Raw genomic sequence first — 72,089 nt, 5'->3', positions numbered from 1 at the left:
ATGAATTTGGTTCACACTATTTTAGTATAATTTAATTTTAAAAAATATTAAAATAATAAGTATTTTATTTGATAAATACAATCATTAGAAAATATTTGCTATTATTAGATTCCTGCGCATCAAAATAGTGTGATCAAATCTATAAAAACAATTTACAAAGTCCCAAGCACACTTATCTTCAATGTTGGACCCTCGAATCTTATTTTAGTTAGAAAAAGTATCACTTTTTTCAAGTAAAGTCCATAATTTAATTCTCACTGTATACTCTTATTTTCTCTTTCTACCCTATAATTAATAAAAATAAAAAAAAAATACAACACATAAAATAGTAGGTAACGGATAACGAGAGAAGCTTATGATAAAAGAGATAATAATGGTGACGTGGATCCTTAACTTTCTTAGTTGTATATTTTTAATTTTAAATTTTGTGTGGTTGCCTAATAGCCTTGCTAGTTGCTACAATGAGGTGTTATGATCATATCATTACATAAATTTTATAGAAGTATCTGGAATGTACATGTAACAGTTGTAATCACTATGGAAATTTCCGGAGTTTATGCTCTTTTTTATTTTGTGATTTTTACTTTTTGGGAATTAATTAAATTGTTTATTATAATTAGTGAGCTAATGCGATCTTATCTTGTTATTTAACTCATTTGTTTAACGTCTGTGTTAGGTGAGGCTTTAGCTGTGATGATACATTTCTTTTTTAAAAAATAACGTATGGCCGGTTTGGTTATTTTCTTGATTGAGACTTTAGACTTGTTACCAAACCACAAAAACAATCAAAGGGTTAGGACAATAGCCAAAACCAGAACGCACCCGCTCTAATAGAGCGAAAACGGAACGTTCAATGAGGTGAACCCAACGATTTAGGTGAAACGGAGCTGAAAATTATCGTGTAAATGCTATAAAGAGATTTTTAGATGAGGCCCTGAATCAATAATTGCTAGGGTATTTTAGTAGTTTTGTTATGTTGAAAACTAGACCAATGAGTATTGTGACTTAAATCTGAAGTTGAAACTAAGTACATTAACACGAAAACAACAATAATAACAATGTTAGATCCTTAATTCCAAAAGATTGGGATCGGGTGCATAACTGATATATCAATTTCATTGGTCGTTTACACGGATTCTTCTTCTCCATTTTAAGCATTTCAATTTGTAAGTCTATATCCTTCATATCCTTTTTCACTCCTATCCTCCAAATCATATCGCTTTTTCTCTCCCTCTTTTAAAGTTTTTTGAGCTCTAACTTTTTATTTTTCTTATTGGTTCGCCAATACCCTATCCTTGCACATACCTAATTGATCTTAAACAATTGTCTTGCATCTTCTCCTCCATATTGGTAGCTCATAACCCTTTCTTATAGTTTCGTTTTGAATTCTAGCCGTCAACGTATGCCTGCACATTCATCAAAGCATTCGCATTTCCTCTACTCTCATCTCCCCTTTGTGATCCTTTCTAAAAGTCAAACATTTTGATCCATACAGTAGCGTTGACCTAATGGCTGATCGATAAAAGATCTCCTTTATATTTAAGGGCACACTTCCAACACATAATCTTCCAGTAGTTGCTCTCCACCTTTCCCAGCCATACTCAATTATGTGGATCACATCTTGTTAAATGTTATCACTACTTTGAAATGTGGACTCAAGGTATTTGAAGCATCCACTTGAAGCGATTTCTTTCTCTTTTATCTTTATAATGCCTCTCATAATCAGGTTTGTACTAAAGTTACACTTCATGTACTTTTCTTGCTCTAACTTTATTTTAAAACTCGTGACTCTAACTCTTGTCCCCATCATTCTAACTTAGCATTTATCCCTCCCTAGTCTCATCTACTAAAACAATGTCATATGTAAGCAACATGCACCAAGGAACGTACCCTTATATCGATTGAGTTATCTTATCTAATATCTCTATAAAATGAAAGGGGCTTAGGGTCGAGCCTCGATGAAGGCTAATTGTGATTAAAAAATCCTCTATTGTGCCTCCACATGTTCCAAATTCATCTTTACTTGTAACACTTCAACCTCATCAGACCACTACCCATGGAGGATGTAGACTAGCCCCAAAAACCAACACAAGTCCTTTTAGTGCCTCATTCGTGCATACTCGAGAAAACTTCCCATGAGGTCACCCATCCTAAGATTGCTCCCCCACCAAGTACACTTAACTGTGGAAATCTTAAAAAATGGATTCACTTGAAAAGAAGATGTATGCTTAACATGTATTACATTGATTCTCAATAAATTCTTGCACTATAATTAATGTATATCTTAGGAATACTCTTCTTTTCATTGCCCACCAAATTAATTCTCTTGTTACTTTGTCATATGCTTTTTCCAAGTCATTAAAACCATATGCAGATCTCTTTTTCTAGCCCTATATTACCCCATCATTCTTCTTATAATGTGAATTTCTTCCATTGTATATCTTCTTGGCAGAAATCCAAATTGGTCCTCTCATATGTTGATACATCTCCCCATATATATTTCTATCACTCTTTTTCATAACTTCATAGTATGACTCATGAGTTTTATTCCTCGATAGCTATAGCAATCTTGCACATCTTCTTTGTTCTTGTAAATGGGCACTAGAGTACTTTTCTCTAGTCATTAAGCATCAAATCTTGTTGGATAGATTAGTTAGCCAATTTACTCCAATCGCCTCCATGCATCTCTATATCTCAATAGGTATACTATTATGCCCTTTCATTAGCTTCATTTTCTACAAAGCCCTGCCACCTCTGATTTTAGTATTTTTAATTCACATGAATCATCTTTTTTCATCTTAGGGAGTGATTCTTGTGTCCCTATAATGTTTTTTGTTCTCCATTAAATAGATCATCAAAATACTCCCTCCAATGATCCTTGATGATCTCGTCTTTAACTAGAATGTTCTTATCATCAAAATACTATTACTATACCTATGTTATTAGTTTTTACGTGCTTCCTCTCTCTCTCTCTCTCTCTCTCTCTCTCTATATATATATATATATATATATATATATATATATATATATATATATATATATATATATATATATATATATATATATATATATATATATATATATATATATATATATATATTCCTACTTCTTAAGAATTAGTTTGTCAAAAAGTATTTTAAAAGCATTTAATTTAGCCTCGCAAACCGATATTTTTCTTGGTTTTGATTTCCTTGTACTTGACTAAGTTTTCCTTATTTATATATTTTCCTAATGCAAGATAACGTTTTTTCCTTGATAACTACCTTAACTTCCTCATTTCACCATGTTATATCCTTCTTCCCAATGAAACCACTCCCTGATTTGAGTTTGTGCAAATTATCATCTTTGTCCAAGTATCCTCTGTATTCGAATGCATCTCCCAATCAGCTACTCCATTCAACTTTCTTTATCTTTGGTCTTGCGTATCTAGCTTGAGGAGTTTGTGCTGAGAGGCTACACACTCTCCTAAGACAACCTTACAGTTTAGGAAACTACTTTTATTTTCATTCATGTCATAAAGTAGTCAATTTGAGTTGCCTTTATTTTAGTTCTAAAAGTCACCAAGTGGTTATTTCTCTTTTTATGTGCTAACAACCAACAAATTATATGATAATGCAAAATTCAAAATGGACACTCTTTCTGTATTCCTAGTTTCATAGCTAAAACCTCCATAGATCTATTTGTAGGCACTACGATATACGCCTATATGCCCATTCAAATCACCTATAATATAATGTTTTAATTCATCAGTATGTTTTGCACCATATCATCGAGATACTTCAAAATTTTTCCTTTTTATTTATTCCTCTATTCCCACTTGCGGTGAATAGGTACTTATGATGTTTAAAATCTCTTTACCATATACAATTTTTACTCTTGTAATCTCATATAAAAACAAGTAAGACTAATACTTTATAGAAATGGGGACCCAATAGATAACCTTAACAAGAAAAAAGATGTGTTTGGTTTTAAAAATACTTTGGTAAGAAAAAGGATAAAGATTATATTAGACATAGGATTAAACTACTTTTTAAGTGAAATATACTTAATTCAGCTGAATTAAACATTTTTTAACTAAACAAAATTTGTGTCAATTGAATTAAACTTCTATTTATTATAAACTAATAATGTAAAATACAAATTACAATTGGAAATTTGTATTTTCCCTTTGTTGATGGCTAAATAAAACTTACAAAATACACTAAGAATTAACTTGATTATCTTTTTAACGACAACCGTTACCCGGAAACTTGATACTTGTTGTAGGCGTGTAATCACTTTCTTTTTGTGATATTTCCCCCACAAAGGTACTTGGGTTTTGAATTGGAAATTCACAATGAGATACGAACAACACAACACACCCTTAGTATTTAGAGTATGTCACTTAACAATAAGTGTTTGATGAATTACAAGCTTTGGAAGTTCTAACAAAAGTTAATTACTCTCTTGAAAGAACACAAGTGAAAGAGAAAGAGCGAGAATGAGAATTCAGAAATTAGGTGTATATTTATACTATTCCAAGTATAGCTAAGGGTCATGGTACATTCAATCACCCATTGATGATCAATATTAATGGCCTCCAATCAATACCATTAACAAGGTATTCATGAGTATTATTCCTCCTAATTACTCCTTTGTAACTCTAGAAATAATATGGAATAAGTAAGGGAATCCAATACAATCAACTGAAAGGAAACGTGAAGACTCAATGGTCATATCAGAACAAAAAGCTGACTCGACTTTTGCTCCATTCCCAGGAAAACTGACTCGCCTTTTCCTGCTGACAAAAGCAATTTTCCAAAACCTAAAGCCGAGTCGGCTTTAGGCCCAAATCCAAGAAAGCCGAGTTGGCTTTTCTTGCTGATTCAGTTTTTCAATTTTTATTTTGTCCTATCCTTTGAACCCCTTTTGGACTTTGTATTTAATACATATTGTCCCACTACTATTGTAGTATTTGGTAATTATATACTTAGAATTATTATACACTAAATATTCAACACTATTTAGCACTATTAGTATTATCTTAGTATTAATATTTAGTATACATTAGTATTTATTGATAAATATGCAAGTGTTGGTATGTATTAGTATTAGTATCAAACCTAATTATGAAGACTACGATAACTATACTCTAGATAGGGTTCAAATGACTACTTATGTTAAACTTCTAATCAATTCAAAAGTATTAAATGGATATTCCTTATAGATAGGACCAACAAAACAAACTTACACAACATAAATTAGTAATTCTATAACCTAATAGGCTAATATGACCTTATCAATTTACACTTTATATTCTCTCTTATTTCTAAATGTCCCACTATTTTAATCCACTATATCCAATTTTTTAGTATTCGTGTTAAAAGTCAATGAGGCAAAATAACTATAACAGAGTATAATATAATGCTTTATTTGTTAGAATTTTGATCGGACATGTAAGAGTGGAGCAACATATTGGAACCATGTATAAGTTTGCCCTATATATCCCATATAGAGGATATTCATATTCTAGCGTATTGGAAAATCCCAATGCTTTCTCGTATGTCTGTTGCCTCATAAATACTTCCTATAGTTTGGGGGTTGAATTAACAAACTGAGAGAACAGTGTTTAAAGAAATTGGTTCGTATGATTAAAAAAAGCTAGTACTTGAGATTAGGATGTTGATAAATATTCTTAATTCACGTTAACGGAGTGTTTGATATGAGGATTAAAAATATTATGAAAAGAAAATTGTTAAGAAAGGGTAAGGAAAATAATAAGAGTTAATATTATTAATTATTTGGTATAAATTATTTGGTATTATTAATGTAACGTAAACCCTTATCCCATGGACTTAGGGGCCGTTTGGTTCGCACAAGGGAATCGGAATGGAATGAGGAAAGGGAATGAAGGAGAAAGGAATGGATTCCCCTAATTTAGCCTAGTCGTTTGGCTGTGTTCAAGAAACGGAATGAACTGCTCATTGATTCTCTTTGTGACTGTTTGGTTCAAGTTAAGGAATCAAATTATGAGTTTTTAAATTCTTTTATATTTTTTCCAAAATAACTAGTTATTATATGATAAACTTGAAAAACTTATTTTTTTTAAAAATATCATTAACCTATATCATCTTTTCCTATAATATGAAGAAAAAAAAAACATAACTCTAAATAATATCTTTCTAGCTCGATTGATTACAAATAATCACTTGTTTCTAGATCAAAATTCATACCAAAAGTGTTCTAGTAAGACCCAAGTCTTTGCCAATAGTCCTTTCTAGATAAAGTTCATGCCAAAAGTAGTAGTTTGTAAATAACACCTAATTCAAAATCATTCATGAAACCACAACATAAGATCTAAGCATTACCATTTCCAATTCCTCCAAGAAGACTCTTAACATAAGAACTTTTCAAAGCGTCGGGACACTTTGAAAATATCATGAGCTTGTTTGGTTGTGCGGTTAGAATGTCAGCCACTTCAAAAACTTGGTTAGGAGTTACACCTTCCAAATTGAAAGAGAGTAGTTCCTCTAGCACATGCTCAGTCTTTTCAACTATTTTTTGCTCATGATCATCAATGCGTGCCATCACATTTGCCATAGTGGAAAGATGAACATTCATGTCTTTCATGAATGCTTGTAAGCTAGCCAATTCATTAGAACTTCCATCACCACCATTTCCTCTCTTACTTCTTTTAGAAGTTTTTTCAGTCTTCATCTTTTTTGCAGGAGGAGAAGTAACAGTTTGAGTGGCATTACCACTAGCAGCAACTCCCTCATCATCACTTGAATCAAGTGCAACCTGTGGAGGGGCAACATTTTGCAAATTCTTGATTGCTTCAACATAATCTTCAGCTGGTTTTCAGTAGCATAATCCTTGCCATAAACATTCATGAGTTCATGAAAGTGCGGAAATGAAACTCCATACAAGTTTTTGCAATTCGAATGATTCTGAAAAACAAAAAAATGCTCAAAATGATCAAATATACAACATCATCAAACTATCTCAAACATAATTAAATTGACCTTACAAAGGTTATCATACCTTGCAAAACTCGTCATAAACAGCCCGGTCCACAGAAACCATTTTTTTTCATCATCCCAAACGAATATACTTGTATTTAACATTTGAGAAATAGCCCTAAACTTGGGTCCAAGTGTCTTAAGTCGAGAATCAATGTGCGGCATAGCCTTCAAACCACAACCAAGAAGAGCCTTACCTATGACCTCTTCTAAGCGAACCATGTAGTCGCTTCTGAATCCATTATCACAACTCCAGTGAGGATCAAAAACTAGCTCTGATAATGCTTCCACAAGAACTTTATCTTCTTGAGCAGTCCAAAATCGTTTGTTTTTTCCCCTTCCACCTCCACTTGCACTACTTTCATCCATCCTCTATAACATTTGAACCATATTGATCATAGTAAAAACAAAATTGCATGTATATAAAAATGAAATTAACCAAGAAATATTCAATACAAGTAAACAAAGGAAATTATTATAAGTCCAATACAAGTAAAAAAATAAAAAGCAAGATTGAAATAAACATACAAGTCTCAAGTTCAAATATAAGAAACAATTTTTTTTTAATAAAAAAGAATAACATCACAAAGTAAGTCTGCGGTGTCTAGCCCTCCAATCATTGAACATATTTTGGGCCATTGTATTTCGAAAATTCGTCCATGGATCGGTTACAACAATGGAGGTTATGTACTCCACATCATCTTCCTCATTATCATCACCATTATTATCATCACTATCATTTTCCTCAAACAAGTCCTCATCATCAAATTCTGCAAGCATGTATCTTTTTACCAAATTATGTAATAAGGCACAAGCAAGTACAATTCGACCATATGTTTGTAAACTAAACCAAGAAGGACTTCTAAGAATCCCCCATCTTCCCTTGAGTAACCCAAAGCATCTCTCAATCACATTTCTAGCTTTTGCATGCCTTAAGTTGAAATATTTTTCGGCGGTTTGAGGTTGTTGGGGGCCATTTCCATTCTCTAAGATGATAAAGATGCCCTCTATATGGTGCAAGGAATCCTTCTCCATTGGTATATCCTCCATCACATAGATAATAACAACCTTGACAAATTTTTTTTAAAAAATATTACTCTCTTACTAAGTTAATCTCAAATAAAATCTATTACGTCAATCAAATTACCTTTTGGAACTTTTAACCCATTAGGCCTAGAAATAGCATCTCGAAGAATCCGACCATCATGTGCCGATCCCTCCCAACCAGGTAAGACATATATAAATTCCATCTTGGGTGAACATACTCCTAATACATTCATAGCAAGGGTACCTTTTCTAGTGCGATATTTGGATCGATCTTCACAAGGAACATTCACTAGAATCATTGTACCATCAAAGGCACCTAATGAGTTCTACAAAACAAACAATATCACTTTAAATTATGTAATAGTCTCTCTATTTTATCTCAAATTAAAGTGTTGGTTTTTTATTTACCTTGAAATATTTCCATCTTTCATCGTTGCAATCCTCTTGTATTGGTGTTGGTTTCTTAAGAAGAATAGCTGTAACTTTAAGATTGCTAACAAACAAGCATAAAATTGTCTACTAATAGTTTCACCACTTCTATAAAAATGTGCACCTATCATTCTATTTTTCTTATGGTGAGCTAATGTGTATAAGAAACCCGCAACCATCTCTTCCAAACATGTGTTTCTTGTTTCATTTAATCCACCAATATCTTTAACCATTTCTAAAAGTACACCAAATGTGTATCGATTTATACGAAGATAGTTCCTACACAAAGTGTCACTTTCTCTAATCATTCTATTCAAGTTGTGCAATCTCATTTTTCTCCTAGTTTTTTTATCAAGCTTAAGATAATGGGAATCGTATATAGTTTTTCTCATCGTGTACCACATCAAATGTAGCAACACAACACAATTAATCATAGTAATTATGAACCGAATAAAGTCCCAATTTCTCTTCTTTTTCAAAGAAGTACCAATGTGAGCCATTTTCTGTAGAAAAGAACATCAATAACTCCATATCATTGACTAGTATAACTCATTTTTCATGTAGCAAATCTTTGATCATTACTAACACTTGTATAACATTTTTCATGTAGCAAATCTTTAATCATTAAGAAATCAATGAATCCAATTACACCCATCAAAATACAATTAAGCAACAAAACTATGTAGAACATGAAAGATTCAAATGCTAGTATAACTCATAAAAACAAAAAGAAACAGAAATTACATCAGAAATTAGGAACAAGAATAGAAATTCCAGCATTTCATCAATGGCGGCAGCAGAAAACAATTAAGCAACAAAACTATGTAGAACATGAAAGATTCAAATGCTAGTATAACTCATAAAAACAAAAAGAACAAAAATTACATCAGAAATTAGGAACAAGAACAGAAATTCTAACATTTCATCAATGGCGGCAGCAGAAATCACATGAATTTCAATTCATCAAAAAAGCAGCAGAAATTAGGAAAAAGAGTGAAGAGAAAAGAGATTCAAATGAGCAGTAGTAGAAGAATAACTTACATTTGACAATGGCGGCAGGAAAGTCGAGATTGAGGAGAAGAATGCTACGAAATGTGGTAGATTTGGATTGAAGAATGACAATGGCGGTAGGAAAGTCGAGATTTGGATTTGAACAATGGCGGCAAGCGCAGCAACTTGAGGGAGAAGCCGTGAGGAAGAGAGGAGGACTTGAGGGAGGAGGCGGACGGCTGTCTGTAGGGTTTGAGAGGAGAGGGTGATGGGTAATGAAGTGGGGAATGGAATGGAAAAGTCTAGGGGAGGGTGGGGAATAAGGGAATAATAATTTTGCGTAAACCCAAAACTAAAAAAGGGGAAAGGGAATGATAGAAAGTGGCAAACAAACAACAACAAAGGGAATTGAGTCTGTCCATTTCCTCTTCCTTTGATTATTACACCCAACCAAACGGCCCCTTATTATATTTTCCTCTTTCTCACTAAACTCCATTTTTCATAATCCACAAAAATATTTTTTTTGTTTTATCTCCAAAATTTAACCAAAAAAAACATTAATCTTCAGTTCAATTTTATGATTTTATCCAAATTTGAAAAAAATTTAATGATCATTAATGGTATATCAAGAAGATAAGTCTCTCTTTCTCTCTCTTTTCAATTTTTTCTCTATTTTCAACTTTTTTTTTATATATAATTTGGGTCCCAAATCCCTATTTTCAAAAATCAAAATTTTACAAAAAAATTTACCACAAAACATTATCAAATTCGATTGCTATTTGCAAATTAATTCAAATTTCAAAAGAAAACATCTATCAGAAAATTTTAAGAGATTAATTAAAAAAAAAAAAAAAAAAAAAAAAAAAAAAAAAAGAGTGTTGATTATAAGAAAAATTTAAGAAAGGAAGAGTTCATAAATACATGAAATATGGTGCAAATGAAGGGGGAATTTTTGGAATTGAATGAAAACAGGAAAGAGATGGGTTGGGAACTTGGGAGTATATTGAGCCTTTGGAAATGTAAACGATTAGCTACATTTTATAACAAACATTTAGTAATGGAAATGTTTAAATGTTTCTCATTCCTAAAAGTTACTACCATAATTTATAGCGAATTCTTTAGTTATTTATGCAAAAGTGTCATAGCAAATTATAGTTATTTTTTATGATATCTATTCTAACTTGATTTAATAAATAATCTTAATTCATATTAATTATTTTTTGTTTGTTTAATTATTTGGATTATTTGAGACAAGAGTTTTTAAAGAAATTAATTTTGGTGATTAAAAGAAATTAGCCCGTGTATGATATTAGAATGCTAAGAAATAATCTTAATTTGTATTAAAAAAAAGTTGCTTCATAATTTTAGTTCGATAAAATAAGTGAATAGAGAATTCACTATTCATTTGTGCAAAAATATAATAAAATTATTGTTACTTATTATTTAATGATATCAATTTTAACTTGATTTAATAAGTAATCTTAATTCATGTCAATTATTTTTTAGTTATTTAGATATTTGGATTATTTGTGAAAAATAATGTTTGAAGATATTAGTTCTTGTGATTTAAAGAAGTTAAGCTAGTATTTGAGATTAGTATGCTAATAAATAATCTTAATACATATTAAAGAAGTTGTTGTGAGTTGGATAAAGTAAGTGAATAAGGAATGAGATTAAGATTTTAATAAATATATTTTATATTAAAAGAATGTGCTCCATAATTTAAATTGGATAAAATAAGTGAATGGTGAATGTACTTTCATTGTGCAAAAATAAATAGTTACAAAGCCTTAGATTGTCTTTATATGTAATAGACAGATCATCATCATCCTCAGTGTATTTTGCTCATAGACAACTATAGTCAGGGTCTGAGGAGGTAAAAGAGAAAACAGCTCAAACTCATATAGGAGAGTACGGATATGTAATAGACAGATAATAATAGATAATATATTATGGTTGAGATTCGAACTCATGACCTTTTATCACATTGACTTCTAATACCATGTCAAGGAACCAATTAAATTGACTCTTCATTTAAAGTGAAATATTCAGTGCATGTCGCTTGGTATAAGGAGAGCATGTGCTACATTTATATTTCTATCACAAAGGGCTCTTGTGTGAAAGAACGTGTTAGAGTATATAACATATTTTGTTGCCTTAACCATCAACTTAAGTTTTTTGGTTGAGTTGATTTCTTAATATGATATTAGAGCCAATATAACAAAAGGTCACGATCGAATTTGAATCTCACTCACTCTTTATTCAAAGTGAAATGTTCTGCACCAGATATGAGGCGACTGTAGAGTAAAAACATTATCTTTTACCCACACAAATATTTTAGTTAGGCTATGTTACAAGAACGCAATTTAAGTACTTATTTTATGGCGCTAGACAATGAGAGCATGTCCTTTTCAAGAGATAAGTTGCAAGACTATTGAAGTGCCTATCAAACATCTAACATTGGTTTGTATTGGAGACCAACTAATGGTTCTTGAACACCAATGTTTGAGTTTGGTGTCCCTCAAACAAATATATAAGGTTTACTTCTCTGGGAGGCCATCTCTCGATAATACAATCTCAAAATAAGAAGTACATATGCTGATAATTACATTTATTAGACTATTCAACTTATATATACGAAATGTATCACGATAAGATATCTCACACAAGAATTTATGAATATATACATAACCCTTAAAGATGTAAAACTAACTGAGTAATCCTAGAAAAACTATGCTTCCTTTGCCATCTTTGATTTGATGTTTTTCCTTAATAGAAAATTCTAAAAAGGTGGAACATTTTCTAGCCGTTAGGCAAATTTTACCACATTAAATTAAATATAATATCCTGTTTTCATACAGGCACAAGAATTATCAAAAGAATAATTAAATGGAAAAATTATCAGAAATAACACAACTTTTTGCTTATTTCCCTATAATAATACAAACTTTTAATTAACAATAAATAATACCAAATTAGGAGGCGTATCCCTAGAACATCCTTAACATGTTAAAAATCAAACTATAGAAGATTATATGACAAAAAAAATTAGTAAATTAGTTAATAAACTAAAGTTGGTATTATTCTAGAAAGAAAACTCTTAAATTGACATTTATACATGATTAATTAAAAGTTGATACTATTATAGGAAAGTTAATAAAAAGTTATATTATTCACGGTAATTTTTCTTAATCTAATTAGTCCATAGAATGTGCATTTGTAAATATTTTTATTTGTTATATTATGAATGCACAAAAGTGATAGATTTTATTCAATAATAGAAAAGGTGTATCCTTAACTCATTCATTTATCTAAGTATTTGAGTTTGACTTAAAACACATGATGAAAATATTACTTTGGCATAAAACTTAATTGCTTAGCAACATGTGGTGCACCAATACTACACTTCTCAACATACTTGGTAATTGAATGTATGAGTATGATGACTGTTAGAATTATTGTTGACTTGAGTGCACCATTCAAGACTATGTATTAGTATGAGTGCATAGAAATAGAATTTTTTGGGTGTTTAAGTTAGTCACTTAATGTGTAGTTAATTTGGTGGATTAGTTGTGTGTTAATGATGGTGTTTAAGTTGGTGATCAATGCATATAGTAAATGATGTGTTGATAGAGACACTTAAACATGCATATTATGATGGTAATTAAGGCATGATGAATGATAGTTAATGAGAAGACTAAAGGGTGAAGATTTTCGTACGAGGCATCCAAGTAATGAAGCATTACCTTGATCGAGCATTGGATTCTGTTTTCGACTCTTGATGTCCCTTTAAGTTGTTTATTGTGCATTAATCCTTGGCCTTAATTATGTAATACTCATTAATGTACAAACCTCTATATATAGGAGTCTCATATGCCATTGTAACACATCCACAAAATTACCTCAAGCCTAAACATAAGTCTAATCTCTTCTCTATTGTAATTCTCCATTTGAGAATTCTTTGAGCTCCTTTGTGATGATATAAGTGAGATACTACACACCAGAGGACGTAGCCTTAATTGGGTAAACCTCGTCAAATCTTTGTGTCATTTTTATTCATTATTTTCTCTTACAAACATTATTTTCATCGAAAGTGTAATTTGTTCATCACAAGACTTCATACACTCGATCTTGGTGATATTGGAGTTTGAAACACGTTGCTTGAACTCTAATAGCATCGTTTTCAATGCCTATTACATATGTGGAGCATTTACTTCAATGCGTAAGGAGGCACCGTTAGGATTCTATTAAGAGGCAGGGAAAGATCTTAGACTTGCGGATATCCTTCTTTTCAATTGGCTATATGGAAAAGATGCATGTGTGGATGTCACCGGAGGCTCGCCCTTTGCTGGTACAGGAGTCACCTCATGGGCACCTGGTGTTTCTTTAGCCAATGCTGCGGAAAGAAAGAGGAAGAAATACAATGCGAAGTGTGAAGAGAATGGTTACAAATTTATTCCTTTTGCTTTCTTCACATTTGGACTTGTTAGCAAGGATTGGTTCTTTCTTTTTGAGTAACTCAGGCAGCACCAAGTCTAGGGCATACGTTTTTCAAAGACTAGCTTTTCTTATCCAAAAGGGTGTGGGTGGTTAGCTTGTTGCTCGACTCCCCACCAATTTCTTGTAAAATCTCTTTTTATGAAATGAAACAAGGTTTAATAAAATAATAATAATAATAATAATAATAATAATAATAATAATAATGTCTTTTGAAGGGAAAAAAGTTGCATAACAAGTGACACATAGGCACTCTTAAAAAAAGACAATGTCAGGCTCTTTCGTTATAGTTATATTTGTTTATTTGTATATACTTCTATATTTGAATTGAAATTTTAAAACTCATAAAATATACTTCTCTTTCAACAAAATTGTTTCATTTATTTTTACGCTTAACCTTGAAAAAAAAATCTTTTGTACGAGTAGATGACGTAAATATTAATTAAAAATCATCACATAAGAAAAGAGTACACAATTTTATATTTTGATCAAAAAGATGAAGAGATGAATTGATGATGCACATAATGGTATTATGGTTCAAGAATGGGGATCAAGAACCAGATAAAAATAAAAATAGGTTTTAAAAAGATAGATATATACTTTCTCTGTTCGATTATAATTGTTACATTTGACTTTTTGCGCAACCCAATATATTATTTTGAAACTTTATATACGAAATTATGCAAAACTAAAAATAAAAAAATTGATATAATAAAAGCATACGATTAAACGATTCAAACAAAATCTCACATGATTATTTTTTATTATTACACATTAGCTGCGATATATAAAATAAGTTTGAACTGATTAGTATCAATGACCACATTGTAGCAAATATTTCAAAACGGGAAAATAGAACAGAAGAGTGCTAGATTCATGAATTACTTGCTTACCTTCCCCATGCAAAAAAAAACCCTGAAATTCACGAGGATTGACATACTCAATGAAGTGATCATCTTTATTGTTTGGGTGACATTATTAAACCTACTTCTTCCATCAATTTGTTCCGTTTTCTCCATTCTTCCTTTGTCCTTCACGCCAAACAAACCATCCATTTCCTTTGTTTATTTTAAATAAAGCCCTCCCTTTCTGAGTGCATATATCAAACTTCAATAAGATCCTAAATCTCTCACTCACAAAAATTTTATCAACCAAAAATGATGCAAACACTTTGTTTTCTCGTTATATTTTCAGTTTTCTTAATTTCACAAACAGCGGCACAAGATCGAGCACCTCACGGACTTGCTTACCAGAGCCCAATGGCCTTTTCTCCCATGGCTTATGATTTCTTCCACCCCAATGGAAATAAAGACCCCTGTACTTTCTCAAAGTGCTCGCCATTTCCGCTAGCAGCTCAAGTGCACAAGACACAAGTACAAACGACAGCAACGCCGAGAACACACTCTGCTAGGATTGGAGCTGGATCAGTTGCAGCTGCTATTTTTGCAGCCTTAGTCATTGCCTGCCTGGCGATAGGCGTTTATAATGTAACCAAGACTCGTCAGGCCAATGTCAATTTCAACAAAGTTGTTCAACTTGATGCTTGATAAATTTCCTAAACATAGAATCATCTAACCTTCTTGTGTTTGTATAATAGCCCTAGAATTCTCCGTCCTCTTTCACATTAGATTGTTTTCTTTTTTCCCCCCTTTTTAAGTACGGGTGAAAATTCCGCAGGTATCTTGTAACGTGACCATGGTCCGTGGTTGATCTCAAGGGAGATGAATTCTATCTCGTCTACCTCATTCGCAAGCAATAGATTGTTTTATACACATGAGTTTATTTTAACAGTTCATTCAAGAGCACGCAAGATGTTAGCATTGTTAAGCACATCTAAGAGTAATACAATCACACAGCGGAACAAAATTTATACATTTTTTATAAAATCTGTGACCGATAAGCAAAACAAATCGTTTTGGGCACTTTAAGATGGAAGAATTTCATAATATGCTCATTGAATTTACTTGGATACGAGTCGGTGATGCAAATAATATCAAAATCAAATTATTTATCTGGGTAGATTGCCCACACAAGGTAAGGAGCAATATAAGACAGTTCATAAAAATGCATTCAACCAATTTATGCATCCATCTCTATTTTCCAAAAATACAGTTTACTCAAACAGAAAGAGTACAAGTTTACCACCCACGGGAACTAAGAGATTCGATCAGACTGCCAAAAGTCTTGTCAACAGCTTTGTTCCACAAGTGCGCAATTTCAAAATGAGAATGTGATTTTAAAATTGGCTTATCCACCTGCATCGAGACCACAAAAGATGTTAGAAACAGCATACATCCTCATAAAGATGAACTAATAATCAAGTTTTGCAAAAACTACTACAGATCTTATTCGATGACAAGAAATTCCCCTCGTAGCGGCAGATAGACATTAAAAAACAATGTTTTACTTCTTACTTTCAAATGGGAGAACATTATCTTAGTAGAAAAGGATCTATTTAACTTCACAAAAAGGTTCTATATTTTTTTAAGCTGTTAAAGATGAATGCTTGAGAATCAATATTCTTTTGATACTAATTTTTTATCCCTTAGTTTCAGAAGAACCAAGCAAAAACACTACCCGCGTTGCAATTAGATGGAAAACCAATAGGCCAAAAACAACATTTTCCACCGAAAGAAAAAGATCCAACAATGCAGGATTGCGTATTTTAGAACGTATATTACAACTTCCCTAACAGTCAACTAGCCATGCACTCCATTTCCGAGCAAAAACTTACAAAGATCAAAGTTTTTACCACAGGAAAGAAAAGTAGTAAATGGCAAAGAAGATAACTTCGAACATTCTATCTAACTTTGAATTAAAATCTACGTAGGGTGAGAATTTAATGTCTTTCAATTAGGATTTTCCAAAATCGATGTAAAGTGAGAATTTGACACCATTAATATCAAATTATAACCCTATCCATTATGGCTAAGTTAAGAGGTTCTCAAAACTACTGGTCAAAGTATTAGCTCTTCTTCTACGAGAGTAGACAAATATTTTGCACTTGGAAGTGGAAATTTTCAATCTTAAGAGAATATTTAACCACGATTACTTTGTTTTCCACTTTAAACTAACTCTCATAGAACTCAACAAAAAGTTATGTGGTAAAAACATTTCTATCTTGCTTCACGCACAATGCCAAAACAAAATCCCATCCTCTTGTAGTCGATCACAAAGATCATGTTCCACCACTAGTTTCCATCTAATGCTAGCTCCAAATCCATTTTCTTCATCAATTTTGACCCTCTCCATCCACAAACTAATACACCTCAACCTCTTTAAAATCCTAGTGTTCCCAACTCTTAATTGTCCTTATCGTGGCATTACCAACACTGCACATGCCCAAACAAAAGCAAGAGATCCTTCTTTATCTTATTACATTAGCAATATCTAAAACTCCAACTTTCCAACGTTCCATAAATATCTTCTTTTTGAATCCAATCCACATTCATGACACGTCTCATACAATTCTACCACACCCATCCTTTTGTTACCACAATAGCCAAACATCCACACCCACATAGTATAGTAGATTAATAGCCAAAGATCACACTATTTGCAATTGGTACACGTTATTTTTTTTATTTTAAATTTTTTGGTGTTCCGGGTATTTGGGTCAGCTTGCAAGCACCAACTATTCCCAGGGCCCTGAAGTTAACGACCAAGAAACCTTGTCATTTAAGCCGCCCGATCTTGATATCCTCTAAGACTTTCTTGTTCAATGTCTATTAATCAACAAATGCTACTTACGTATTACAATGATCATAAGGTAGCTCCTCATCACCAAATGACATAACATCCTCGTTTGATTCACTTGCATGAATTGCATCCCATATATGCAGAAGTTTCAACTACAATCTCAACAACTACATCTCCAACTTAGCATTGAATCCAACCATAGTCTAATCCACCAATATAATATACTCTACACATAGCATACATTATATAGTATTTAGGTATATTGTGATATTCAATTAGTAGTGTAGTGAAGAGGATCGAGCATAATATAGATCATATAATCCATTCATAATAACAAAATTGTTACTTTTCCTCCATGTAATGAGGTGTGCTACTTTGTTGTCACTTCTCAATTCATGTACTTAAACAAAAATATTATATTTGTTTTGTGTGTCTTTCATTGTCATCATCCACCAAAAGCATGTTTCTTTTGTTCGAGTCAATACTAAACATGTACAATACAAAAGGCCATTATCATACTTGTCTATCAGTCCATTATTTGCATAATCAAAATCAACCAACCATAGACAAATATTGTTACCCCAAAATGACATTATGAAAAACAATATTTTGAATGCAAAACAACCTTTCACCATGTCTGGACATGAAAATTCGATGTATAAAAATTTTTGGCAACATAACATTATACTATTTGGTGCCCACGAGAAAAGACTAATATGAATTTACATAATTTGTGAAGACCTATATTGATTTCGTCTTTGCGGTGCAATGAAGCTTAGAATTAGAATTTAAAACCAAACGACAAGAAAATTAGATGGAGAAAAGGTTGCTTGATATCAAATTTTCTAATGAAGTTTACTCTCGATGGTGCCAAATATTTCTAGTACTTTAAGGATCATAATTGAGCAAGTAAAATGGCTCATTATGTCATATGTGCAATCCGTAAATGACAACGGTAAGATAGTGTACTATAAGAAGGCATTCCAAGATGCCTTATCTAAAGTGAGCAACTCCTAAAAGAGAGTCATGCATAGAAATATTTGTGTAACCACAAAACATCATATGACTTGGTCAGAGATAGCGTATTAGGTAAACAAGGGTCTAGTTTTTTGAAGACTATGACATGTAAGTTGTTAATTGTTACACTTTCCAAAAGATGCATCATAGAAGATGATTAGCTATATTTTGATTTGAAGAGTATAAAAAGAATGAAAATTCACTTTTGATAACCAATTATGTAAGGCGTGTAATTCAACATGCTCTCATCATTATTACTACGGTCAGATCCAAACACAATGGCCCTTGCCAATTATTTTCAAAATTATAAATCTCACAAAGTTTGTAGATCCAAACACTAAAGTGAATGGACCCATTTTGGATCTCCTAAAATTGTATAACAATCAAAAGTGAGTGACTAGTCATAGAAACCAATTGGTTTAACCTGATTTGAAGGTTTGTAAACTCAACACTTAATGTAATTAAGAGAACAACCCCCCACACAACTTTCATGGTAATGGAATGGCAATGAGATAGTGTACCCAATAAGGGCCTTTCATGAGAATGTGATATTGTACCCACCAAAGGGACACGTGTGGGTGGACATGAGACATATACCCACCAAGGGGATGGGGCAAAGACGGGCAGGAAATATTCTACTCACCGAGGGGATGGGGTGGGGTTGAAGTTTAGGTCAAACTTACATTTCAAGAGTTTTACAACAACAATAATTGAACAAAGTAAATTTTTATTAGAATTTTACCAAAAGGGGCCGAGTTGCCTTTTACAAATTTACTCCACACATAAATGTTGATTTTAACCTCATATGTTTCAAGATGGCCACAAAACCTAATCGATTTCTTATAGCGACAATCCACCATCTGAAAAGGTATCACCCTCCTTATCGAAAGAAATCATTAAGAATTTAGTTGAAAAATAAACTCAAGTTTAGATTAATGTGAAAAATAATTTAATGAGAAGTAGTAAATCAAGCTCTCAAGACTCAACTTGCCTTAAAAATGTGAATTGAACCTCCAACTTTTAAAGGTAGAAGATAAAAGTACAAAAGGGGAAAAATGAAAATCAACCCTTATTCTTATTTTTAAGAAATTCGTCACCAAATTTTGCTAGAACAAAAGGTGGAAATAATCAATCGCTTTTAAATAAACTATTAATATCTATATACTTTACTATTCAAAAAAACACAAATATTTGGTATTTTGATTAAAAAGGAAACTAGCTAGCAAACGATATTTGAGGCCATTGACAATCAATAAGCACCACCAACTACTGTGCTACAAACATGACCTTTTTGCTTCCCTTGTTATCTTGTAAAAGCAAACTTACATGAGCTTCTTACTACACTTTCTTTTTTAGCGTTCACTATACTTAAAGGAAAAATATTTATTTCTTTACAATAATCATAGCAAACTAGCCTTTCCTCACCATTTTTGTACATCTTCCACCGTCACAATTTGAATTGTAAGTACCCACTAACAATATTAGCTTCAACATCAATAACTACCATCTGAAGAAGAGATAAAGACATTGCGTTGTTGTGTTTCATAAAAGGAGGTGCAAACTCAATTTGAGATCCATCATTAACATGCTGGAATAGAGTACTAGCATGAAAAGGGAAAAATTACTTGAGAAAAAGATGAAATTTCTTAGCTATGGAGGTTATTGTTGGAGCTTTCGTCACCTATAATGATCAAAGAAAAAGTGCAGGCACAAGAACTTTTGTTTATTTACAAATATTTATTTTCACTATTTTGTGAATATGTTTGTACTACATTTACTAATTTGATTTTCATATTATGGATGAATAAGTTCCTAATTTTCCAATATGAAGATGATTGCCCAAACATATGATCAAGCAATGTGTGCATTGATAGGTAGGTCGAAGGCTCGAATGGGCTAACAAAGGCTCCTACAAGCCACACAGACCATTATACATGTAGAGACAAGGTAAGGGCTACTAGTTACCTATGCTGGGAAGGAAGATCTAGTAATTTATGGTCTTCTTGAGACAGGTGACCCTGAGAGCATGGACCAGGTTTGTGTGGGTGTGCAGTAAATGGTAAGGCGAGGTGATAGCTCGTTGGAAGAAGATTTGCTCAGACAGGAAAGCAACTCCCTTACTCAAAAAAGCTGCAAGTCACCCTATTTGCTCCGGCAAGTAATATGTGTCAGAAACATGTCATTGGAAATCTCAATGCATGAAGATTTTAGGTAGCATGAGGTTGGGTTATGTTGATTTATTGGACCTATAAAAGAGGAATTAAGAGTCAAAAGAAGTGCATATTGAGTGCAAGCAATCTCATTCCATATTGTTGAACCCTTGAAGAGAATGAGAGCTTGTACGTGAGTGCAAAGTTCAAACACCATTGATGTGTCTGAGAGTTACTGGTTTGTATCAATTGTAATTGGTTAAAGTAATTTTGAAAACTCTTATAAAACACTTAAGTATGTGTTGCAAAACTTGCATTGTTTGTTTTTGTTCTTTGGCTTTGCAATCTCCCCTTTTTGTACTTTGTATGGCTAATTTCACAACATAGTACTACTATTTAACAAACAAAAATCTAAATTGGGGTCAATGGGATAACTTGCTACAATTAGAACTTAAGCAGTTAATTTGCTAGTAAGACATATGCTAAGAGCCTCAACTTGCTATACAAGGATATTCCTTCTTTAATTTACTTTCAAACAATGATCACCATTTGAAAACTATTTTAAACACTGATCACCATTTGAAAACTAAGAGCCATTTGAAAACTAAGAGCTACGTCCTCGCAAAAGAGACTTGATCAAAGGAAGCGTGTAAACATATGATCTAAGCAACTAGAAAGCACTTTCAAGAGAAACATCGTTCCTTACAATACCACCCAAGATCACAAGGAGTAGTAAATTTGAAACTATATTAGTGAACGGGAAAAGCCCGTCTCCAACATCATCGTCGTCATTAAAACAAAAAACTAGGGTTTAATATTTGAAATGCCCATTTCAATCAAATAAAAGAACAGACGAATCAGTAGCAGCGTTTGAAGATTAACCTGGGATTGATTGCCGAATTTAGCATTGTTCTCGGAAATTGTTTCGTAGATGTTTCTTTTGTTTTCCAGAATGATGATACCCACCAAAGCACTACCGAGAGCAGCACCAAGTAATCGCTCCTGAAAATTGCAACAAATCAACATTGAAACACTTTTGTAAATAATTTATTTAATTCAGAAGAAAAAATAGAAATAAAAACCTGAGCAAGAACGCTGATCATTGTGCTTGAGCCTCCTTTTTCTCCAATGTCTAGAATCCTTTTATTTAACAAAAACTAAAGAAAATACAAACGCGGTCTAGGCGACTTAATTAATCCTTCCACAATCCTTGGCAAGACGGCAACAAGGGATGGTCTGATCGGGCTCAAATTCTAACCCATTAATTTTGGGAAAATTTGAACTAAAAAAGCAATTTACTATAAAAATATCAAATATTAAGCAAAGTTTCATTTTATTTTTCAATATAAGCATTTTTTTTTTTCAAACCTAGACACTCGCTGTTATTAACAACAGCAAATTGAGGAAGAAAGTCAAAAAAGTCAATGTATAAGTTCGCTGTTACTAACAACAAACATAGGGAGACCTGGTCAAAACAGGTCAAGCCTTTGTTCGTTGTTAGTAACAGCAAATAAAGGCTTGACCTATTTTGACCAAGTCTCTTTTTGTTCGCTGTTACTAACAGCGTATGTATACTTTGGACTTTTTTTACTTTCTCCCTTTTCAAGTCTCTGAAATAGTCGTTGTGAAATTGAAATATAGCCCTTATAAAGTTGAAAATAGCCGTTGTTTTATTTTCTTTAAATATATTAACATTTTCTTATATCATTATATCCAAACTCCGTCATTCGTACGTTAGCTTGCGGGTTTTGAACGTAATATAAAGTATGACGTTAATATGATACTTAATTTATAAAGATTTATGTTATTATTAAATATTAATTATGTTACTAAACTACATGTCTTGCTTAGATGTCAAAGAAGCATTGTATTGAAGAGCTTTGTGATTGTGGCTATGAAGTTGAAAATAATACAGATTGGGGTGACGATGATCTTGCTCGTGACTTTGTTGCTTGTCCATTCTACTTGGATGAAGGATTCGGTTGCACGTACTTTAGGTGGGTTGCTCCGGAGGGTACTAATTGGCAGAGAGGCTTAATAATTCAGTTTTAAAGAAAAAAAGAGCTTAAAGATGAGGTACTTAATCTCAAAAGGCAAATAGATTATATGGCTCATAGGAAAGAAGAGACTGAAAGGATTATGAGAAAGTTTAAGAAGTCATCTTAGTTAGCGTTGTTTTAATTTAATGAATAACCTATGTAATTTGCTATCAAATTGGTTGATTATGAATGAAATCGTGTTGAATATTCAACAGCATCTTCCCTATTTGAATTTGATTGTTTGTTTGATAGAGATTAATTGTAAACATCATTCCAAGATAAACGGAGCGCTTATAGCCCAATGCATGATTCAAGGTGGAATGATTCATCACAGAAATCTCTGAGCAACATTCAATTCGTAATAATCATATGCTAAACACGATAGGCATAGGCGGAATGAGTTTCTTAAGTTAAGATAGGCATAGACGTTAGGCGTAGGAGAAGGATTAGAAGTTACATTTAAACCTTGATTCCCTAGGGGTACCTCTTCTACGTATACCTCCAAAGAGGGAATAGATGTAGACTTAGAATGCTCCCACATAGCATCTATAGCCTCATCATCCTCAATCGAAAAAGTTAACAATTGTGCACTCATATAGTATTTAAAACATATATTTACAGTACTTCTTGTGGTGTCAATTCCAATCTTAGAACATACAAGAAGTTTAAACTCATTCAAATCCATGTTCGAATTGCATGCAAACATTACGTTTACCCACAACATAGTTAACATTGCTACCCCTTGTTCGAATTGAACCATTTCAAAAACACACAATAGTTACAGGAAATGATGTCATTTCTACAAGAACAGACACAAAATGAACATCATCATCAAATTCATGAAAATGCAAATTTCACATAAACATATTTACAACTACATTTAACACCCAATACGTTTCATCATTTTCTACAAATATACATTTATAAACAACAACATTACCAACTTCATAACAAAAACCAAATAAGTATATATTTAAACATTACCAAATTCATAACAATATTATAAATAATTTCATAACCAACAACAACAACATTATCAATTTCATAACCATCAACAACCATAGTTACTAAAAGTACACAAATAGGTAATGAGATCAATTAACAAGTACCTTAAGTAGTTGAGGATGACCTAAACAAATCTTGAATTGCAATTGAGACCTGCATTTGAAAGAAAATTAGAAAACATTTAATAAACCCTAATTTTCGAATTGAAAGTGCATAATTCAAAGAAATAATTACCTAAAATCAATCCAAGTCTGTGGTAGACCACTTTAGTAGGGTTAAGCTTGAAGAAGTGAAGAATTCAAGGAATGAAGTAGTTTTAATGGTGGAAAATGGGAGGAAAATGTCGAGTTAGGTTTTTAAGGGTTTTGAGATTTGGGGGAAATGGGGAAGAAGAAGACTACTGCTGTATTTAGGCCCGTATTAGTTCGCAGTTAGTAACAGCGAACAATGACTTTAGTCCAAAAAAAGCCAAAGTATTTGTTCGCTGTTACTAACAGTGAACCAATATGCTGACTTTTATTGACCAAAGTTGTTGTTCGTTGTTACTAATACTCGATTATTTTTAAACCTTCTCAATCTACTCGTTGTTAGTAACAGCGAGGTTATCCAAACCTCGGATATGGAAAAAAAATTGCTTATCTTGAGAAATAAAATGAAACTTTGCTCATTATTGGATTTTTTAATATTAAATTGCTTATTTTGTTCAAATTTCTAATTTTGGTGGATTGATATCCATATCTAGATCCTAAGGGTCTATATGTTTTAGACCCAAATTTAAATTTGTCAGATCTGATGGATCTAGGGTCTTAAATTAATCTTAAACTTAAACTTAAATTATTCATACTTCGACTTTTTCACCTTTTAAATTTTTCATTAGTATGGGAGTCTGATTTGAATTCAAATAAATATATAAATAGATTTAAAACAAACTTAAAATTGAATTTGGGTTATATAATAGGGCAGGTCTAAAGCGAATTTGATAGGTCTAAAATAGGTAGCGTGTCTATGGCTTAATTAAATGGGTCTTTGAATATTGAAAACAAACACAAGGATATTGAAAAATATATAGTAGTTTTGGATTAGTGTAATGTCACTTTATTGTGTGATTGCCAGACTAACTTGTTTGGTTATTGGCTTTATGGATTATATATTTATTGGTTATTGACCTGTACATATTTGTTTTCATTGATTAAGGCATTTTCTATGATCGACCTGCTATGATACGTTTGAATTGTGATCTTACATTGAGTAGTAGGGAGATCATAGACAGGTCTAGAAGGTGATGAAGTCCTTTTACTTTGCATATCAAGGATTTGCGCGTACATTTAATGTTGTGCAAACCAACATATTTTTGAAGCCACGTGTAGTTTCATTATTTTAGAGTACTTTTCTATTTTTTGAGTTTGAGACTTATCATATATCCTCCTTTTGTAAAATTTGGTTTCCTATGCAAAACTTTTCTAGCATATATGACTTTATATTTTTTTTATTACCTTAAAACACAAACGTTAAAATGAGTTGTCTTTCTCATATTATGATTTCATATCATTATGCATGATTGTCTCCTATACCTCCAACTTTCAAATGAGATGTTAATGAATTCTACACTTGCTTTCTGGGGAGTTGCATTACTCTTTTTTATTGTATTATTTTATGATTTTTTTTCTTTAATTTAGCATTTGAATTTCCTTCCACCCCTTGTACTTTTGGTTTTGTATAAGGGGTTAAAAATTCAGATATGCTACAACAAATCTTGAAGAAACTACAAAAGCTTACTATGACAATGGGAAAAAATGGTTTAGAGAACTACTAATGAGAAAGAGTATGAACATGGAGTTACTCTTTACTTGAATTTGTGTATTTTGAGGTTCCCTTGTGTCTTCCAAAATGAAGCTTCTTATAGAGATTTAAAATCAATAATCATTGCCCGTACTACCCACTCAATTAATGCTTCCTTTCAGATTTTCATGAATTCTAACTTTTAATGAAAGAAATCTTAGAGGAGAAAATGTTATTCATGCACAAATATATTTTCATAAAATAGAAAAACACAAATAGAGTAGGATGTGTGAATTAGAAAAGTGGAAAATAGACGGGAATATAAATTTGTAAGCATGTTAGTCTTGCTCAATCAGACTGACCTTCGCCCAAACGACTGAGCAAGACTAAGACTCCAACTACTTTTACTTGTTTGGCGAGCAAGGTTGCACATGAATTTTTGGCTTGATTGATTGGGCAGACCACGCTCGGGCGCTTAAACAAAATGCCCAAAATCTTTTGAAACTTGAAGGTCAAATGCCCAGTTGGGCCATGTATGCACATGCCTTAGAGTGAAGCAGTCTTCCTTCTCCTTAGAGTGAAGTAGGCCAAATGCCCAGTTGGCCCATGTATACATTGTGGCCTCACATCTCTTCCTAATTCGGGGTTTTAGGTCTTCAAGGTAAACTATTGCTTTTTGCTTGAATTCCTACTACTATACTTAATGCGGGTTTCCTAGGTCATTAATTAGGTTATCATTCCGTAAAACACATTTATCCATTAATCTCTACTTATAAACTAGTATATGTGGTAAGATAAAAGTCATTTCACATAGAAAGAAGTTGCACAAAGATCTTAGTAAGTTTTGTTAGGTCACAAATAAGTTTGGTCAATAATGGGTACGACATAAGTTAGATTCTAAAACAATTAACAATAAAAACTATTAAGGAGAACTAGAGTAATCGCACATGAAATGAGAAAAACATAGCAACTAAGTCTTTTTTTGATGCCTAATAGGGAGTTAGTATAAGGCCTTCCCATCACCTTTTGAGTGTAGAAATATATAGTCATTAGGATAGGATGAGGTATAACTACCTCGACCACAATCTCTGTTAAAACCAATAACGTCAGTGAACTCAACTTTTTATCAAATCAACTTCTAAAGCTAGATTAAACTTGAACATGCCCAAGTTTAATATTGTGTCTGGCAGACCAAGTGCCATTTTATTTAATTGTTAGGGCTTAAAAAAAGTGGAAACCTTCTGTGTTCTTTGTTCTCAAGAGTCAAGAGAAAGCAAACGGCGCTCCAGCTCCTCCCTCCTTCGACCTTCTGTAGTTCTGTGGCTCTATGCTTCAACCTTCAGCCTAAAATTTTCAAATCTTCAGCGCTACCTTTAGGTATCAGTCTTCTCCATCTCAACTTGCTTCTTTCTTGCTTTCTAATTTATAGTTGCTTTCTAATTTATAGTCTCCATTCTCCAAGCTCCCAACGGTTGACACCTTGACGGTTCTACCTTCGGCCTTCCAAATCTCAAGTGCTAATTTTCACCACGGAACCAAGTGTAGAATCTCTTAACGTAAGTATTTTGGTTGACTTTTTGATTTTTTTAGTGTTTTTTTTGTTCAGTTTATGTATAAATTCGAATATTTATAAGTTGATGTTTTGATTTTTCTGATTTTTGGTTGATATTATGTTGATCTTTTTGGGTGGAATATATGTGAAACAAAATATTTGGTTGATATTATGTTGAATGTTGATATTTTTGGGTAGAAATAGTCTTTGAAATGCAAGAAAGTGCTCCTTTAATTATGTAGATCGTTGATATTGTTTGGTTGGTATTATGTAGACTGAATAGTTACTGGATTCCTCTTAGTAATTAAGGTTTGGTTGATATGTTGTTGATATTGTTGATATTGGTTGATATTGTAGACTAAATAGATTGTTGATATTGATTGAAAACAGAATATTTGGAATATATGTGAAATAGTCTTTGAAATGATAAGTTGTAACTTGTAAGTATTGGTGGTTCAATTATAGATGTCGATGGATGAACTTTTTATAATTTGCGATGAAAATGAAGTGGATGATCAGGATGGTAATGAAACCAAAAAACAGGAAGCTATGAGCAAACAAAGGAGGAAGCTTGTGAAACCAAGATCCGACATATGGGATCACTTCACCAAATTTACAAACAAAAATATGGAAAACAAATGTAAGTGCAACTATTGTGGTCGTGAATATAAGTGCAATCCTAGTGTAAATGGGACTAGTACTTATAGAGCACATTTAAGTAAGTGTCCTAGATTTTCACTCAATAACAAATCAAATGCTACTCAAACACAATTAAGTTTTCAATCAAGTGTTAATGTACAAGGGGAACAAGAAGCTCACATAAAGAGTTGGATGTTTAACTATGAGGCTTGTAGGAAAGGGTTAGCGTTCATGATAATTGTTGATGAACTTCCCTTTAGATTTGTTGAAGCCCAGGGGTTTAGGTACTTTTGCTCACAGATGCAAAATAAGTTTGTGATTCCATCTAGAATGACTGTTGCTAGATATTTTTACGAGACGTTTTTGGATGAAAGGTTGAAACTAAAATCTTTTTTAAAAACTAATTGTAGGAGAGTATGTCTTACTACTGACACATGGACTTCAATCCAAAAAATTAATTATATGTGTTTAATTACTCATTTTATTGATAATGATTGGAAGTTAAATAAAAGAATCTTAAACTTTTGTCCAATATCAAGTCATAAAGGTCAGACCATTGGAAAGGCAATTGAGAAATGTTTGCTTTCTTGGGGTCTTGAAAATGTGATGACCATTACTATTGACAATGCTAGTTCTAATGACACTGCAATTGCTTATTTAAAAACAAGAGTCAAAACGTGGGGTACTAGTGTATTGAATGGAGAATATTTGCATGTAAGATTTATTGCTCATATCATGAACTTAGTGGTTAATGATGGTCTTAAATTAGTTATTGATGTTGTTTGTCGAGTTCGAGGTGATGTTAAATTTATTTTATCTTCTCCTTCTAGAATTGAAAAGTTTTATAAGTGTGTTTCGGATGAGAAGATTCCATCAAAAAACATGTTGTCTCTTAATGTGGTCACACGGTGGAACTCAACTTATTTGATGTTAAGCATTGCTTTGAAGTTTATATTGGCATTTGAGAGGTATGATGGGGAAAATCCAAATTTTCATGAGCATCTTCTAGATCCTCATGGTTGTGGGAATGGTTTAGGAAAGCCTACTACTGATGATTGGGACCAAGTGAAGAACTTACTTCAATTATTAGAAGTGTTTTATAATTTAACTTTGCATGTGTCTGGTTCACAATATGTTACTTGTAATGGTTGTTTTGATTATATAACTGATGTTGATTGTTTACTAAAAGAATGGTGTGAAAGCCCTGATTATGAGTTTAAGGAAATGGCAAACAAAATGAAAGAGAAGTATGATAAGCATTGAGGGGATCCTAAAAAACTAAAAGTTATGTTATATGTTGTTGTTGTACTTGATCCTAGATATAAATGGGAAACTGTGGAATTTGGGATAAGACAAATGTACACAAAAGATAATGATGCTTTTGTTGTTTGTATGAGGGTAAAGAATGCCCTTTATGATTTATATGATAAATACAAAGGCTTTCATTCCATACCCGCAACAAAGAACCAAAGTGATGGTGCTTCAAGTTCCAACAAAGATGTAGAACCTGGTCTTCCAAAAAAGGACTTATGAGATCTAAGTTCAAAAAACTCAAAGAGTCTCATGAGGATGGGGAATTGACTAAAATAGAGGTCAAGTATTTAGATGAGGTTACAGAATAAGATAGAGATGGCTTTGATATTTTGACCGGGTGGAAAAACAATAGTTCCATTCTTTCTCTTGAAACTCGTAATGTGCTAGCCATTACTGTATCCACAGTTGCATCGGAAAGTGTCTTTAGCACTAGAGGTCGAGTTCTAGATTCATTTCGAAGTTCATTAAGTCCAAAGATGGCGGAAGCTCTTATTTCTTGTCAAGATAATACTTGACTTTTCAAAAGTTGATGATTATTGGCTTAAGAAGTGATAAGATCAAGCTCCATCTTCATTTGATTCTTCAACTAATAAAAAGGGTATAAAGTTAGTAAGATGTTAATGAAGTGAAGATATAAGAAAGAATGGTAGAAAGATTTGATGATGGGGTGCAAGTGATCTCATGGCTAAGGAGGGGTATTTATAATGGATTTTTGGCAACTTTTTAGTTTATAAGATTGTATGAAAAAGAAGGTTAACTTGTATAAGTGATTTAGAGTGTGTAAGTGAATGTGTAAGAGTTGGAGTGTGTAAGTGGATGTGTAAGATTTTGGAGTGTAGAACAAGGTTAACTTGTGTAAGGAAATGGTGATAGCTTGTGTAAGTGATGAACATTATAGATTGATGTAGAAAGGATTTTGGTTCATCAAATTTTTGTTCTAGTTTATACTAGTGAAATGTTTTAGATTAATGGGAAAGTATGATTAAGGTTTGATTATGAAAATATGATAGTTTACTTAGAAAATTTTATTTAAAACTATACTTAAAGTTAATAAGAAAAATATAGTTAATTTTTAGGTATAAAATAATTAAATCAAAGTTGTAAGGTTAAAATGATAAGTAGTAAAGTTAGTTTAAGGAAACAAAATTGAAACGTAACGTTTTAATAAAACCGCAAATATAATATTAAAATTTTACTTTTCGTAGTATAAAATAATAAAATAATATTTTAGTGCTTATAAAGAATATATATATATATATATATATATATATATATATATATATATATATATATATATATATATATATATATATATATATATATATATATATATATATATATATATATATATATATATATATATAGTTTAATATTTGGAAGAAATTACAAAATCGGAATAAGGTTTAGGAATTAAAGGTGATTTGAATTAGATAACCAAAGGATTAGGAATTCGAAAAAAAATTTCGGAATAATTAATCGGAAGATTAAAATTAAGAAATTTGAGCCTGTTACATCAAGTTCCAACAAAGATGTAGAATCTGGTCTTCCGAAAAAGGAGTTATGAGATCTAAGTTCAAAAAACTCAAAGAGTCTCGTGAGGATGGGGAATTGACTAAAACAGAGGTCAAGTATTTAGATGAGGTTACTGAATAAGATAGAGATGGCTTTGATATTTTGACCGGGTGGAAAAACAATAGTTTAAGGTTTCCCATTCTTTCTCTTGAAACTCGTGATGTGCTAGCCATTCTTGTATCCACAGTTGCATCGGAAAGTGTCTTTAGCACTAGAGGTCGAGTTCTAGATTCATTTCGAAGTTCATTAAGTCCAAAGATGGCGGAGGCTTTTATTTCTTGTCAAGATTGGCTTCGTGCTTCTTCTCCAAAAGTTGAGGAATGCTTGGAGGATATAGCACAACTAGAGAACGGTATGTGATCTTTCATATCATTATTAGTATTATGTTTATTTTATTGTATAGAGTTGTAGAATATCAATTTGGCTCCTTCAGTTATTGACGTTCCTCGATGCATGATGTTTATTCATAGATGAAGTTGCTATTGCTGAGTGCTGACAAGTGACTACTATGAATTTACTTTATGTTCTATATTATAAAATTGGTGATGTACTTAATTATTGTAAATTTGTAATGTTTCGGATTTGGTGATGTATTTTGTTTATAGATTATCATTTATCTTAGATTCTCAATTAAAAAAATACATAAAAAGAAAAAAATCGTAGACCAGACCAGACCAGATCGTTCTAGAACGGTCTGGTCCGGTCCGATCTGGTGTCTTGATTGGTCTAGTCTGGTCTGAAAAATTTCCAGACGGAAATTTCTGGTCTGGTCTGATTTTTCTGTCAAATCAGACCAGACCGGACCGTTTGCAGCCCAATCCAAGACAACGCCATCACTTATCTTTCCCAAATTTTAAACCCTAAAATCAAGAACAAGTAAAATCAAAAAACAAACAAATTTAAAATTTAAAAATATTAAACTACAAATTTTAATTAGGTTAAAACACCAACTTATTTTCTTTCTTCAACATTACTATTTCCACCATTAATGAAGCTTAATTTTTTTACAAAAAATAAGAGTATTGTAATTCCGACTAATATATAATACAATTAACAAAAAAAAATAAAAACGAACGCTTTGAAAACGAAAATGGTGAAGTTGAAACATAAATACATACCTTTGATGGTCTTGCAAATGTTAAAGAAGATAAACAGAGAATAAACGACAATGGATTTGAGAGAGAAAGATAAAGATTGAAAACCACAATGGTGTTTGAGAGAGGAATATGAGTGGTTTATGTCATGAAAAAGTAAAATGAAAAACCGCAATTATATTTTTTTTTAATTTATAAATTGGACCAGCCCAAAACTTAACACGTCTATTGTATAGATAATCGTACTTATGATAAGAAGAATCTTTATCGGAACAAAAAATGAAACACAGAAAGATTACAATGGCTAGTTTAAAAAAATATAATTAAAAAATAAAGTAAAATAAAAAAATCCCGAATAAACCGCCGCAACGCATTAAATCAGTGATGTCTGCAATCTTTCTATCTCTGGACTCTGATGATATGAAACATTTCTTAGCAGCGTGTCCACCGACTACACGCTCCTAAATTGCGTCAATTACATGTCTTCTCTTTCAACTTTCTCTCCCTCGAAACTTCCTTTTTTTCGTTCAAGTTTCACTCTCTTTCCCTTCACTTTTCTTCAGTCTCAATACATTTACTCCTTTCTCTCTCCTTATAACTTAGGCGTATACACTTCACCAAATCCCTAGATCTACAACCTTCACAGATCCATCAATGGCGCTTCAATGGAAAACAACACCCCTCTTCATCTCTCTCCTCCTGCTCTCACTGCATTCTCACCTAACGCTCTCAACAGATCCACCCGCTTCTTCTCCTTCTCCATCTTCAGACACCACCAATGCCGCTGATTCTCACCCTCCTTCGCCTTCCCCGATCGCTCTTCCTCCTTCTTCTGATTCCAACATTCCTTCACCACCTTCATCTTCACCTCCTGCTCCTTCTCCAACTACCGACGCTGATTCTCCATCACCGGATAAATCTTCTGATTCTGAAAATCCAACGTCTCCATCCCCTTCTCCTGCCTCGGATTCAGCAGATGTGGTTGCCAAAATGGAGAGTGATAAACAGAAAGAATCTTCTTCCGGTGGAATGAGCGGTGGACATAAAGCTGGAATTGCAATTGGAGTGATTGTGGTTGCAGCTGCAGTGTGTTTTGCTGGATGGATTTACAAGAAACGTCAGGATAATATTCGCAGGACTGAGTATGGGTACAATACCAGGACTACTATGATCTGAACCAGGAATTGCTTTAAGCTTTTTATCCTTTTAATTTCAATTTAATGTTTCATTATTTTAAATTTTGGATGATTATAATACTTTAGGAGATTTTTATTATTGTACTAGATTGGGGGAGTAATATAGGGATTATATATGATTCGATTCGATTCTATTCTTGGATAATGATTAGTGTTGAATAAACGGTGCTACTTTATAATTATTGTAATGGATCAGGCGAATTATTAAGGAACAGATAGTCAAATATTATTCCTTTTTTTCAGATTAATGTGTATACTCTGCTTTTTATTTACAATCATAATTTCACTGTTTCTTCCATTTGATTATTGTTATAGAGTATTCATATGTATTAAATTTAAAATGTAATCAAGGTCGTTTTAACTTATGTACTCCTTTCTTGAATGTCAATTTAACACTACAATTTACAACGAATTCAACATTGCTTTTTGAATTGAGAATTATGTGTTATTTATACACGTCTATTGCTTATTTGCTGTATATAAGGACAATCAAGTGAATGCATAGAGGAAAATATTTTCTTTCAAGTTAAATTTGAACTTAAGTTGTCTAGTTGAACAATGCTCACTTGAATGATTTTCCATAGATTTGTTGATAGTATTATATTATTATGTATTCTGTTTGGTGTGACATTGTTGGTACTTAAATATTTATTCAAATGTTATTGTAAAACAGAGGCAAATCTTTCATTCTGTTCTGATTGGAGGAGCAACATATGGATTTGTTGAATTTTGTTTTTTGGATTATGATTAGTGAATTGAGTTATCTTTTCCGTGTGGTTACGTTCGGGAGACTCGTTTGGCTGCGCTTTTCTTTATCGGTATGAGTTGCCGCCGTCCTTCCCTCTCCAGACCCTATTCATAGTTTTTCTATGAGCGGGATATAATGACTAGGACGATGATTAGTGAATTGAGTAAACTACTATTGAATTGGTTTGGACGAATTATTGCGAATTAGACGGTCAAATATTATTCCTTTTTTTCAAACTTTAGTCAATTTGTTCTACAATTTTGAATTCTTATGCCTTTTTGTTTAATTTACTGTTTATTTGATGTGATTATTGCTTACTATTTTGACAAAATAATTTATTGATTAATTTTAGCTTATTCTGATATAATTAGAGGGTTAGATGGTTAAATCTGTTAATGTTAATGTTTGGTAATTAGGCTATAATTACTTATTGTTATAAATAAGTTGTAGTATTTTAATAAGCTGCTTAAAGCAGCAGGTTTAAAATTAATTGGTCAAATTAGCTATTGTAATCAACTATTAGCTATTTGCCAAACACTCCAGAGTCTTTTTATTTGCATACAAATGCGCCTTTTTCATAGTTCAATACATTTGTCGAAATCGGTTGTATAAAGTTATAAATAATTAAAAATTATAAAAATTGAATATGATGAAAATATGTGATGAGATGAATAAATAAGATTTCGTATGACTGTTTTTCTATATAATAGCCATTATACGTAAATACTATAAAAAATAGGAGTAGAAAGCTAGAAGTATGTAAAAATTAGTTCAATGTAAGTATAAAATAATGAAAGAAGATACAGCCCTAAGTGTTGTATATAAGAAAGAATCTCGTATTTAATTTAATATTATTTTTACTTTGAAAGTATAAACATTCAATTATATTTAATTATTTTAACATTTATTTTTTCTTGGGAAGTTAATGTCATCATATAAAATATTAATTATTTTACAATTTCTAAATTAGATTCTCTTGAAAGTTTAAAATTATTAATGATAAAGGAAATTTATTAATTTTTATTTACAACACTAAAGACCATAAATATCATTAACCTAAAATAATTGATGAAGTACTTAATTATTTATGTTGAATTAAATTGTCGTTTAAATTCTTGAAGGTCATTGCTAAAATATATTTTTTAACAAATTTAAAGTTGGATTTTATTGTGATTTTTCTGTCAAATATATATTCCAGACAAAAGCTTATCTGATGTATTATGCACATCATTTAAGTTGGTCTCATTGTGGGATTTTAAATTGGTGAAAATAGTTAACTTTTTTTTTTTAAAGAAGTGAAAATAGTTAACTAAATTAATTTAAATATTTGTAATTATTTAATATTTCACATATCATAAATGTTAAAACAGACACTTTAAAATGCTTTAAATATTAAAATATTGATATTTTTAAATTTAGACTATTTATATGTTGAACATTTAGTGTATATATTAAATCCTAAATAACTATCACCAAATACTACAAATAGTAGTGGGACAAAATGTATTAAAAATATAAGGTCTAAAATGGGTTCAAAGAATAGGACAGAGGAAAAATTGAAAAACCGAGTCAGCAAGAAAAGCCGACTCGACTTTAGGTACTGGAAACAATTTTTGTCCAGCAGGAAAAGCCGAGTCGGCTTTCCTGTGTGTGGGAAAAAAGTCGAGTCGACTTTTTGTTCTGATCAGACCGTGTCTTTGCGTTTTGTTTGAATTAAGTGCATTAGATTCCTTTTCTTATTCCATATCAATTTTGATGTTACAAAGGAATAATGAGGAGGAATAATGCTCATAAATACCATAGTTATAATGGTATTGATTGATGGTCAATGGGTGATTGAATATGCCATGATCCTTTATTGTATTTGAACTAGTATAAATAGGTGCTTAGAGATGGATGTCATACACACCAATTTTCTAAATTCTCATATCCTTACTTTTTCTCTTACTTGTGTTCTTTTAAAAAAAGTTATAAGATGCTATGTTTGAAAATGAGGGTTTCATATGAAAATAGAGATTTGAGTGTTTAGCAAATAAAGAATATTCAAATTTGGATTTGAGTCAAATCCACCATGGTTATAAAAATGATTAAACAAAAAGAATTTGAGCAAACCTTGTCATCCTCAAATTCTTCATTATGAATTCATAATTAAAATCTACGATTTGAAATGAAATACATGTTGCCAAATGCAACCTGATAGAATTTCCAAAGTTTATAATTCACCAAACACATTGTCATTAAGTGACATACCCTAAGTACTAAGGGTATGTTGTGTTGTTTGTATCTCGTGAATTTCCAAGTCAAAACTCAAGTACCTTTGTGGGGAAATATAACAAAAGGAAAGTGATTACATGCCTACAACAAGTATCAAGATTCCGGATAACGGTTGTCGTTATAAAGATCATCTTCAAGTTTTACATATTGTTATTTTGTAAGTTTTATTTAACCATCAACAAAAGAAAAATACAAATTCCACTTGTAATTTATATTTTGTATTATTATAATTGTAATATATATACTTACCTCGAGATCAACTGATTTATTGTGTTACCTCAAAATGTGTCCCTAAAGTGTTTATTTGTCTTTCAATTCACGCCATTCACTTCATCTTACTTGCATTTAACAATCATATAAACAATGTTGTCACCAAGTCCCAAACTTCCCACTCTCGCAAGTTGCATTTTCTTGCATCATCAATATTATGCCAAAAATTTCAAAAAGAAAAAAACAATACTAATAGTAGTACTTCATTTTTATAAACACAAACTCCTACCTGAAGATTTGATGATAATGGAGTTTTTATTTCTGAAAATTTTAGTTCTATATATTGTTCTTATTACAGGGAGTGTATGTTTAATATATATACATGAGAATAACTGAAAAATGATAACTGCTCAATGATAACTGCTCTATGGGGATAACTGCCTGAAAACTGCTTTCCAATACTCCCCCTCAAGTTAGGTCGTGGGATCACCGATGCCTAACTTGCATAAGGTGCTATTGAAAACCTGTGATGAAACTGCTTTTGTAAGAATGTCGGCTAGTTGGTCTTTAGATCTAATAAAAGGAATACGGATGACCTTGCTTTCTAGCTTCTCTTTGATAAAGTGTCGATCGATCTCTACATGTTTCGTTCGATCATGTTGGACTGGATTCTCGGAGATGCTTATTGCTGCTTTGTTGTCACAATATAGAAGACTCGCCTGTGCCTGGTGAAAGCCCAGCTCTCCTAGAAGTTTCCTGATCCATAGAATCTCTGTAACTCCTTTTGCTATCCCTCTGAATTCTGCTTCAGCACTGGACAAAGCGACCACCTTTTGTTTCTTACTCTTCCAAGTGACTAGATTACCTCCTACAAGAGTGAAGTACCCTGAGGTGGACTTCCTGTCGTCCCTATCACCAGCCCAATCAGCATCTGTGTAACCAATGAGATCAAAATTATTGTTCTTTAAGTAGAAGACTCCTTTATTACTGGTTCCCTTTAAGTATCTCAGGATCTTCAAGACCACTGCCATGTGTTCCACTTGAGGTCGATGCATGAACTTGCTTACAATCCCTACTGCATAAGCAATATCTGGTCTCGTGTGGGATAGGTAGATCAGTTTTCCCACCATCCGTCTATAACGATCTTGATCTGCCGCTTCTGCCCCTTCAACGATTTGTAGACCATGATTAGCAACCATAGGATTAGCTGCTGGCTTGCAGTCTAACATGCCTGTTTCTGCTAAGAGATCTAGGATGCACTTTCTCTAATTGATAACTATCCCCTTCTTTGATCTCAAAACTTCTATTCCAAGGAAGTATTTCAGTTGTCCCAAATCTTTCATCTCAAATTCTTGGAATAATTTGCTCCTGAGGCGATCAATTTCCTTGGAGTCGTTTCCAGTAATCACCATATCATCTACATAGATCACGAGACATGTAATTTGGTTTCCACTTCGCCTGAGGAATAGAGTATGGTCTGAGTTGCTCTGTTTGTAACCAAATCTCTTCATTGCTGTAGTGAATCTCCCAAACCATGCTCTAGGGGATTGTTTCAAGCCGTATAGTGCTCTTTTAAGTCTACACCCCTCTCCTTGACTGAACTTATCTGAATACCCGGGTGGTGGCTTCATGTATACCTCTTCTTCAATCTCTCCATGTAAGAAGGCGTTTTTTACATCAAATTAGAACAAATGCCACTCTTTATTTGCTGCTACAGAGAAGAGGACTCGAATGGTGTCAATTTTAGCGACAGGTGAGAATGTTTCTGAGTAGTCTACCCCGTAAGTTTGTGTGTACCCTTTAGCAACAAGTCTTGCTTTATACCGCTCAATGGTTCCATCAGCATGATACTTGACTGAAAAGACCCATTTACAGCCAACCGTCTTCTTATCACTTGGTAATCTGCATTTCTCCCACGTTTTGTTTTTTGGAGAGCCATGATCTCTTCGTCCATAGCATGCTTCCACTTTGGTTCTTGAAGGGCTTTTTCAGTGGTTTTCGGAATGGTACTGGAATAAAGGGATGCGTTGAAGGCAACAGCGATATGTGATAGTTGTTCATCATCTGGTCTATCAATAGGATATCGGGATCTTTGGGATTCATACTCAGGATCATACCGCTTAGGGGGCATTCCTCTTGTACTTCGAGGTGGCAAATTATATTTCCTGGGCACAACAACACTACTTGGCACACTATAGTCAGGAATGAAAGGAGCAGTAGGACTTGGTGTTACCTCTTGTTCGGCCGGATGCTCATGCTCAGGGACTGGAGCGGTAGTCTGAGGAGGTGATTCAGGAACAATGTCAGTGGCAATATCGGTTGTAGTGCCTACTTGCTCTTTGGGAGCTCGACTGTCAGCCAAGGGATGAGTCAACCAGCTGAGATCCTCACTCATAATCTCCCCCTGAGATCGAGGTTGGGTGTAGTAGGGAGAGTGTTCAAAAAAGTCACAATCCATGGTGGTATAAAGTCTGTGATGGACAGGGTCATAACAGCGATAGCCTTTTTTAGTAGTGCCATACCCAATAAACACACATCTCACTGCCCGAGGTTCAAACTTTGTTCGGACTCTAGATGGAAGATGAACATACACAACACACCCAAATATTCGAGGAGGAAGAGAGTGAGAGGAGGGAACAGGAGTAAAGTTATTGAGTGTTGCAAGAGGGGTCTGGAATTTGAGGATTTTTGTGGGAAGTCGGTTTGTGAGATAGGTAGCGGTAGCAATAGCCTCAGGCCAAAAATGGACAGGTACATGAGTGTCAAACATGAGAGCCCGTGCCATGTCAAGAAGGGTACGGTTTTTTCGTTCAGCAACCCCATTTTGTTGAGGAGTGTCGGGGCAGGATGTTTGATGAATAAGACCATGTTCAAGAAAAAACTGTTTCATTGCAAGAGAGGTATATTCACCACCATTATCTGAGCGAAGGATTTTAGGTTTTGCATGGAACTGAGTGAGAATCATGTTATAGAATTTGACAAAGACATCAAAAACCTCAGATTTGTGCTTTAAAAAATACACCCAGCACATGCGAGAAAAATCATCAATAAATAACACAAAGTATGAAAAACCATGAGAGTCAGTATGTGGGGCTGGGCCCCATACATCAGAATGCACTACATCAAATGGGTTAGGGGCACGAGTATTACTAGGAAAATAAGAACGTTTATGACTCTTAGCCAATACACAAGTTTCACAATCTAGAGATTCAGTACAACTATGAAGCGAAGGAAAAAGATGTTTTAGATAACCTAAGGATAGATGACCTAAACGACGATGCCAAGTCTGCAATTGGTGAGCAGGAGATCCATGAACAAGCATTGCACCACTCTTTTGAATCACCTCATCGACGTAGTATAGTCCACCTCGTTCAGTACCACGCCCAATGATCGTCCCCGTCTGAGCATCCTGTACAATACAATTTTCAGAGGTTAAAAGCACAGTACAGTTTAAGTCCTTGGTTAGCTGACTAACGGATAATAATTTATGAGACAGGCTGGGAATTAATAAACAATTTTTAAGATGAAGAGAGGGAGAAATATTGACTGCTCCAGCTTGGGTAGCCGGTACACACTCCCCATTGGCCGTTTGGATATGTGTTCGGGTAGTAGGATGGGTGGATAGAAAATCACTAGGATCGAAGGTCATCGTATCGGTCGCCCCACGGTCAAATATCCATTGAGATCGACGGTTATGGCTAAGAAGACTTGTGGAGATTTGGTGATGTGGGCTAGAATTGGTATTGGGCTGCTTAGTTGGGCTGAACGGGTTTGTAAGGGGAGAAGGGTTTGCTGGGTTATAAATAGGGTTGAGGTTAAGGGTTTTGGTGTCCCCCTTTCTCTCTTCCTCCTTGACGGCTGGACTTTCTCTCTCCTCATCTTTCTGATTTTCGCCATTGTAGCCCACCTCTCTTGTGATTACTGTTTCTCCTTCCCCTTTACCTGATTTGCTGCATGAAGAGTTGGGTTGATCAGCAGTAATTAGGTGGGCCTTGCCGCCGGTCCGGCTTGCCGGTGCCTTGGTGGCGGCCCGCCGTTTCTGTAGATCATCCCACCACTCAGGGTATCCCACAATCTTGAAGCATCCTTCCCTAGTATGCCGTGAACCACCACAATGAGTACATCGGAGTTTACTCCGGTCATCTTCTTCTCGGCCTTTCTGGAAGGGTTTGTTTCTTGTGGCCAAACCCGATCCAATCTCTGAGGGATTTGTTCCCAGTGATGAGACGCCATTCATAATCCGCCGGCGTGCTATTTCTCGTCTGATTGTAGCGTAAGCTATCTCCACCGTCGGTAAGGGGTCACTGTTGAGTATTTCTCTTCTTTCTTTGTCAAGGTTATCATGAATTCCAGTGAGGAATTGGTAAAGTCGTTGTCTTTGTATGTATCTATTAAACTCGGTTATGTCTTGTGAGCATTTCTGTAACAACCGTTTTTTTTAAAATAACAATAATAATAATAATAAATAAATTTCAGAAAAAAAAAACAAAAAAAAAAACATAACTCCCCATTAACAATAACTTCCCACTCCTCCCTCTAAACCTTATAACCAACCTCACTTACCTCTTATAAATTAAACCAATTACCCTTAATTCATTCACATTATTACTCACATTTCCTTTTTTTCTCCTACAAAGTACTTCCTCCATTTTCCAATTGCTTAAAATTCAGTCAAGAAAACACAAGTTTTCGATATTAAAGACAGCGGATTCGTAGACAGGGATTATTAGGAGCGTACGTTGTCTAGGATCGCGTGACAAGGTAATTCTCAATGTCCATCTAATTAGGACTATCCCGTTAGTATTATGTGCTAAGTGATAATTAAGGTGTTTAGATAGGATGCATGATTTTATATGACATTATTTTATATGATGTTATGTTTTATATATTCTCAAATTATATTTACTATTATTTCTTTGGTCAAACTTGAATTTATAATTTTTATTTCGATAAATTTTATATTATTATTTTGATAACGAAATTAGATACGATTTAAATTGGAAGAGAACTATTTATGATATTAATTCCTATTGCCACCAATTGATGTTAGAATGGTGATTTGGAAAATGAGATTTCAGTTGGATATTCCTGAGATATATATTTATTGGGAAAAATTTATGATCATAAAATATAAATTGTATAATGTATGCTTGATTATATGTTTGTGTGCACGCGACTAATTATTAAAATATATTAAATCACGTAAAGTGTAACACGAGGGAAATGAAGCTCTTATATTTGTTGTGATCCAAGTATAAGGGTGATGAACAGGTTGCCCTGTTTGGTTAGTATAGCTGCCGACAGGTATTATTATTTCTGATACTTGATACGATGTTTGGTCTTCCTTCTATTTGTTGTGATCCAAGTAGAAGGGGTGTGCACACTAGGGTTCCCTGAGACTACTCTGCTGGCCTTGAATTATTTGGGGTGACGACCTCTTGATGAAGTAGGTATAGGGGTAAAGCCTCGGCCTACTGGCGTTCTCGTTCCCTCAAATTAAAAATTAATTATGTGTTTGTCATTATTAAATATCAAATTAATAAATTGGTTTATGTGATATTATACATATTGTTTTCTGAAATTGTTTTTCTTTTAAACTCAGCTATATATTATTTTCTAAAATTGTTTTCAATTTGATTATATTTTATTTTCTTAAATCATTTTCAAACTTAATCGTCTTACGGGATGGAGTTGGAATTACTCAATTTTTCTGATTTCGGGAGTTTTTCCCTTGTTTTTCTTGCATTCTTATGTTGCAGGTTATTGATTGCATGGGAATCGCGGAGTGAGGATCACTTAGAAATATAGCTTTTACTAGAGTCGTATTTCAGTTTAAATTTTACCTTAAGTTGTTTAAATTTTATATGGACATAGATTGCGTTTCAGTCTTCTCTTATGTTGTAAACCCTCTTTTGGATTTAAAGTTATTAAGTTATTTCTTAGTCGTTAAGCCTTACATCTATTTTATTAGAAATAGATGTGGCGGTAACACTCCCATGAGTAGGTTTTGGTTCATGTTTTCATTAAAGGTGTTTTCAAAAGTTCGACCTATTCTGAGGGTGTTACAATTTCATCGGGTTTGGCATTCTCCGGTCAATCTTTTTCCACAGCATGTTTAGTTTACCATAGTAAGTTTCAATAGCGTCATTGCCTTGTTTCATTGTCGCTGCCTTGGAACTGAGATCAAAAATTTGAAGTTCATCCCTTCCATATCCCAAGAGGCTTTCGATTCCTAGCCATAGACTCTGTGCTGTCGTATAGTCTAGGAACTGATTGACAATCTCTCCATCTATATTTTCAATTATCCATGATATGACCATGGCGTCTCTTTGTTCCCATTGAGCGTAATTGGGATCTGATGAGGTTGAAGGAGCGGCAGTGATGTGGCTGAGCCGCCCTCGACCTCCAATGGCTATGTGCATCAATTTGCACCATTTAGTGTAATTGTGATATGTGAGTTTTTCTGAAATTTTGACAGATGTTGAATTTTCTGTTTGGTTATGTGTTTTGTTAAGTTTTTGAAACATCTGGAACATCTGTTCCAACTGTTCCAAGGACATTGGGTTATTGTGTGTTTGTTCTTCTGGATAATCAGCCATTTGCAGGTAAGAAACGGTAAATGATGAGGCCTTCCCGAATCTAAACCCTAAGGCTCTGATACCATGAAGATTTGATGATAATGGAGTTTTTATTTCTGAAAATTTCAGTTCTATATATTGTTCTTATTACAGGGAGTGTATGTTTAATATATATACATGAGAATAACTGACAAAGGATAACTGCTCAATGATAACTGCTCTATGGGGATAACTGCCTAGATAACTGCCTGAAAACTGCTTTCCAATACTACCAACATATGTAACTATGTGAGCCAAAATTAAATTTTTGTAACATACAGAATTTACTAGTTTGAATTTCATGTTAATTGTTGATAATTTATTTAATAAAATAATATTCTACAACATATACATTATTGTTATATTTTAAAAATAATAAATCGTTTTTATATTTGAATATTTTTATTGATTTATCTATTCAATTTAACTTTTAAAGAGAAATTCTACGGTGATCCTGAGGTTTTGAGTTTTCTACATGGTAACCAAAACTTTTAAAAAATCCGCGCGGTAACCCTGAGGTTCACCAAATTGTTTCACCGTGACCTTTTTGCACATAAAACGTTAGCAAATGTTAATTTCGAAGCTTTAAGACTGTTGTACGCCTATTTATGTGACTCACTATTCCAAATGCCATCAATTTCAACTTTTTTCCCCAAAACATAAACCCTAACTCTATCTTTTATCCAAATCATATTTTCCCCCAAATCCAAAGATGATAGAGTTAGGGTTTATGTTGTGGGGGAAAAAGTTAAAACTGATGGTATTTGAAATGGTGAGTCGCATAAATAGGCATACAGTAGTCTTAAAGCTTTCAAATAAACGTTTGCTAATGTTTTATATGCAAAAAAATCATGGTGGAACAACTTGGTAAACCTTAGGGTTACCGCGTGGATTTTTCTAAAAGTTTTGGTAATCATATAAAAAACCCAAAATTTCAGAGTTACCACGTGGAACTTTCCGCTTTTAAAATATGTTATTCTAATCTTTCTAATTATCATATGCTATACTAATCATATAGTTTAAGCAAAAAATAATATGTGGATTTAAAGTTTGCTTCGATATCACTTAATAGAGATGGTCATGGGGCAGTAACTACAGAACTGAACCCACCGTGAATTGATCAGAATTGGAATAATTTGGAACTAGTTTTGAACCGGTTCGAATCTGGTGAACCAAACTGGGCCAAATCGTGAAACTAAAACCACACAGTTCATTGGAATTGCCTAACACAAATTTTTGTGATAGACGGTCTCTTTGAGAGACATCTTTAATTAGGCTGGCCCAAAAAGGAAAATATAGAGTAAGTTTCTCGGTAGACATTAAGAATATTGTAAGTACTTATGTACTTACGCGGTGGGCATTAAGTATATTGTAAGTAGACATTGAAGCTATTGTAAGTAGATATTAAAAATATGGTAAGTAGGCTAATAGACTAAGTTTCTCGATAGGCATTAAGAATATTATAAATAGGCATTTTAAGTACTTTTTCGATGGGCATTAAGTATATTGTAAGTAGACATTAAGAATAGTATAAGTAAGCATTAAGGATAGAGTAAGTGGACATTAAAATTTAATGGGTTGGACATGAGAGACGTCTCGCAAAGAGTCTCATAGGAGACCGGCTGACTGCCTAATGTAGTCATTCTAAAGACCAGAGTCATTGATGCCATTACTAGCCGTTTGAGCTTTTCCAAAAATATAGATATATTCATCAATTCCACACTCTACTTATTTTCTCTAATTATTCTTTTTAATTACACAATTACTCTTTTAATTACTCAATTAGTCTCCTCCATTAGTCAATTAATTTCTCTAATTATTCATCAATATCAACTACCAATATGTCAAGCTTCTTGAAAAATGCCACAAAAAAATTAGTGATGGGGCAAAATTATTAGGGGAATCAAGATCCAAAAGAAAGACTAATTCTAGGTTGATGGGATCTTCAACGCCGTTAGTAACTATGAGTTAAATTACGTTGAAGGGTACGATCAAGATTTAGAAATTTATGAAAATAAATTGGAAGATGCAATTGAAATTGACAAAAAGGAAGAGAAACCATCAACCCTATTGCGTAGTTAGATCTTGACAATCATCAACGAGATCACGGCAACACGAAGAAGGTCGTGCAAGATGTGTAAATTTCCAAAATATTGGTTGTGCTGGAATCTACTTTCAATGAAAGTAAGACAATGCTCGATGAATAGAGAGCTTGTCTTGCTCCACATACTATACAAATATGTGTTTGTAAAAAAAATTGTGATCAAGCTAATAGAAAAACACAACTAAAGAATGATGATAGTCAAGGTTATGATGATCCATGGATGACGATGGATAAATCTACATCATCAGGAGTAGTTGCAGAGACATCAAACCGAAAGAAAATAACGAGAAAGATGACAAATGGGATTAAAAAAACGACCAACAACTACAATTAAAAGGTAATGACAAGAACTAAGTGGACTTTAATTTCATTGAAATACGTAAGCCACTTAGCATTCTTTCAAGATACTAGATTCAAGTTCACTTCCCCTCTCTTAATAATTGTCTTTATTATTTCTTGTAATTTGCTTATTAACAATATTTGTTTTCATATTCTTAAAAAATATTTTAATAACAATTAATATTAATGAAATTCGATAATACTCGATAAAGATCTATCACGCATATTTTAAAATTTTATATTTTTATCAAAAATATTTAAAGCAAAATAAATATAAAAGCAAACTGCCTCCTGAACCGCCAAGAAATCAAAACTGTAACTTTGCAGTCCGAATCAAGTTTCACTTTGGTGCAACAGGAGCCGAAACCGCATAGAATCGATACCAAAACCGGCCCGTCACTATCTCTTTAAGTAGGCATTGATATTGATTGAACAATACTCCTATTCCTATATGAGGATTTACTTGACAACAGTTTGTAAAGGTCCAGATACTTTATTAGAATCTGTAATTTTACACTGCCATATACAAATCATTTCTGATAAGCACTACGCCATTACGCCCATAAATTGTCATGGAAGAATTCTTATACTACCATAAGATGGTGCGAGTTTTTTTTTGGAAAACTAAGAATAATACTCGTTCAATGTTCCTTCTTCAAAATGTGGCATCTATATACGAAACCGATAGCGTCTGCATTCAGCAGGACTGAAACTTCAATCGATGCGTTCCTTCCATGTGGTCCTAATCCTAATACTTTGCGGTGAGCGATATACAAAATTTTCTGCTATCAAGGTCGAGTCTACTCTTCCATGGGAGGATCTACCCATCGACCATGTTCTTTAATTAGGTCAATCAACGCGTCTGTGGCCTGCTCCATTGCAATGCCTCTCTTCAACACAGTCTGCACGTAATTAAAAAATTACGTCATTTAGAGACTCGAATTCGTAAGCATTCTAAAATGGAACCATAGTAACAAAATTTACACCATATTCGTAAGCCTTAACCACGGCCATATTAAGAGAATGACAAACCTTGCCGACATAGAGGTCAATTTTCCCAGGAGAGCCACCAACATATCCGAAGTCGGCATCAGCCATTTCTCCGGGACCATTCACAATGCAACCCATGATTGCGATCTGCCAGAAAATAGAACGATCAATGAGACATCAACGCTACTTAAATCTTGATTTTATTTTGTTATAGAAATATCATTTTAAGTGATTAGTTTCAGAATATTACAGAAACGCCGGGTAAGTGCGATGTCTTCTCTCTTATTTGTGCGCTTATTTCTTGTAGGTCAAAAAGTGTCCTCCCACATGATGGGCATGACACATATTCCTGGATCAGGATCATAAACATAAGTTTTCTTGAATTCAATGTTGGCCACAAATCTAACTAAAGATTTTTATCAAAAGGGAAATTCCACGTGGTAACCGTGAGGTTTTGGGTTTTCCACGTGGTAACCAAAACCTTAAAAAAATCCACGCGGTAACCCTAAGGTTACCAAATTGTTCCACCGTTACCTTTTTGCACATAAAACGTTAGCAAACGTTGATTTCGAAGCTTTAAGGTTGTACGCTTATTTATACGACTCACCATAAATAGGCGTACAACAGCCTTAAAGCTTCGAAATTAATGTTTACTAACGTTTTATGTGCAAAAAGGTTACGGTGGAACAATTTGGTAAACCTCAAGTTTACCGCGTAGATTTTTTAAAAGTTTTGGTTATCACGTGCAAAACACAAAACCTCAGGTTACCACGTGGGATTTCCCTTATCAAAAATTAATAAACATTAAAAGAATTATTTTCTTTCCGAAATATACCGTTTTGGTGTTCCTCATTCTGCAACCTTGAAGCAAGTTGAAAGATGTGTTCCGAAGGAATTCAAAGTCTTGGTCGGGAGCTTCCAGAAAAATACCATCTCCAAGCCCGTCTACGAGAAGGGTTCCAGCATAGGTACCAGCACGAATGACCAAGTCATCCCTGCGGAACAAGCAAGAGAGTGAGAGAGGAGAAATATTAAGAAGTAGAATCAAGTTATGATAGCTTTCGGTAAGCAATTGTATAGGAAAATACCTGTGAATCCCGGAGGGGAACTGGATATGGTGTATTACAGGGAAGTTCAAAGAATTATCTGATAGGTACTCAAATAGCCTGCAGTTAGTGAACAACCAAGCCTATCATCAATATTCCCATATCATCATCGTAATGAAAAAGTGGTAAGGGTTCGAATTTTCCAAAAACTACCCTTACCCAAGTATAATGTCCAAATATCTGTATGATTACCCCATTTTGAGCTTCAATACAAACATCAATTCAAGAGTAGAAAAAGAATCTCCAAAAAATATACGGAAAATTGGAGTATTTTAGGCATCCATCTCAGATTAATATGCTACCATTTTGGATACGAATTGTCACCGAATTCAAATTTATTGTTCTTTTAGGAAAGATTGCGAGTCATCACCTTATAATTTGCAAAAACTGCATATACATCTCTTATGTTTTTTTCAATAATTTAAAACAACCTTTTATGTTTCTGAAGATGATGGGTAATATATAATGACTCATTAAATCATATGTGCTTATTTATGTGAGGTTGTTATTGATGTTAGCTACAAGGGGTTTATCAAAAACAACCTCTTTGTTACTACAAAGGTATGATCGGGTGTATCCAATCCCCTCACACTCTGCTTAGGTGGGAGTTGCTTAATAATATTGGAGTAAATATGTTTATGATATTCAAAACACCCACCCTCTTTAACTTTCACTAGGTATACAACAAATTGGACTCAAGAGAAAGGGAGAAATGACTTCATAGGATGGCCAAAAGGAAACAAGTGGCTAGAAAGGACTCTCCTACTTAGTAGGTTGAAATGGTTAAGGATAAACAACATAACATTCTTGTTCAAGATGAAGATATCATGTAGGAGTAGTTCAACGAATTGTTCAATGCATGTCACTATTGAGACTTGGCCATATTTAAGTACATATGAGATTGAATTGGCTGACTAACCTCTTATAACAAAATACACAAAACAAATATTATGTAAAAGACTAGAGTAACTGAGGATACGCATTACAATAGCCATGTACAGAAACAAAGGGGATGCACCAGATTGTTCTAACTATCCGGGAATTAAGTTTCTAGGCCACACCAATTAACACAATCCACCCATTCTCTCATTAAAGTGGGTTTCATACATTAGAACGTCAAGCAAAATTTGCAAAAATTTTACAATTTTAAGCAAAATGTCTCTTTAAATCAAGTGCACTTCTTATTTATGTGAAGTTGCAGATGATGTTTACTACCTAGGGGAAATTGGAAACAACCTCTTTATTAACACTAACAAGTCTATAACAAGAGTAAGGTTGCGTACATTCAACCCCACAAACCCTACCCTAGGTGCGAGCCACTTTAGAGCATTGGGGTAATGAAATGTTATTGTTCCTAACACCATCAATTGACTACCAATTAGTGGAAATCGGGAAATGAAATTGAAAGATGGCAATACCAGGTGACTATTTTTATAGGGTGGTTTGGGAAAAATAATTAAATATAATATAAAGGTGGTCATTCACAAATTTAACAATTTAAAAGGTCCTGTTGACAATGTTTTTATTCGTTTATGCATGAGTAAAAATTAGTTCCGTGTATGTTTTTATCCTTAGATAGCCTTTTTCCTTTAGATAAAGCTAAAGCTCATGAGCCAGGAGTCCACAGAATAAAATAGAAGATGATACCTTCGACCAGCGTGAACCCTGCCGACTTTTTCTTCGGTAAAAGGTAGTTTGTGCAGAATCATTGTCGCATCTATGTTTTTGAGAATATCAAGTTCATCATAGGGTTCATCACCCCGCAGAGACACAACCAAGCGTGTTCCTGTAAAAAAAAAAACATGATCATGTTCTTAAATAGAAACTTTAAATTATGTGCATCAGCAAATACCACAAAACTGCTAAAGAAAACACCTTCTGGTAAAAGCTTGTGTGCACCAGTTGAGAGCTCCTTGAGGTTAACGAGGACGATTGCATTAGGCAAGGGTCTCGTTAGTTGCTCGGACAACGGGGTAATTATTCCCATACTTATATCGATTAATCTCTTGAGAGCTAGCCTCTGATCATATAAGGTAACGTGGGCCAAGTTATTCATTTGTGTTCAAATAATTTGATGTCAAGGCAATACACCTTGCTTGAATTGAATGAATAAACAAAATGCCGAAAGAGAGAACCAGCATAAAAGAGGACCACTTACAGCATCTGCATCATCTATTGGTGGAAGTTCCCTTAGTATAATGGAATCTACCGTTGCCAAATCCTAAATTCACGTGAATTCTGTCAGGAATTTCTAACAGAACTTACAGAAGGACCCATGCAGTTACCCGAGCCAACTAGTTTTCCCCAAGTAATTAGAGTTTAAATTGTATAAAAAATGTACCTTAAAAGGCATGCCAACGATAAGCTTTGCAGCTAGTGACTTGTACAGAAGTTCAGGTGTCTGAAAAATCATTAACACGGGTAAAGCCATGGATTACAAATGATGAAATATTTTATGTCTCAATCAAATGAAATTTTAGGTAGAACGGCAAAACCACTTTTGGAAGAAATAAAGTATTTCCTCTCTTTCTAATCAAATGTCCAAGTTTTTACTTAGGCATATTCACATCAACTGTCTCATTTTCTTATTTGGTAAACTTTTTTTTTTCCCTAACTTAAGCCCTCATCAGATCCAACTATTACACGATTGTCAATAAATTATCACTTTTTCCCTTACTTTTCCCCTTACTCACCCCTCCAATGTGGTCCCATGAGGTCCCTCCCCCCATTTTATTAAAATTGGTGCCAAACCAGATGAGATAATTGATTAGAATAGGAGGGAGTATGAAAGACACATAGGGCTAAACGGATACACCCTACATGTTTATTGTCATCACAGACTTTGGTGAAATATTTACAGTTCTAGTGAAATATTTACAATTCAAAAAATGAGGATCAAAGTTTATGAATTTATCCAGAAAAAAAACGAAGAATATCATGAAATATGAACAAAACTATGGAATAGCTCACGAATAGTCCAACAGTATTAGAGAAAACTGATAAATGGCATATACTAATACTGCTAATGAAAAGTGATCCAAAATAAACCCCTTGACAGAATGGAGAAAGACTTCTAATAAAATAATCAAAAAAGCTAAAATAATGAAAGAATTCACCTATATAAAAAATATAAGTAGGGACAGCAAAAAAGAGAAATATATTTGATGAGAGAGTTTCACCTTCAACTGATCCAGGGAAACAGTCATGAGAACAGAACCATCACGGTGTAGCACACCTCTGTAGTCCACTTCTTCACCCTGTGTTCAGGAAGAATAATATATTCAGATAAACAGAAAAACAGAACCCAACATTGTCACAAGAAATCAAAGAAATCTTGTGGGGACCTCTTTCTGTGTTGGCAATTGACCAATTCTACGTTGGAAGTCAAAATAATGCCTATGCTTTTCTTCAAATGGTGCCTGCAAAAATAATTGAATGTGTCACATGAAAAGACACGTGGTAACATATGATGTTTGGACTTAGAATCGTTCTACAATCATCTGATAGAACAACCATAAAGCCCATTGATCTTACCACTCCTTGCTGAAGTTCAGCTGCTTTTGTTCCAAGGTTTGCCAACCTTCTGCAAGGGTCTATCTCCTCTTCCGGTGGTTCAGTTAGAGAGACCCTGATCGTATCTCCCAAGCCGTCCTACACAAATAGCATTTCATGAGACTCATCATAGATATGACTTTAAGACTAAAAATATTAACGGCCCGTTTGGTTAATGGTACCGATTAGTGGTAATGGGAATGATTTGTATGTGTAAATTTTCATGATGTGTATCATGTCATTACCATGGTAATAAAAGTTTGATCATAAAAAAGTTTTTTGTTCACAATTTTTACCACCTAATACCACATAATTACACCAACATTTCATTACCATTCCCACAATTTAGTTACGGTTACCAAATGGGCCGTAAGATTACTTGACTGTGTTACATATAAATTTTCCTCATTAACATAGCAAACTAAACAGTACATTAAATACACATAGCAACACTTCAAGACAGATAGCACAAGTCCCATGTTAAAGGAAGAACAGATGATGCACATCTCCACGTGACATTCTAGACAACCTCGTCAATCAGAATGATGTCCCTAAAAGTACAAAACAGGAACAGGCTGACGTGCCTCCATTCAATAACAGACTTAATGGAGGTGAATAAGCACTTTAAAAAGTTCATTGAGTCAAACAATTAATTAATCCATCAAAATTACTAAACATACTTGCTCGGTAATTAGTCATTTTGTGGGAAAAAAGCAGCAAATAACTATCAGAAAAATCAGTCTACCTGAAGAAGGGTCCCAATTCCAATCGCAGATTTCATCCGTCCATCTTCACCTTCGCCAGCTTCAGTGACTCCCAAGTGCAGAGGATAATCCCATCCTTGCAAATACATTTCCGCAACCAATAACCGATATGCTTGAACCATGACAACTGGATTACTCGCTTTCATGGAAAAGACAAAATTATGGTAGTCTAATTTCCGGCATATTCTTGCAAATTCAAAAGCAGATTCGACCTGTTTCGAAGTTATAGATGGAAGTCGAAGAACAGTTCAAGAGATAAATGTGGTTAACTTCAACATAAAACATGATACAGCTTAATATTGAAAGTCAATAACTACAGCAGAATCAAGGGTTTTCTACCATTCCACGAGGAGAATCTCCATAATAGCTCATTATACGATCAGAGAGACTTCCATGGTTTGTCCCAATACGCATTGCCCTACCATACTTCTTACATTTTTCCACCAATGGAGTAAAAACCTGTTATGATACCGATGAAGGAAGATGGAGTCAATGCATTATGGTGCTTTTCATAAACTAGCATGAAATCAGAATGTTATGTTTTGAAAAATATGATAACAAACAAATATCCTAAAGAACAAACTATCCTGAGGAGATGACACTTTTTAAAAAAAAACGAAGCCAAAAAATCATATAAAATAATGGCCCTAACACTAAGGTTTCAAGTTTCAACAACCTACAAATAATCTATGAGCAAAAAATTCTACTAACGACGATATTGATTATTAGATAGATCACAATTGTCCCTAGAGTTGAGTTGTTTTTCAAAGCCTCATGCTGTCCCTCAAAAGCATCTTTCACAAATCTCGACCTATGTACAATGTATTTGTAACCCTTGTCACTATATCAGTTAATCATAACAATAGGGAAGATTAGTTGCGGTGGATTCATATGCATGAAGCCTAATTAAATTGGATCTAATCATTGATCACTTCTCTACTTTCTTCCAAGTTTAATTTCTAGTTTACATGTCCTATGTCAACTTTTCTATGTCATTTTTCGAAAAATCCCATCACAAAAATTTTCTTCCTTCCGTTTCCTAATTTGTCGGTTATGTTGTTTTTCAGCTTAATTCATAACATAACAGAATTGACAATGACACTAAGAATGACGTTTCAAGTAAAATTTTCATGATTTCAGTATAACTATACAAGGTTTTCATCAACTAGGAAACAAAAGTTCCCCTCTGTTATTCTCAATCTCTTCAACCGCACATGTGTTAGGAAGAAAATGCATGGGGGTATACCTGCTCTATGTGCTCAAGTTCCTTCTGATAATCATCCTCTGTGTACTCTAGCTTCTCAAACTGAGCCCTCCGATCAGCTGCAACAAAGCATATCATTTAATCCAAGGTAAAGGTCTAGCAAAAGCGAAAATTGACAGCCAAAATTGAGCAAATACCAAAGTTTCCTGGATTAACACGGATTTTTTCGAAGCATTCAGCAACACGCATAGCAACAGAAGGAGCAAAATGAATATCGGCCACTAGGGGAATATTATAGCTGCAAAAACAAAATCGAAACTCAATCAGTGACTGGATAAATAAGTAACCCAAGAGGGCGTAACTATGGAAGAAACTAAATGGTGGATCTAAAACCGAAAAGACTACATAACCACATGTAATGAGAAAATTTTGAAGCTCTACTTTTTCTGAACTAGTGTATTCTTAATTTCAAAACAAGCATCTGCCTCTTTCTTTCCTTGTACAGTTATTCGAACAATATCTGCTCCACTGTCAGCAATTTTCATGACCTGCCAGTAAAAGTAAGGGAAAAAGACCGGCTTAAAAACTATCACCAAAAATCCAACTAATAGCAATTGCCTTCGTTTTGTATATGTCTATCAAGCTCTTAAGCTTTCCATGTCATTGGGTACTAAAATTGAAATTGCATTCTTTCCCATGATTACATATACAGGCTGGTGGCAGCCTGGCGGGTATCGCTAGGGAGACATTGCAACCAACAGATTAATCAAAGTTTTACAATGGAGGCTAGATGCAATTTGCAATTGTGCTTTGTGCAGTTGTACTTAATATTCAATATTAATGGCCATTCTTGACGGAGATATAAAAATTATAATTTGTTGATTTTCGACTATGATGGAGTATAGTAAAATAGGTCATTAAAACATGTGCATGTCTTATTAATTTAAGTAAAGTTGGGGTCTGCTATCAATGGTCAATCAGAAGCATCCTCTTTATTATTACAAGGATAAGATTGCGTACAACCAAACCCAAAGGTAGTACGGCCCATTTGGTAGGTGGTAATAAACGGTGGTAATGGGAATGAAAAACTAGTGTAGTTTAGGTTGAAAAAATCTCTTGGCTACCTTGATGGTCATGCTTGTCCAACTTCAATCATCTCATTTTCTTCATAAAATTCATTCCAATGCATTACCATTGGGAGGGGTAGTATTAGGTGGTAATGGAAATTTGTAAACAAAACAATATTTTTGTGAACAAAGTTTTATTACCATGGGAATGATATGAAACTTCTGATGAAAGTTTACACTATAAATCATTCTCATTACAACCATTTAATACCACTAACTTAACGGGCCGTTAGGGTACTGGAATGTTTTTGCAATTACCAAGATAGATGTTTCAAACAAAATCTTAAACAAGAGCAAAACAAAAGACAATATAATCAGAATATTCTTTGATATAAAAAAGAATGCGGCAATAAAGGAACCGAGTTTTTCATAAGCATCTAATTCAAGTTTTGGAACAATATGAATAAACTCAATGGTAGAATATGTGAAGAATGTTAAAGATACTACTCCAATTAATAGCTTATAGATCTTCTCTAATGCCAAATGTTGATAAATACCTTTAGATGCCACAATTGAAAAATATATTTATCAACATAATTTTTGGGAATAGCTGACAAAAAATATGTTTAGCGAGCTCAAGACGTAAATTGAGGACATTAACAGTTATGAAAAGACAATAAGATGGACATATTTACATGATAAGAATTTTTCATCAGCTATAAAACTATATTTTTACTAGTACTACCTTATCATCTCAGCAAGAACATGTGTCGCATTACTTTACTATTTCAAGCAGAACAAATTTTCACTCTATGTACACCTAGCCAAGGGTATTGCCTTTCAAGCTGATACTATCTTTAAATCCATAAATGGTCATCTCCAAATACAGAACAAATGGAGTGAGTATAGCACCAAACCTGTTCAACTGTTGCAGCAATATCTTTTGTATCTGTTGTCGTCATTGTTTGTATCCTGATCGGGTGTTCACTCCCAATGGCCACATTTCCTACCATTACTGTGCATGTCTTCCTCCTCACAGTTTTATACGGGAATTCACAATACTTTTGCCGAGGTACTGCATAAAAATTGATACAGATCAGCTATAATAGCATTGCAGAAAGAAAATGAAGTCTTGAATTTAAATATTAGGTTCTCCATTGTAGAACATTATGTTAATGTCAAAAAAGTCGACTACGTAACATAATAATAGGCAATGGGAGCGTAGATGAAACATAGGAAAAGGAAGAGCACTTTATTAACCATCCGTAAATTTCCTCCCTTTCCCTTCCATACTTTTGCCTATGTGGGAGGTTCATGACCATGTAAAAGTTTATTTTTAAAAAAATCAGGCCTAATTTGTTTCTTTCATCGTCCTAGAATGTAGCGGAAGAGGTTAGCAATGCACACTTTTCCTCCTACCCACTGTATACACACATGTCGCATATATATAACACCATTGATAAGCATAAGAATTTTATCACAACCACCTTCCAAATAGGCATACTTGTGAGAAATCACCTCATATAACTTTAACACATACAACCACCTTACATCAAATTTTTCATTAGTAAAACCACCATCATAGTATAATTTAAGTTTAACACAACCACCCATATGGTAGTATTGCTCAATGAAAATAAGATATAAAGTGGTCGTATTTTAAAAAACTACATAAGGTGGTTGTTCGCAAGTGCCGGTATTGAAAGTCGATAGCTCGCAATTGTTCCTAAGAACCATGCTTATTTACAGTACCAATTCATACTTCATATACTGCATTAGTGTAGAGACAAAAAAGTGTATTCACAGAAATCAGATAGACAATCTACCAAGGTAACAGTATAATTTATTTGAATCAAGTTCTCATTTGGTGGAGCCTATAGGCATGAATTGGCAAATTATATCACAAGATCAAGTCTGCCAAATTGAACAATATACGTAGGGTCAAAAAGTAAATATAAGTCCATTTAGTTGTCTGTATTAAGTGATGAAATTGTAAAAAAAAAAAAAAAAAACATGGAAATAACACAGCACATTTCATAAAAAATTATAGTGAATATCATTGCCATCTCTAGTATTTAACAGAGCTTCTATAAGTAGGATACATATATTTCCTCTAGTTTTTAATTGTTGCTACATTTCTGTTTTTTATGCTAATTTAATGCACAATTTTAATCTTTAAAATCTTCAATTTCATATGATAAAAAATTTTACAAAGTTAATATTATGAAAATATGTATTAAAACGAATCAAATAAGATCCACTTGACTATGTTTTATATGTTTTACATTATATTTAGAGAATTATATGCCAAATAAGATCGGTTGCTAAATAGTAGTTACTATAGTAACTGTAGCAACTATTAAAAAGGAAGTATACATTGATGATAGTGACGATGACGACTTGCGTAACTTTTAGAGCCTGATCATAGGGTCTGTAAGCGAGATATACATGGTATGATGATCATGATATGATGATGACTAGCATACACTATTATCAAATAATCTAATTACTTTACCCAGCAAACTGCTCCCTTCTGAAGCCGGTTGAAGCTCAGCAATATCAGATCCTGGGTTTGAACTGTTATTGATACAGAATTTACTTCTTGGAGACTTGTGGACCCTCTTGACATTCGAAATCTTCACAAAATCCACATCTTTTACAAAACCCAGTTCGAAATTCTTGTTCTTAACATGACAAATTGGAGCTTGAATTATCCCACTTGCCATATCTAAACTTCTCTATTTCTCCTGCACAATTAAAAATCTTAAAGTCAAACTATACATATTTTTTGGAATTAAAAAGTCAGACTATATTGAAAAAAATAATAGAATCAACAATCTAACAAAAGGGTTATTTTAAAAAAAAACAAATAGGAATTTTTTTTTCTCCTAGAATTTTGGGAATTGCTTCAATCAACCCTTCCCCCGATAAAAAAAAAATTAAAAAAAAGCGCCACACAGAATTTCTCCAATTTTAAAATTCATGAACACAAACAGGTATTAACGGAAAATTTTGAAACCAGAAATCCAAATTACAGTCAGAACTCCGAACAACTTTTTAAACCAATTTAGCATACAAATAATATGCGAAAATTACAAAGAAAAAGCAATAAATTATACTTAAAAAGTTACAAATGGATTACCCAATGAAAAGAGCAAGCAAAATTAAAGAGAATTATTGAAATGAAATGTGGTTTAAGATTGTTAAATACAATTTTAAGGGGCAAAGCAAACCCGGAGAACGATCTGGAAGACAAGAACTGGTGATGGGTAAAATTGAAAAGTGACTTCTGCGTTTGGCAATTCTCAAATTTTAGAGGAATTTGATGAATGAACAATTTGTTTATTGAGAATTTGATGGAAAAATGTTAGAAGAGAAAGGAAATACAAGCATTTAAGGAAGAAGACTTAATGGCTTGTGCTGCTTAAGTGACTGTATGCAATACACACTATACACCACACAATTGGGTAAGAGTAAGAGCTAATTTATTTGATTTTTCCACAAAAAAAGGAATATACTTTTTTTAATTGCATTTAAGTATTAATTATTATATTATCCTTTGTTTTTAATTAATTGGTATGCTAACACTATTTGAAAATGAATTCTTGTTTTAGTTGGAATGATAATTATTTCGTCGTTATGAGTTTGAATCTCATCTACTCTTTTATTCCTTCAGCCCACCGTGCAATAAAAAAAATAATAAACACATCATTCATTAATTAATTTTGTTTTACAATATTTCTCGAATGTATAAAATAACGTCTTTTTTAATACATCTTTATGCATATTTTTATAAATTTTATTATGCACATTAAAAAATATTTAAGATAAAAAAGATGCATTGAGTAGCATGAAAATTAAAAGTACAACTTTCAAAAGAAATAAGGATATGCTTTCTTAAAAATGTTATGGTTTTGGTTAAAATATTTAAAATGCGTGAATAAAATAATGAAGGAGATTATATGTATGATGACGGTATGATTGATAAGTGATGATAGGGATACTAATCTTTATGTCCCTTTAAATTCGAAATACTTTTTATTTTAGTTTATTTTTTTTACATTGCTATAATTTTTCATTAAAATGTCTATATTTTTTAAATTTGCATCCACATTTTATAATATCATCTATAGAAACTTAAAAAATTTTGGCTAAAACTATTGATACATTTTTAAAAAAACTTAATCAGTAGTAATTATCTCTATATGTAGCATATTAAATAACACATACATTAAAAATGAGAATTAGAACAAATTCGATCAAGGTGACACAAGACCTAGGAGTAACCTTTTTTATATATAATTTGTAAAACGTTAGCGATTAGCTACTCTCTTTGTTCCGTTTTAATCTTTCGTTATAATTTGTAAAATCTTTTTATTTATATCAAATGTTTTAGACATAATTAAGTTTATTCATCCTAATTATAACATTTTCAATACTTATAATCCCCACATATTTTTTATTAACATTATTTAAACATTTTATAATATGTGGCCACATATTTCACTTTAGCTTTATTTAAACATTTTTTTAGTAATTATGATTTTCATATATTTTTTGATTAACTTTATTTAATATTTTATAAATGCTAATAGTCTTCATATTATCTTCACTAATTTTATTAATATTATTTAATAAAATAATATCTTTGAATCTATCTTATTATTATTCATCTTTATATAATATTTTTTTAAAATTAACATTATATTTTATATAAGAAAATTAAATAGAGTACAAGTTTTATTACTGTCAATAAAAGTTGAGTGGTACTAAATACTGATGGGGTCCTCAGTCACACTCCAGTCTAACATAGCTAGACAGAAAAAACAAGGATGAGGTTTTCCACGTGGGATGCGAGCGAGATTGGCAGAATTCGTTAGTTGGGTGTAAACACTAGCACGAGGTAGGAGTAGGACTAGGGCTCTAGGAGTACATTTATCTTTGCATATGATTTATTTAAGTAATCACATGACTAATCATCATTATTATATTTAAGTATATCTCGCCATAGGAACTATGATTAACGTTTGGAGATGAAAGAAAGACAACAACTCATATACATAAAGGACAATGCATGCGGCTAAAGATTTCCTCGGCTCGTAAAAGATCCTCAAAAAGAGAGAGTGCAATAAAAAAAACTAAGTGAAGCTGAAACAGCAAACTCGCTTCTTAGAAACCACATTTATTATTTTATAAATATGATATTGGCATTACAGAATAAATTACAATGATCAAGAAATGAATTACTGAATTATGGATAATATTAGGTTCTGATCTATTTTGGAATTCAACTTTCCTTAAGTTTGATCTTTAAGGGAGATGCAACGGGTTCTTAGGTCGAGTCATAAATGATGCAATGCACTCGATCCAGTTAGTGTTAGTAACAAATATTGTTATTCGGTTTAGGAGGCGACTTCGTAAAGAAACTCATTTAGTGATCTTAGTACCTGTTGGTGATTGGTACCCAACAACAGAGCTACAAGTGAATGGATAGTGCCTCCCTTCAAAAGGGACTGACCAGCTTCATTTTCTATTATGTGCGATACTATCAATGCTTGAATTTCTTGATATGAAAACTTATATTTTGGTTACCGAAGTAATTGTCTTTGTTAATTTGTTATGAAGAGTGATACTTAAAATACCATAATTCCATCCTCCATGATATTATATTGTAAGCAGAGCCAATTGGGAGGCGAATTGTCATTGAAGTATTGGTTAGCTTCACTTGAGAAAGATATAGCCCTTGAGCTATGTATCATCCTCTCAATTAGATAATTAATGCGCATGAAGGTTAAAGATTTTATTTTTAAACTATTATATGTCATTCTCTTTTTCCTATTTGTGAAAGCATGTTTTAAAGATGATAATAAAATATTTTATAAATCTCGTTTTTATCTTTTTATTTGGGCATAAAATTGATTGGTTATTCATTGGTTTATGTGCATTCCAAATGCTTTGGTTGGTTTTGACGGCCTTTTGTAGAGTAGCATGTTTGTTGATCGTTTTTGAAGATTGATCACCTATTTTTGAGCCTTAAATCATATTAGAGAAATGTTGCCTAATATCCCAGAGGTTTATAGGAAGCAAAGATCAAAGCCGAGGAAGAAATAAGGGCAAGAGATAAAAAAGGAGTCTAACCTAAGTAAAGCAAGAATATTTAAATTGAGTTTATTAGCTTCGAATCGACGAGTCAAACGTCAAATTCAGAGTTGTAACGAAAAAGTTATGATATTTCCAAAATAACAACAATCGATAAATAAGGGCAAGAGATGAAAAAGAAGTCTAACTCAAGTAAAGCAAGAGTATTTAAATTGGTTTCATTACACTACAACAAAACATGAAGTTTTTAGACGCTTGAATAACTATCTAAAAAATACGGAAATTTTAGACGGATTATTTTTGACGCGTACGTGGAAATTTAACAAACAAAACGCGTCAAAAAACAAAAAAACAAAAAAAAAGAAGAGAAAAACCGCCCAAACAAAAAAATTGAAAAAACCGCCTATTATCATTCAGCGAAAACATCCCGCCCATTACATTCCATTACATTCACTTTCGTTCTCATCGCCCTAAACCTAATCTGGGTATCGAAATTCTGCACCACCATTCTTCCTTTCATCCTCTCATCCTCTAAAGTGCACCACCATTCTCCCTCCGGCGGCCAGTACCAGCACCGAGAAACATCCAGCAACCTGTCACCGGCCGGTCAAATTCCAGCAATCAGGTAATACTCGAGCATGTCAATTTTTCTTGCTCTAATTTTGCACCGAAATTCTGGTTTATTCTAAAAATTGTGTCATCTTTTTTTGAATTATTGTTTTTCCTGAAACCATATAGAAACTTGCTTTCAATTACGGGGTAATTTCATATTACAGTTATAAAGATTCCAATTTCCTTCATTTGCTGTTTAATTTTACTTCATTTCCTCCTGCTTTCATTTTGCTCAGAAAATTTTGGTACTCTTTGGGTTGAATTTGGGTAGCAAATTGATTTGCTGATATTTATATGTTTGTTTTACCCTAATTGTCTAGATTAGGAAGAAGAATCAGTAAAGAGGAATAGAATTAGGAAGAAATTGCTCCCTCGAGGGAGAATTGAACAGATTCTTGATCCTGGAATAGTCAACATAACTAAATCTAATACACACTTACTAACGCCCAACACGGACAATACAACTTCTACACATATTGAAATCTAAAATATCTTTACAGTATATTCTAATGATCTTTGCTATCCAATCGTTCTTGGCTGGTACGATCTGTAAGCAATCTAAAAGACAGAAGCAACAACAAGTCAAATTAAACTGAAAGAGCAGAAGCAATCCAAAACCTGTAACACCCCGTCATTTTATTACGTCATTATTTATTTGTAATAATGACTTTTAGAGATCTTTTTATTTTAATAATTTTGGAATTAGTTTATTTGATTAGTTATATATGCATATGAATGCCTACATATTTATATTAAGAGTATATTTATAATTACTCAAATAAAAATATTCAAATTAAACTTATACTTGTAATTTAAAATTTTGCTAGCATATTAAAAGTATTCGTAATTAGGGCTTATAAGTAAATATATAATTATATAGATGAGTAAGGGTGTTGAATTAAGAAAAAGAGAAAGAAAAAAACTAATAATAAAATGCCCCAAATCCTTGTTCTTTCTCATTACTTCCTTTCCCTTCTTTCTTTCTTTCTTCTTCACCTCTCTTCCTCAATTCTAAGAAGCTGCCAACAGCAACCGCACACAGCTACAACCAACAGCAGTGCACAGCCACCGCCGAACAATTTGTGGCAGCCGGCCAGCCGCAGCAACCGCTGCTGTCCTCCACGCTCGCCTCTTTCAAACTTCCCCCATTTTTATGAGCTTCTCTTTCTTGCTCATTTACTGCTTTAATCATAAAGTTTTGGGTATATTCATGAATCTTAACTTAAATTAAGTTATATATTGATAGAATATATAGTGTGTAAGAGTTAAAAAGTGTGATTTGAACATGAGTAAGTTTGGGTTTATATTAAGATGAATTTAAAAGTAGTATGTACTACTTTTGTGGTTTAGGTGGTGTTTTATTAATTGAAAAACCTTGTATAAGCTTTGTGTATGTGCCATTGTTGATGAATGGTGGTAGTATTAGTTATTAGTAATGGTTAGGATTCTTGGTCACAAAAAAAAGTGATGTTAATTGTCATTATTATCTTTGTTAATGGTGGTTTATATTATTAATATCGTTAAAAGGTGTTAGTTAATAGTAAGAGTATGTTTGAGTTAGCGGTGGGTCTTCCAAACCCAAGGTTCTCATTGATAGCAAGAGTATATTTGAGTTACCAGTGGGTCTTGCAAACCCTAAGGTTCTTATTGATAGCAAGAGTATATTTGAGTTACCGATGAGTCTCGCAAACCCCAAGGTCCTCATTGATAGCAAGAGTATATTTGAGTTACTGGTGGGTCTTGCAGACCCTGTGTACCTTGACAGCATGACAACAATCCAATATTAATTGATCACCACTACATACTTAACCTCTTATGAACCGAGGTGCTACACACAAACACACACACACACTCAAACATCACGTATTAGTATGTGTTCACACATCTAATCCACTCTATACCAACAAGACTTCACTATACTTCACATTAGTAAATGATTAATCAATAAATGCTCAATGTTTCTTAATTTCAAAAACAACCAGTAACTTTACAGTCTATTTTGGAAGGTTAAAAAATTTCAAACAGAAAATCCGATTTCACCACTACGTCTAGAAGACATCAATTACCTAGGTTACCAAATTTCATACTTTTTAATGCTCATTTGCTATTTTCAATTAATTTTAGTGTTTAAGCGACTTTTTATCCAATCAAAAGCGAAACGAAGAACGAAATGCACTCGAACCACAAAGGCTTGAGGTGTGGCTCCCGAGGCAGATAGTTTCTGTCCGAATTTCATTTATTTTCTTATTTATTTTTTTAAGATTTATGCCTTTAATCTCATTCTTTGATTCCACAGATTTCAATCATAATGCAAAAACCGTAACACGACAACACACATTATTACCCTTTAATCAAAATAAATAAATCAACCAAAATTATAAATAATTTCATAAAACAAAATATTCATATATATATATATATATATATATATATATATATATATATATATATATATATATATATATATATATATATATATATATATATATATATATATATATATATATATATATATATATATATATATATATATATATATATATATATATATATATATATATATATATATATATACATACAAAATTTCGTCATCATAGACAAGCATAAAAAGAAATATAAACACACTTTAAAATAACATGTTTACAACATTAATCCATTGTTTTCTATGTATGTCAAATGAAAGTATGAACATAATGCTTTTAACAAATTGAATTTTTGTTAAAAAGAATTATAAATAATGAAAAATAAATCGAATAAAAGTATGAACATAATTCTTCTAACAAATTGAAATTTTGTTAAATAAATAATTAATTATGAATACCAAAATAAGTATGAACATAATTCTTCTAATAAGTTGGAATTTTGTTAAAGAATTATGACTTCATGGAAATATGTAAAATAAAGTTATGAGCATGATTCTTCTTACAAATTGAAATTTTGTTAAAGAAATATGAATACATGAAACTATATCAAATAAAAAGTATGAACATGATTTTTCTATCAAATTAAAATTTTGTTAAAGAATTATGGTTTCATGAGACTTACAAATTAAGGATCAAAGGTTTTAAATTAGAACTCAAACACCCAGCACCACACTTTGAATTTTTTTTTCTCTATTACTCTCTTTTTATTCTCTTTTTTGGGCAAAAATGCAGGTAGAATAGCTTACAATTTCTGATATTTGGCTTCTATAATCCCTTCATAAGCTAACTCAATTTGCCTCATTAATCCTAACATCAATGCCTAGGTTAATTATCACTCAATTTGTGCGTTAATTTCAATTGATGGTCGTTGGGGATTTATTCGTTAGGATTTTTTTTGCTTTGTGTGCTCCTTGCATTTCCGTTGCCGGATTTTTTGGTTATTATTCTACATGGTTTTGCGAAGTAGGTAAAACTCAAGCAACGAGGAGCAACACGCAGGCAATGAGCATTCAAATTCAATTTCATTAGGGCTCTAATTTCTAAAAGCTAGGTTTTTTTTTTTAAAAAAATCCCCAATTCTACTCCAATTTTAATCTCCCTACAAAAATCTAATCAAATTCATCTCATAGAAGTCAACATCCTTCTAAAATTCACTTCTTTTCATCTTCATCATACAATCAAGAACTAGAAAAATCTAATTAAATTCTAATGGTGAGAAAACAACCCAAATCTACAATAATCAAGATTTAAGACATACTTAAGAAATGAAGGGTTTTCTTACTATCATCCCCAAATTCAGACCCAAGATAATGTCTTTCTAGCAGAGAAAAACGAAAAAGCCATTGATGAGGTAGAAGTAACCTGTTTTTGGAGAAGAAACTTGTTCAACAGGTTAAAAGTAAAAAGAACCTTTGAAAGCGGAGGTACCCTAAAATTCGAGTCTTTTAAAAATAAACTAAAGTTCGAATATTTAAAAGCAAATGGGACAAAGTTCATACCTTTCAAATCAAATAATCAAATTATGCTTTTATTTACGGACCACCCTTCTCAGTCAACATTGATTGATAACTGTCATATCTTCATTTTAGGCCGCGATAACTACCATTTCCTCCTCTCAATTTCTCACCATCGTCAGTCGTTACCGCCGTCAGTAGATAGAACTCATCGCCTACCATTGCCATTTCTTCCTTGCCGCCGGCAACTGCCATTTCCTCTGGTATGTTAATTTAAAGAGTTTGATTTAATCTGTATTATTTTTATTTTTGAATTTGGTGTTGAATTTATCATTTATGGCTTCTTGTAAATGTTACTTCAATCTGTTTTCATGAATTTCATTTCACTGCTAAATTCATTATTCAATTGGAAAAACTTTCAGTTTAATGTTGATGTTCATATTATTAATTCTACTTTATAATGTAACAAGTAAAATACTGTGTTCCCTTTTTTGGGTGGTCTTATTTTCCTAATTTTCAATTCTAGGGTTTCTTGTGCACTAATCATGGCCATTCTACCTCTTTTTCTTTCGCGTCTTCCTGTTGTTCCTCCATTCTATGACCCACTTTTTCCCGCCACTACATCATCATCATCCTCCTCATCATCATTGTATTCTTCAAGCTAAAAGTACAATAAAACAAGACTTATTAGTTTTTTTTCAGCTTGTATTTTGGGGATGTTTGGCATGAGGGAATGGGGTTGAGATTTGGAGTTCAGACTTAAATTAAACAAAGTATTCCATTTGTCTATGGGGAATGGGTATGGGACTTTTAAGTCAAAACTTCTCAAGTCCCACCTTTTAATGTCTTAGGGTAGGACATTTGGGATGAGAGTAAAATGACAATTTTGCCATTAATGAAGTAAGAAAGACAAGATATATGGTAATTTTATAGCTATTTTTAATTAAATTCCATTCCACTCTAAAATTTTACAGACGGACATTTTTTTTAAAGTCCCATCCCAAGTCTCACATAAGTTTCACAATTTCCATTCCCTTACACCAACACCCCTTTGTTATATATGTATATATTTCTAGTTTTTTTCCAATATAGTACGCTCATCTTAGTATTGTAATGCAGCTTATCAACTTGTTCTTGAAAGATTTATTATCTGGTTATTGAATAACGCATGTCCCTTTGGTTGTAATTGTGCGCTTCATTGTTTATACTTCTATTTCAATTTTTTGCTATAAAGATTTAATATCTAGCCTTTGTTTTTAGTCCATTACTTTAATTCACTTCTGAGTTTATTTTATTTGTGAGGTAGTTCACAATTTATGGTGTATTTAGTTACCATCCATAACTTGAAATCTGATTTTTTTTTTTGTTTCTCTTGATTGTTCTGGCCAAAAATTATGTAAGATGGCAGGTGCTGCTGAATCAAGTATGATTGCTCTTCCATACACAAATTTACAGAAGGACAATCAGTTGATTTCACCACTAAGCACTCTGCTTAGTGAGGCACCAAACAGAAAACGCCGTAGAACTAATGAAGAATCCAGTTCGCAAGAGTTGTTTTCTGTTAACGGGAAAAGTCTAGGCTTTAGTGTTAAAAACCCATCTTTAGAGAAAGATATTGATGTTAGTTGGCCAAAAATTTTTACTTTTCAAAGTACTGGGGCTAATAAGTCTGTTGTAGGATTTGAAGCAAAACAGTCTTCTTTGTTAGTTCACAATCAGAGTCATTTACCAAGGGAAGTAACCTTTGAAGCTCAAAGGAACGTGAGCAATGCACATCTACTTGATGTAGCTCGCAAAAATGTAGGAAATGAGAGAAAAGATAAGGAGAAGTTTCCTGATTTTTCCAAAGAAGTTGAGAATGCAATTAATAGGATTGAGTCTCTTATTCCATCACTTCAAAAGCTGGTAAATTCTGCGCATCTATCAGAGCAAAAGAGTGTTGGTAATGTGGCCTTGCCCAATGTTTCCGGTTCAGCAAACTCTGTAAGAAAAGAAAAAGGCGGGTCAAACACAAGAAATGAGCCAAATGTCACTGCTAATTCCACTTTACTTGGTGGAAACTTGGTTAGTATGCAAGCAAGACAAGCGCAGGCAAGGAGAAATCTTCCTGTTTCTTCACGAGTCAAGTGGAGCAGGAATGTCAAATTTGTTGATGATGACAATAGTAATAATGATGATGTTAAATGCTTGAATCTGAATATGACTCGGAAAATGGTTGATAGAACGCAGAATCGGTTGTTAGCTCAAAACAATGTTAGAATGAAGAACTTAGAGTTAGAAAAGAATGCTGATGCTCGGGCTAGTCAGATTCCTAGGCCTAAGCCTCTAAAGGCTGGTATGGGTGGACCTGATTCACTAAAATGTACACCAGGCAGGAGTAGATCTTTTGCAAGTCAGAATTCAGAACAAATACAAGATTTCACTATCTTGCCTCGCCAGTCCTACCATGAAGAAGATATTGAGGAAGAGGTAAAATCGAAACATTCTACACAAATTCCATCTTTGAGGGACACTAGTTTCATTAGACATAGCAGTAAGAGTAACTTGGGTAATTACAATCAGCAGTGGAGTCAGAATCATACCATTGGAAGAATCGCACGAGAAAAAGGCCTATATTCTGATATTGATAAGTCTAGGGATTCTGTGGACAGAAATACTGTAATCAGGAAAGCGATACCTCGTGAGCAAATTTCAGAGGAGACGGACTGGAGTTCAAGTGCATCTTGTAGTGCAATAACTGAACAAAGTAGTGGTTCACCAAGTTCTTCAAGTGGAACTTATGAATCATTTGAAACTGTTAGCAATGACAGTGACGAAAGTGAGCCGCAGCCTACAAAATTAGGTCGGTCAACAAGGATTAAACACCCTGAAGTCACTGAGAGTACTGCTTCAGATTATGATGATACGTCTTTTGATGAAAGTAGTTTAGATGATCAAAACTACTCAGATACTGCAGGTTCTTCAAGCCAAATGAGTTCTGCACGATACCATAAATGGAATACACAAATGGAATGTGGAAAAAGGAGAGTACGTGGATGGAGGAGGCTCGGGAAGAAGCTAGGGATGATTTTTCACCATCATCATCACCACCACCACCACCATCATTACAGTGATAAGGATGAGTCTGATGCGCATCATGCTAGATCGTTTTGGAAAATACTTGGAGGGATTTTTGATCCCACAAGAAACACTGATCATCGTCAGACACCAACCGTTAAGAAGTCAAAAAAATCCGAGGTAAAGACTATAGTGAAAAGGAAAGATCAAGGAAGAAGCTTTCATACACTAGTCGGTGGGTTTATGAAGCACATGAAGCATTCGAAGAAACCTAAAAAAGTTAAAAATGGCAACAAGGGGATTGGAAACAGCATTCACAAAGGTAAAAAAGAGGGGGGAAAATTGCCGTGGTGGCCGAAGATCAATAGAGGAAGAGGTGGAGTGAAGGTGGCCAACAAGGGAAAGGTCAAGTGTGGAAATTATTACAGAACAAAAAGTATGGCTGCTGCCAAGATAATTTTAGGGAAGTAAAAAACTTCCTTTTTTTTTTTTTGCTAACTTGTGATGTCTTTAGTATATGGAGTACATATGCAACAAAGTCCATAGTTTTGGAGTTTGTTATCAGATTTGTCTGATGTTGTGCAGGATAAACTGGGCCAGCTTGGATTTGGTACCTCAACATTGTACTCTATTTACTTGATTTTGATGGTATAGGAATACATGATCCAAAATATTGATCTTTTCAATTGTTAATAGACGATAGAATACGTATAGTTTGTACGGAAATGTAATAATTTTGGCTTATTTTCTTAAATTCTGGGCTCTGAAGTATTTGCTTGTGTTGTGCGGACCTCCAGGTTCCATCGTGTGCAAACCACCCACTTTTGTCGCTCCGCTACAACTGTTATTTAAGTTGTGTACTAGTGTTTTTGGGTCCATCATTTCATGTAATTGTACACAGAGAAGTATAGTAGCCAGATGCATACTGGGAATAAAGAATATAAATTAAAAAAACTTGAGCAAAGCTTATGCGAGAAAAAATTGAGAGGAAAGAGAGAATAATAGCCTGTTTGGTTATTGGCAAACACTTTATAAGGTTCATAATTATACTTGGCTCTCTCCGATCATACTATTTTATTCACCAAATTCATGCTTATTTATTATCATATAAAATGTCATAAGAAATTGTGAAGAAAAAATATTTAATTGTAGATAACACTTTCATGACTTTTATTATCATGAAAATGATATAGTACATTGTATAAAAATTTACACTAAATACGAACAAAATTTAAGAGCTTTACATGAAGTTTAGCAATTTAAAAACACTACATGCTTTCCAATTCTCATACTCTTTGAACGGGGATCTACATTACATTTACAATAACCAACCCTCCCATAGCCTTTACAAAAGTTTATGGGGGAAGACAATACAATATCTATACATTACCATATTAGGTCTGCAAAAACACTAAAAAAAAGCTTCCACCATCGACAACTTTTTTTAATGCGTAAAAGCAACCCACTTTCAGCCCTACTAGGTCTCACTTGTAAAAGTATAGGATAGACTATAGAGTATACTCCAGTACTTTAACCAAAAATGTTAGCTAATAGGTATGTCCCAATATAAACCAAAGTGATTGATGATCACGAGTTTGAATCTCAACATCTAATTTCAAAATATGTGTATGGGAAAATCATGTGTTGCATCTACACTTTTAGTTCAAAGGACTCTCATACGAAAAGAAGTGATATTATATAGACAACATATGCCATGACAAAAATTTTACAGTGGAATTAGGTGTCCTTCATCTCAAAGTCCAACTTAAATTATAACATGTTAGAGCAAATGCTCTTTAATGAAGATTCTAACTACAAAGAATGATAAAGATTACAAAATGTATTGAGAATAATTAAACACACCAAGAATTGGGAGGTGGGAAAATCCTAATATCAAATTGATGTTAGACTATAAAACCCACCCAAGACAATTTTATTGACTTGAGTTCTTGATTACATACACTAATCCACCTCTATCAATGGACAATGAAAAACTATAGAGAAAACAAAGAGAAAATGTAAACCCCCAATTTTCCACTTATAAACCCTAATTTGGCTCCTTCTCTATCTAGATGAATTCTCTCTCACTAGAGCATTACAAGTGTATACAATGTGTTTCTCTCTTAATCTCATACTACAAATGATGGTTACAATGAGTATTTATAAGGCTAACATAAGAGATGGACAACATGAAAGAACCCACGCAAAACAGAATATACAAACAGAACCTACACGTGACGTGCTGTTTCTTGCTCGACTGGGTCGAGCCAGCCTGCTCGGGTTGAGCCACCATTAGCTCAGGTCGAGCCATATAGCTCGGGCATGTCAAGTGTGGTGCAGCAACATTCTGACCATTTTCTTCTTTCATGAGCATTAATAACACCTCTTATATTTTAGCACACCATACTCCACACAACATCAAACCAACCACATATGAGATTATAAGTCACCACACCTAACCTAACATGTGTTGTACGAGATCATCTCATCATGAGACGAATCCATATGATTAGTTCATTTCTATAATTAATCACATTAAAATTATAAGTAATCACTTTAACACATTAAATGTACATAATTCAGTCTAATACAGTCTAATAGAGATGGTCCCATTTAAGAATTTCTATTATCTATACATTTTGTGTTAAAAAGATTTGGCATTGAGAAGACATGTAATTAATTTGAAGGACACCTAACTCCATTGAAAAAATTTAAGTCATGATGTTGGACTTTAAGTTGCTTAAGCCATAAATCAGCTACACTAAATAGAGACATAACACGATCGTGGTCCTTTTCAGATCGGCCAGAAATCCATGGAGTCCCATGCATTTTGTAAGTAACAAGCCCAAACGCAGGCAGAGGGATGCCATCTTTTTCCTTTTGCGTTGCATATCCACAAGTCTCCGAGTCATCATCATGATCTATATCTAAATTTAGTGAAAGCAACATTATCGGCAAGAAACATGTTGATTACTCTATGATAATCAATCATGGAAATTGTATACTTTCTGGATGGATTGAGTTTGCAACAAATCTTTTCAAACACTGTCACATAAAAGATTTAAATATTACAAATTTAATGAGATGGAACGAGTACACTTATGAAACTACTAGGGGTAGAGATTGGCATGTGTACTCCTATTCATTTATATTACCTTTGTTTTAGTTTATTACTCTACTTGATTTTGTGCTTTGAAATTTAATCGAATGTTACATAAATAATATTACGTTTAAAATTATTCTGCATTTTTCTCCTATTCCTACAAATCACTAGTGTAAAAATATAAGACAAGGGATGATAAAATAAGATGACATGTGTGGACACCCAATCCCCAATTCCTATTCACACGTAAAATTTAATTCTCAAAACTTATGAGAAAATTTATAAATCTATTTCTGCATAATTGGATATATCGAATTATTCTCCAACTACTACCCATCACGATTATATCTACCTTATAATTGTCTTGTTTTTGCTATTTGCACATGATATATGCCCCACATATCATACTCGTATAGTCGTATTATATGCACCTTACACTATGTGTTTTATGTGTACTAAAAAACAAATATTATAATACCTTTAATGGAACCACTTTTTAAAAAAACTTCAAAAAATTTACCAAAATTTTTTAGTAAAAAATATAAATATATTATATAAATTATTATAAAATATGTTGTTCCTTGTACGTTTTTGTAGAACAATTAATTGAGAACTTATTCCCCTAATTTGTAATTAATTAAAAATTAAGTGTTGATGGAAGCTTGTCTTTACTATCTTGCCATGCTATGCAGTAAGATAGTTTGAGAAGATGATTGTTCCTGTAAAATGCAACTAGGGTTAGCAGGGCCCAGAATGTTTTTCCGGGGACCCACTCCGACGCCCAAGTCAGTATCAGTATCAGCTCTGTGGCTGCAAGGTGGATTACTACTTAGGACTTATTTTGACGTGAGGTCTTTTGTGACTAATATCTGGTAAATGTACTTCTGAAGATAATTTTATGACAATAGAAATTACTTTCTTAGATATATGATTATGCAATTATAATGCTTTTTTGAAAATCAGTGAGTCCTTAAAGATCAAATGTAATAACTCCTTCGCAATAAATTACATAAAGTTTTTTGTATCTCTTTTAATAGTAGTTGTTAGTTCCAAATTAATTACCATTACCTTATTTATGTGCTCCTTCATGTGTATTTATAGTCTTATCATTGTACATGTAGAACATTCCCTTGTTTTTTTCATTTCATAAACTTATTTTCATTTATCATTTTAAACTGTTTTATTTGTTATTATTTAAAGAATTTTTCTTTATATATTACAACTTTTAAACATAATTAATCTTGTTCATCTTTATTTCAATATCTTGTTAATGTTTATGGCCTCTACAAATTTTCCACCAAGTTCGTTTAAATATTTTTATATTGCTTATGATTTAACTATCTTTA

At 33.1% G+C, this 72,089-nt stretch overlaps 5 protein-coding genes across 7 annotated transcripts in view; 2 read left to right on the top strand and 3 right to left on the bottom strand.

Moving 5' to 3' along the window:
* Positions 1-14,989: 14,989 nt before the first annotated feature.
* LOC130805856 (uncharacterized) lies at positions 14,990-22,108 on the bottom strand. The gene is made up of 3 exons (XM_057670661.1): positions 21,913-22,108; positions 21,713-21,832; positions 14,990-16,219 (listed from the first exon to the last, which is right to left on the bottom strand). The coding sequence occupies exons 1-3, from the start codon at positions 21,931-21,933 to the stop codon at positions 16,103-16,105; spliced, it is 258 nt and encodes an 85-aa protein (XP_057526644.1). The 5' UTR covers positions 21,934-22,108; the 3' UTR covers positions 14,990-16,102.
* A 10,108-nt stretch (positions 22,109-32,216) lies between these two features.
* On the top strand, positions 32,217-33,432 carry LOC130805848 (proline-rich receptor-like protein kinase PERK4). Its single transcript, XM_057670648.1, has one exon. It carries the CDS (start codon positions 32,479-32,481, stop codon positions 32,998-33,000), a length of 522 nt encoding a protein of 173 aa, XP_057526631.1. The 5' UTR covers positions 32,217-32,478; the 3' UTR covers positions 33,001-33,432.
* A 12,353-nt stretch (positions 33,433-45,785) lies between these two features.
* LOC130805831 (4-hydroxy-3-methylbut-2-en-1-yl diphosphate synthase (ferredoxin), chloroplastic) lies at positions 45,786-57,456 on the bottom strand. 3 transcript variants are annotated; one of them, XM_057670630.1, is made up of 20 exons: positions 57,138-57,456; positions 56,511-56,742; positions 54,913-55,070; positions 53,370-53,476; positions 53,126-53,226; positions 52,971-53,047; positions 52,064-52,183; positions 51,706-51,936; positions 50,943-51,059; positions 50,753-50,827; positions 50,588-50,665; positions 49,750-49,809; positions 49,567-49,629; positions 49,284-49,428; positions 49,056-49,194; positions 47,391-47,468; positions 47,138-47,297; positions 46,553-46,651; positions 46,345-46,449; positions 45,786-46,214 (listed from the first exon to the last, which is right to left on the bottom strand). In XM_057670630.1, exons 2-20 carry the CDS (start codon positions 56,719-56,721, stop codon positions 46,113-46,115), a joined length of 2,226 nt encoding a protein of 741 aa, XP_057526613.1. In that variant the 5' UTR covers positions 56,722-56,742; positions 57,138-57,456; the 3' UTR covers positions 45,786-46,112. The 3 variants fall into 3 exon arrangements, with proteins under 3 accessions (XP_057526613.1, XP_057526605.1, XP_057526622.1); XM_057670622.1 differs by having other exon boundaries at positions 57,207-57,456; XM_057670639.1 differs by having other exon boundaries at positions 57,229-57,456.
* A 6,921-nt stretch (positions 57,457-64,377) lies between these two features.
* On the top strand, positions 64,378-68,739 carry LOC130805823 (uncharacterized). The gene is made up of 2 exons (XM_057670613.1): positions 64,378-64,846; positions 65,985-68,739. Exons 1-2 carry the CDS (start codon positions 64,652-64,654, stop codon positions 68,109-68,111), a joined length of 2,322 nt encoding a protein of 773 aa, XP_057526596.1. The 5' UTR covers positions 64,378-64,651; the 3' UTR covers positions 68,112-68,739.
* A 1,436-nt stretch (positions 68,740-70,175) lies between these two features.
* Positions 70,176-72,089, bottom strand: part of LOC130805816 (uncharacterized) — a 4,073-nt gene continuing 2,159 nt past the window's right edge. Inside the window, exon 4 of the mRNA XM_057670602.1 lies at positions 70,176-70,567. Coding sequence (XP_057526585.1) covers positions 70,317-70,567 — 251 coding nt within the window. The 3' untranslated portion in view covers positions 70,176-70,316. The remainder of the gene's footprint in view (positions 70,568-72,089) is intronic.

This window comes from Amaranthus tricolor, chromosome 1 (assembly GCF_026212465.1).
Source record: "Amaranthus tricolor cultivar Red isolate AtriRed21 chromosome 1, ASM2621246v1, whole genome shotgun sequence".
Classification (NCBI taxonomy): domain Eukaryota; kingdom Viridiplantae; phylum Streptophyta; class Magnoliopsida; order Caryophyllales; family Amaranthaceae; genus Amaranthus; species Amaranthus tricolor.
The sequence above is the reverse complement of the archived record's forward strand: the minus strand, read 5'-3'. Positions and strand labels throughout refer to the sequence as shown.

Bases quoted from the DNA above. Each gene is read 5' to 3' on its own strand.
- LOC130805856 (XM_057670661.1), bottom strand. From the start codon at position 21,933: ATGATCAGCGTTCTTGCTCAG. The intron at 21,833-21,912 runs GTTTTTATTTCT...TGCAATTTTCAG, and splicing joins TGATCAGCGTTCTTGCTCAG to GAGCGATTACTTGGTGCTGC. The intron at 16,220-21,712 runs GTTAATCTTCAA...GTCTCGATGCAG, and splicing joins AATTCGGCAATCAATCCCAG to GTGGATAAGCCAATTTTAAA.
- LOC130805848 (XM_057670648.1), top strand. From the start codon at position 32,479: ATGGCGCTTCAATGGAAAACAACACCCCTCTTCATCTCTCTCCTCCTG.
- LOC130805831 (XM_057670630.1), bottom strand. From the start codon at position 56,721: ATGGCAAGTGGGATAATTCAAGCTCCAATTTGTCATGTTAAGAACAAG. The intron at 51,060-51,705 runs GTAGACTGATTT...CTATTTGTGTAG, and splicing joins GAATTGGGACCCTTCTTCAG to GACGGCTTGGGAGATACGAT. The intron at 49,195-49,283 runs GTGTTTTCTTTA...TTTTTTTTACAG, and splicing joins ACACAAGCTTTTACCAGAAG to GAACACGCTTGGTTGTGTCT.
- LOC130805823 (XM_057670613.1), top strand. From the start codon at position 64,652: ATGCTTTTATTTACGGACCACCCTTCTCAGTCAACATTGATTGATAAC. The intron at 64,847-65,984 runs GTATGTTAATTT...AAATTATGTAAG, and splicing joins GGCAACTGCCATTTCCTCTG to ATGGCAGGTGCTGCTGAATC.